Genomic DNA, 71,859 nt, shown 5'->3' with positions numbered 1-71,859 from the left:
GTGTTTTTGCAAAACAACATTGTCAGCATTGGCAATTATAAAATGAAGATATTGGTCACCTCTAGAAAGTACTAGAGATGTTCTCTGGCCCATAAGATAAAAATATTCAGCTAAGATTTAATTATTTTTCTTTCTTTTTAAAAATGTGTTTGTTTTATGTGTATACAGGGTGTGTGTCATTGTACACACACGTGCATGTGCTGTATATGTGATGCCACAAGACAACCTTGGGTATTGCTCTTCCTCAGGCATTAGCCATCTTGGATTTGTTTTTTTCTGTCTTGGTTTTTGAGACAGGTTCTGGAACAGAGACCAGGGCCTCACCAATTAGGCTAGGCTACCTGGTCACATGCCTCCAGGACCTGCCTGTCCCTTCCTCTCAGGCTTTGGGAATAGAATAATGCTTTTTACAAAGATATTGGAATTGAACTCATGTCTTCATACTCATAGGGAATGACTTTACTGACTTAGCCATCTCCAGCCCAAGGCTTGATTATGTTCTAAATATTCCAAATTTTACTGTTTTAGTTAGGGTTTTACTGCTGTGAAGAGACACCAATGACCACAGCAACTCTTATAAGGACAGCATTTAATTGGGCTGGCTTACAGGTTCAGAGGCTCAGTCCATTATCATCAAGGCATCCTGGCAGGCATGGTGCAAAAGCTGAGAGTTCCACATCTTTATCTAAAGGCTGCTAGCAGAATACTGACTTTCAGGCAGCTAGGATGAGGGTCTTAAAGCCCACTTCCACAGTGACATACCTACTCCAACAAGGCCATACCTACTCCAACAGGGTCACACCTAATAGTGCCACTCCATGGGCCGAACATATAGAAACCATCACACTTATCTTCCCTCTCAACCCCTCAACCCTACCTCCAATATTTTCTCCTTCCATCTTTATATCATTATTTTTATAGCCCACTGAATTTGATTAGTGCTACCTGCATACACATGGATGTGGGTGATTCATTGGAGCATGGACAAACTACCAGCAGCCACACTCCCAAAGAAAAATGATTTACCCTCTTCCAACAGCCATTAATGCCAATAGCTCCTGAGCTGGAGGTACAGTTTCATAAGCCCATCTCCCACTCATGCTGGAATGTTGCCTGCCTTGCCCTTGTGCAGGTAACCATAGTGCAGAGAGTTATAAATGCAACTGTGCTGTTGTGTCCAAAAGACAGCATTTCATAGCATCCCCTTGCTCTTACTTTTTTTTTTAAGATTTATTTATTTCATTTATATGAGTACAACTGTAGCTGTCTTCAGACACACCAGAAGAGGGCATTGGATCCCATTACAGATGGTTGTGAACCATCATGTGGTTGCTGGCAATTGAACTCCAGATCTCTGGAAGAGCACCCAGTGCTCTTAATCACTAAGCCATCTCTCCAGCCCTCTCACATTCTTTCTACCCACTTCTTCCATCATATTTCCAGAGCCTTAGGGGGTGGGATGGGTAATATAAGTTTCCCATTAAGGGCTGGGCACTCAACAGTCACTTATTCCCAGCATGCTGACCAGATATGAATCTCTGCACTGACTGCCCACTGAAGAAGTTTCTGTGGCCAAGGTTGAAAACAACACTAATCCATGTGTGTGAACATAAGTACTTAGAAGGCAGTTTGACGTGTGCATTTAGGAAAATGACAATAGCTCACAGTCATGGGCTTTTGACAAGTATCAGGCATAAATTTCCTCTTTTGGAACATACCTCAAATCCAAGCTGAAAGCAGCTGGCTAGCCCTACAGCAGTCATGTCACTATGGCTCCTGTAGGGACTTACTTGCCTGACAGGTCAGTGTTACAATATGCAAAGCCCAGCACTGGGCAAAACCACTGGTGTGTTTTCTTCCCCTGTGGCCTGCATAGCACCTTCCTGCGCTATGAAAACTAAGTAGAGAACTCTCCAAGGTCATTTCCAGCTTGATTTCTCAAATCCTGCACCAAAGTGTGGTTTGTCTTAGCAATAGACTCGCACCATCTAGCTATAGTGGACAACCAAAACTTATCAAATGGTTTGTGTTGTTTGGGGATTCTCTGTGACCAGTAACTTTTAGGAAAATATTTCACACCTGGCACTGAGTTTTCATTTAATAATTCATGTCTTCTGTGGGAAGCATTTTCTACCCATGCAGGGTACCTCCATTTCTTTGCTTTTTAATTATATTTTTAATTAATTACAAAAGAGTGAGTTTTCATACATCTTTAGTTTTGGATAGTCCACCCCTACCCCTTTCTTTTCTTGCCCTCCTTCCCCCACTTCAATCCTTATTTAACCAAAATATAATTCTTTATTTAAAAATAAATAATAAATAAATAAATATCCATCTCATTAGAATTCAAATTTATTTTCACCCTTAATAGGTGATAATACTGTGCATATTCTAAGAAACATTTTCAATAATTTAAATGGTTTAAATGGATTTCGTGTCATACATTTTTGAGTTGTATATGTAATTTATGTATGTATATACCTAGGGTTAAGTAAAAGTCTGTTAGGTGAAAGAGGGCAAGTGGAAAACATTTAACAAACCCTGCTGTAGCCTAGGAAGTTTGTGCTAACTTGTCAGAGCTATAACAGAAAGCTAATTGATTGGAGCATTCCCTTCATGCCTCCGGGACTATGGAAAAAATTAACGACATGGCAGTTAGAGAATGCTTAGTCTCGAGCAGAGAAAGGGATCGGGAGCTTCCACATCGGTGCCATCCCAGCCCTGATCCCTCCATGATTCCCATGATCCTCCTCTGCTTGTTTCCACATCTGCTTATCCCTCCAAGATAAGAACAGCTGAGGGCAGACAGGAAGTAGCATGATTATCTTGGCATCAATGATTCCAGCCACTTAGTAGGTAGTCAATAAATTGTAAATAAATGAGTGAATGAGTGAATGGATGCTATTTGTCCACACACAGCAAAGCTTTAGTCACACAATTAAGTACAGTCAGATTCCTGAAACAGAGTAACAAAACTCTACAATCCACCGAACCAAATGCAAGAGAGTAAAATGCTAGAACAGGGATATGAAACCATCTGGGACTCGCAGGGAAGACGGATGGATGTCCCTCTTATCTACATTACAGATTTCCCGGTGGCTTTTCTTTGCTGACACAATGAAAGGGTAAGGCCTCCCATGTAGGTTTCACAGCTGCCTGCTTCCTCTGGTCAGAGGTAGAGGAATACTGGTAGTCAGTGCTCCAGACATGGACCATGAAGATGCTAACGTGCAAGGCCAATAGCCCTAGAACATTTCAGGCACAATAAATCATTACTTCGCTTCATGTACAAGTGTCTCCATTAATATTTGTCAGGGAATAAATTGAAGACCAGACAAGTGGTACAATTTATCTATAGTCACACAGCTCACCAGTCTCATCTGAAGGAGCCAGAGGGAATCTCATGACTGGAGCAGCAGCCTGAGCAACTAACTTATCTGTGGCTTCTCTAGATTCACTCAACAAATACTTGCGAATCCTTCTCTGAGTCCAGACTTGCTCTGTGTGTTGAGAACAGAGAGATGGCTCCGCCCCCTGAAAACTCACAGTATAAGAGTGGGGCATGGGGAGTCCCTGGAGAGCCAGGTGTCTGATGAGCATCAGATATAAAGCTCCTTTTGTAACAGCCTACCACATGAAAGTGGACAGGCAAGATCTTTGAGAGAGGGAACTTCAAGCCAGCAGACAGTACACACAGATGCCCATAGATAAGAGAGCACATTCCTAAAACAAAACAAAACAAACAAACAAACAAACAAAAAACCCACAGGTCAATTGGAATGGCAGGAGGGTAGTGGCACAGACAGGGACAAAATAGAAGAGCAAGGAGCAGAAGGAACCCTCAGGGCGGAGATCGCCCTCACACCCCAGATACACCTCACACTCTGTAAGGGAAGCATAAGAAGGCGTTGGTCAAATTTTATCTTTCTGAAATAACACCTATCTTGTACCCAGCATTTATGAACGCACAGCCATTCTTCCAACTGCACTGCATTTGATCCACACCACAACAGCATTATCATCTTACAGCTTCTCAGTTCGCAAATGCGGAAGTTGAAACACAGAAAGGTTGAATACCGTGTCCAAGGTCACACAGCTAGAAAGTGTCAGAAATGAGATTTGAACAGACAATCTGGCTCCAGAGTCTAAGAGCTCACCCCAGCAGAAATGTTGTCTCAGAAATCAGGGTCTGGACACGTTTGCATGACACTGGAGCCCTGCACAGAGCCAAGCAAAGGGGAGGCATGCATCCAGGCTGCCTGGCAAGTGGTCTGGCTGGGAGAGAGAAATACTGCTCTCCAAGACTCTGAGTACAAGGTCAATTGGACTTGGGTGGCCAATCACTGATGCTTCAGCCACACTTCCCCACCCTGCCTCTTCCATGCCTTGTGCCCACCAGCGCACAGTGCACCCTGAGCTTTGGAGCACTTAATCAGCTTCCCGGATTTCTCTGGGTTTCTCCCAGCTTGGATTTTCTGGAAGTTCTTTCCGCTTTGCTGCTGATCCTATCTCCCCGTGTGTTTCCCATTAGTGGAGCGATTAACACTCACTCATTTGCATAAGCTCAGAGGCCCCCCACACTCAGGAGCCTCTGCCTCTGCCTCTGCATGGCTGGAGAGAGGCTTGCAAAACATGCTTACAAGTCTTCTGGGGACCTACTTGACCTTACCAGATGTCATAGGTTTCTCTCAAAGGTGGGGATGGTGATGGCAAGAGCTCCCCCATGGTGACACAGACAAAATGTTGAATAAGTAAAGAACCTAGGTGTTGTGTCTGTTCTCCAATCCAGCACCCCAGCCGAAGAGAAACTACCCAACATTCCCAGTTCTGTCAAGTCCATTCTTCATTTAAGAGAACAGTATTCATTGAAAAATAAAATTGTGTGTATTCACAGTACATGGTGATGTTTAAAAATATATATCATGGGCTGGAGAGATGCCTCAGAGGTTAAGAGCACTGGCTGTTCTTCCAGAGGTTCTGAGTTCAATTCCCAGCAACAACATGATGGCTCCAAACCATCAGTAATAGGATCTGATGCCCTTTTCTGATGTGTCTGAAGACAGCTACAGTGTACTCATACACAATATATATATACATACATATACACACATACATACACATATACATATATATATATCACAATCAAGCTACTTAACATATTCGTATCTTAAAGTTACCATTTGTGAGAACATGTAAGATTTGCAGTCTTAGCAAACTTCACTCATATGTCATGTGATGTAATTAGCCATGGTCACCATGAAGTTTTTAGCAATCCAGAATCTATTGGTGTTGCACTCCTGAAACTTGATACCCTCTGTGCCATGCCTGCCTCCAGCCACTGAGTCAACTTTCCTGAATTCACCTCATAATTAGATCATGAAGAACTTGTCTTTCTGGGCCCAGTGTGTTCCATTTTGTATTACGTCCTCCCGGTTTACCTACATTGTCACAAATGATATGCTTTCCTTCTTTTTCAAGGATGACTAGTGTTTGTGTGTGTGTGTGCGTGTGTGTGTGTGTGTGTGTGTGTGTGTCTGTGATGTTCTGATTCTTTCATCGGCAAACAGACTCTTGGGTTGTTTCCATATCTCGGGTGCTAGACTGTTGCAATGAGAACTGATGTGCAAACATCCTCTCCCTGTACTGACTAGTGTTCTCTGCCTATGGGATTGCTGGGTCCACCACAGCACAAAGGAGGCAACCTGTCCTCCTTGTTTATCAGGCCTTAGGAATCACCGTTCTGGCACGGTGAGCCCAAGCTGATGTATTCTCATGTGATTCTCATCATTTTCTTAAAGAAAAAGAATTGTTATTCCCACTTTACAGACAGGAATATTGATGTGTAGAGATGTAAAGTTACTAAAAGCAAAATCACAAATACTTATAAGCCCAGGCCTCCCTGGCTGCACAAGCCTGATATGGCTGTCTTGGACCTACTGCCTTCATACTCAGCCTACCTCAAACCCAGGTCTCTCCAGATGCACAGGGAAGGTGCAGAGTCTTGTGGAGATGCACTGTCCCCACCAGTAGGAAGTGTCCTGGGCACATTAACATAGGCAAGAGTCAGACTTCTTCAACTCATGCCAGCCTTCTTAACTGCCCTGTACCATTAGTCACCTCCACATCACACCTGAAGACACTAAGGCACCTAGAGGTAGAGTCCACTGCCTAAGATCATGCAAGTAGTAAGCAAATGGCTTAGCCAGGATTTGAACCAGACTTCATACCCCTTTCCACAGTACTACAGATGCTGAGATACTCAGAGATTAAGTAAAGAATGTCTCCCCTATGCCACACACACACACACACACATACCACCCAGGTGTTCTCAATGATCCAGACCACTGTATCTGTCTGGCCAATTCCACCTACTTCACTATATCCAGGATGCCCCTGGGTGAGGATGCCTGGGGTGAGCTAGTATGGAGTTTCCAAGGAGTCAGATTGCTGCTGTGGAAGGAGGTGGCCAGCACACAGGAGGTGAGCAGCCCAGGGGCAGTCTCCCTATCAGGGCTTGTTGCTATTTACATACTGTGGGTCTCAGATCCTGCTCATGATAGGAAGATTTGCTGCTGTTTTCCTGCACTCTCACCATGATCCATCTGTTACCTTTTAGAAGGGCCTCAGTGGCCCTGGCTGACTTGCTTGGAAGTAGATAGGAGATCTCCTGCAGAACCCACCCTGATGCCCTCAGGCATCCACCCCAGAAAACCTCCCAGGCTTCTTCATGCTTTGCATTACTATAGATCCCAAGTGTCTCCGCGAGGTACCAGGTTTCTAGGAATGGCCTGAAGGAGATGCTCCTGACGCTCCTGGGAAACTGGCAGGTCCAAAAGATTCCCAGCACAGCCGTCTGCTCCCACTAAAGCTTAGTGTCCCATCCATCTGGACTTCCCAGCAGAACCAATAGTAGAATTGGGATAGGTGAAGGCACTGTGCACTAATAGGCCACATAGACACTGGAGAGGAGGAGAAGAAACTATTGCCAACTGTGAACACAATGCCTAAGAGCTTCCCAGTGGCCCAACTGTCTTTTATTCCTCTACTTGCTCCTCAGACTTCTGAGAAGTCAGCCAAGACACTGAACTCAATGCCAGGGTCAGAATTCAGTTTCTGAGTCCCTCCTCTGGCCTCCTGTGTGACCTGGGGGAAATACCTTCCCTTCCAAGGCTACTCCAAAATGAAGGCTTGGCCCCACAGCCACCTAGAACTCAGAACTCAAGGCTCCTGCTCCAGAATGACTGTGATCTTGTATCTATGTGATCTTGGCTCTATAAGAGGCAGTCACTAGGGAGAGCACAGGTCATCATAGAAGTTTCCAGTCACCCCCCTCCATTCCATCCCATTGTGGCTGGCCTCATTCTGTCCCTTTAGGTAAGAAAAAAAAAAAAAAAAAAAAAAAACAAGAGGCAAACTCTGGGACAGACTTAGAAAAGATTCCCAGAGGGTTTTAGATTTGCCAGGGGGAGGCAGATCTGCTGGCTAGAAGCACTCACCCCTGAAGACAAGCAACTGTCCCCTTAATCAAACACATACCCAGGACTCTAGAGAGAGCCAGTGGGAACTGACTCACTACTCTTGGACCTGCTTTCTGGCTCAGAGGAGGAAGTAGACCTTTTAATGGAAATGGCTGGAGCCTTTCCCTCTCTCAAGAAAAACTTTTTTTCTAAAACTAATAATAACTTTTTAAAAAATTATTTTGAGTACAGACAACAGTTTAGCCAAGTTGGGGATTCTGCTGCATGCTCCCAACAATGAAGTCCAGGGCTCTTTCCTCCCATTGTCCTTAGGTTTCTCTCCTCTGTGGGTACAGGCCTTGGGACAGTGATTATAGTCACATGACCAGAGACTATTGAGATGTTCTAGGAAATGATGGGTTAAGATGGACAGATATGGGCTGGAAAGATGGCTCAGCGGCTAAGAGAGCTAACTGCTCTTCCAGAAATCCCGAGTTCAAGTCCCAGCAACCACACGGTAGCTCACAGCCATTTGTAATGAGATCTGATCTCTCTCCTGGTGTATGAAACAGCTACTGTGTACTCATATACATTAAAAATGTTTAAAGGAAGAAGAAGCCTGCTTAAGTTGGTGATCTTAACTAAAATAACATCAACTTTCATTGAAAAAAGATGGACTACCCTCTTCTTAAGACCCACCTCCTCAGCCACCCCCTGCCTCGATCTCTTCCACCCAGCCGCTTGTGTCCTGCCTACTCCAGATCTCCATCTCCACCCAGGCTGAGAGCCCCCAAACCCTCACTGACACCACAGGTCTCCTTTTAAATTCCAGTGAGATCCAAAAAAACCCAAAGACTTGTACCTTCAGTTGTCCCTAAGGAAGTGAGGAACACTTTATTCCTCCCAATCAGGTCTAAAGCCCAAGTTTATAATGAATCTCGATCTTTTTAACTAACCCATTGCCTCCCCACCAATCTGGAAGGGATGGATGAAGGTGGATCTATAATTGAACAGCCCCTGTGGACCCGTACATCTTCTGATACAGTGTAGCACACAGGATGCCATAGCTGATGGATCCACTTTGCAGCTTCCCCAGTCTTACCTCATTCTGTGTTGCTTCTGCAAAACTCTTCCCTCAGTCAGGAGTGCCCCTAGTTTTGGTTTTTCTCATTTCTGAAAACCATCCCAGTACCCAGGTGGTAACAGAACCCGTCTTATACCTGTGGAGCCCAGGGTGACACTGTCAGTGTGCAAGTTCTCACCCCTCATTGTGACCAGCAACAGCCTGACACATAGTTGGTGCTCAGATAATCTTTGTTAAGCCCAGCTTAGAGGCACATGGCCTGAGTTCAAGGCCAACATGTGCAACATGAGACCTTATGTTGGAAGGGAAGAGAAAAAAGGGAAGTGAAGGAAAGATTGGCTAAACTGAGCTGAATATTTTCAAAACAGAGTAATGATAAGATGAAATAGTTGGTGAGTTTATAGGTTGGATGCAGAACAGTTCTGCGATCACTTGTGTGCTCAACTGTAGGCCATAAGTGGCAGTTGCTTCCATAATGTGATACAGTGACAATAGAATAGCAAAGTGCTAGGAGACAGCTGCCACTGCCTGATACAGACTATATCGTGTATAAGCCAAGTCGTGGATATGTAGATGAACATATGGATGGATGGATGGATGGATGGATGGATGGATGGATGGATGGATGATGGATGATGGATTGATGGATGAGTGGATGTATAGATTCATGGGTGGGTGAGTGAAATGGCTGGATGGACTAGAGGCAACTCCAGCTGCTTTCAAACTGCAAGTCACTAGCCATCCAAGAGCAGCTAGTCTTCAGTCTTTATTGAGAAATCATGAGGGCCTGTGCCTGGCGGTACACACCTTTAATCCTAGCACTCTGGAGACAAAGACAGGAGCATCTCTGTGAGTTCAAGGCCAGCCTAATCTACAAAGTAAGTTCCAGAACAGCCAGAGCTGTTAGAAAAACCCTGCCTCAAGAAAGAGGAGGAAGAAGAGAAGAAAAAGAAGTCATGACAGCAAGCTCTACCTCCCTCTGTCCTGTGTGACTGTAACTTATTCTCTCAGCTCCAAAGGGAGTCTTCCTACATTACTAGAGTCTCTCTTATCCTTGGATGCCTAGTGTGTCTTGTTATTTTTAGGGACAAGTCCATCTCTCACTGCCTGGCCTTTGCCTACTCCACATAGCTTGGTCTCTTTGCCCTTCCTTAACTTCAAATGGACCCTTCTGAGACAGCATGGAGAAAAACCGCTATCATCTCTCTCTGAGTGAAGGCCCACAGGATCTGAGGGTCTTGCTTTGGTTTCACTGACCCTGCTTGCACATAGAGCCCACAAATCACCAAGCAGAAGTGGCAAGGTTCCCTGTACCAAGAATCCTTGTACTCACAGCAGAAACAGCAGCTCTCCAGTCAAGATGAACCTTGGGAAGTGGGGGGTGGGGAGTTGGATGAGTGGAGAATGGCCCTGCTCACTGTGCTCCCAAGGACTTCAGCCAGAGGCTGACCAGCCCCATCTCCCACTAAATGAGCAATCAGGAGAACCACATGCATATTTGCATAATGTTTGTGCTCAATTTGCTTCTCATTTGCATAAGTCCTCTAGCCCATCCTCCTGGGCAATTCTCTAGGAGCGCACAGTCTCTCATATCCTAGCAGGTGAAAGCCTGTCTTGTGGCCTCTGGAGGTTCCTCCTTTTATCCTGGCTAGGTCCCCTAAGGAATAGGCTGGGGCTGGATCCCAAAAATCAAGCATGCAAGGCTGATGAGAGTCCTGCATAAGGGCACACGGGTATGACAGAGCTCAGGGAGAAGTAGGTGCACAGGAGAGGTACCTGTCAATCTCTACTTACTCCCACTTTTTCTCACTTTCAAAAAAAAAAAAAAAAACCATGGAACAATAACACAAAAATTGAGACATTCCAACAGGGGTATAAAAATTAAATAGGATTTTAGGAAGTGAGTTCCTGAGCTAGGTCTCCAAAGATGAGAGGACTAGGCAAATGGAGACCACAGTGGTGAGGGGCAGAGGCCATGCTGCCATGGCATGATATGATTATATATTCTACAAATTAGGAGACAGATCATAGATGACAAACTATGGGCAAGAAATAGGCTCGTATGCTGAATCAATAGATGATAAATGATTGATAGATATAAGGTAATTAATAGACAGGTAATTGATAAATTGTTAACAATTTATTATAAACAGTGGCTAGATGATAGATACTAAGTTATATAAATAAATGACTAATGAGATATGATAGGCAGTACACATATGGGTGAATGTCTGACTTTGTGCCCCTCGCTAAAGAAGCAGTGATGGGTTAAGCATGCTCCCTCCAGCCTGTGAGACAGACAAGCAAGCAATTAATTAAAATTCAGTGTGGAGAGAGCTATGCTAGAGAGATGTGCAAATTGTTGTTGGAGTACAGAGATGGGGACTATTAACTCAGCTGGGAATGGAATAGGAAAAGACGTGATATAGACAGCATCACAAGGCCGACATTTGAGCTGAGGGTTCTAAAGAATTAAAAAGAAGGTCATCAACAGCTCAGGATGTGGGGAAAGCATTCGGGCAGAGGAAATGACCTGAAATAATGCATGCAGGTACAGGTGAAATCCGAAAGGGCCAGGTAGAGGGAGGTCCTGGTGAACGACAATAAGAAAAAAGCCACCATCATGTTAGGGAGGGTCCAAGCAAATGAGCAAACACAGAATCTATAAAACTACACACAACCTACCTCACCCTACATGCCTTACAGGGTGGCAAAAGCCCTATACAAAGTACAAAAGTACTACTCTCAACTAGATGTGAGGAAAAAATTCCTGGGTCCAAGCTCTCGGGAGGTGGCAAGAGTATCAGGAAGTAAAGGCCTGCATCTGCCTCACAACCAGTCTGAGGCCAGCCTTGGTACATGATACCCTGAAGAATGGAAAAAAAGAAAGGAAGTGAAAGGAAAGTTTCAGATTTCAACAGGACATTGCCAGATTACAGACTGGGGGATCGGAAAAGCCACAAAAGCATGATCCAGAAAGGAAAAGATAAAGGGTGGATAGATCATAGGTGGGTGAATGGGTAGATGTATGTATGTATGTGTGAGCTGGCAGTAAATGGGGGGATGTGGATGCATGGAGGCAGCAATAAATGGATATAGGAATGATAGGTGGGTATATAGGTAAGTGGATGGGCGGTAGATGGTAAGTAGATAGATGACTAGGGTGGGTGAATGGGTGGGTAGACAAGGATGGATGGGTAGATAGATGGATGAGTGAGTGGATGTTTAATAGATATAGAGATGAATGGTGGACGTTTGGATGGCTGTTTGGCTGGATGAATGGAAAACTTGATTCATCTGACATCATCTTTATAACAATTTGACCAACTGAACCACTGAATGGGTGGTTGCTGAGAAAGAGATCAGCATCTATGAAGGAAGGAAAGAGAGAGAGACAGTCTGGCCAACAGGAGAGTGAACACAGATGAATGGATGATGCTGGAGCCAAAGAGGAGCCTACAAATGTTAGGACATCTGGAAAGCAGAAAAGCTCCCTGCTTGATAGACAAGGCAATTTCTCAGCTGAGAGAGGTAAAGAGGCACTTAATGTTTTAATTTTATTTAATTTATTTAATTTTTGAAGCAAGGTCTCACCAGATACTCCAGGCTGATCAGGATCATGCTGGAATCACCTGGGCCAGCCTTGAACTTGAGATCTTCCTCCTCAGCTTTGAGAAGGCTGGGATTACAGGTATGTGCCACCATGCTTGGCCGAGAGATCTCATTAATAATAGCAGTGCTGACAGGGAAAGTTTGCATTTGAAGGTAACTCTTGCACTTCCAAATAATGACTGCATACTTTTTACTTTATTAAAGCAAAACAAAACTTGCAACTATGTAAAGCACAAGTTCGAAACTGCATAATCACCTCAGCTAGAAGCCGTACAGATTTTCCTAACTAAAGTTAGCACATCTCCCTTATTCCTGCTTTATAGAATAGAGTGACTATCAGTCTATCTCCAGTTCCACACCAACGGTGAGTGACACCAGAGATCATACCCTTAAGCCTCCACTAGGTCAGGAGGGAACTGCCAAGAAAGGAATGTAAGCACCTAAAATATCTGAAGAGACAAATGGGCAAAACACATCCACACACCCAGGAGCCTGACATGGTAAGCCTGGCGTGACCAGAGCTTAGTAGAAGAAGTATTAGGGAGCTTAGAGGAGAAGTGACTGGGTGGATAGAGGAGATTGGCACGACTGGGAAGAGAAGGCATTGCAAAGTATTCTCCTTCCCATCTCTTATCCATGTCTTCTGCTCCTTTGAGATCTCCAAGGCTGACTTCACCAGGATATCCAGTCTACAGCATGGATGGGCAAACCTACAACTTGATCTATATGGTGCCTGAAAACTTACATATCTCTCGTCCACCTTGAGTCAGGTCATCCACCTTCCTGACTCCCCTCTCCTACACTCCAGCTTTCTAGGTCTATGGGAAAGGATTCCTGTCTCATTCCAAATCCACAAGCTTGGCTGTAAGTCCTTAGGCAAGTGGAGGGCCTCCCCTCAGGTTCTTTGCTTGTAAAATAAATCTAATAATCCCAACAATTTTATGAGCATGAAATGAAATGCAAGCTATCACCTGCCTTTGCATCTGTTAAAGGTACATACAATCAAATTAAGCAAATTCTTAATTTTCTTCTTTCTGCTCATGGCAAAATGTCCCTAAAAGCCAGATGTGGTGGTGCATGCCTTTAATCATAGCACTTAGGAGGCAGAGGCAGGCGGATATCTCTAAATTCACGTCCAGTTTAGTCTGCATAGCTAGTTTTAGGCCAGCCAGAGCTACATAATAAAACCCTGCCTCAAGAAATTTATTTTCAGGAAAAAAAAATCTTTTATCCAGATACAATTATTTATGCTTACAGTCTTAGCTACTTGGAAATCAAGAGTATTAGGTTTGCCTGAACTCAGGAATGTTATGTAGCACAGACAACAAAATAAAAAAAAGTTTTGAATATTACACATGTTCTTAAAAATTAGGGACTTCAGGTATAGCTTAATGGTAAATTATTTGCTTAGCATGTGAAAGGACTGAGGTCAACATCCAGCACTACAGCAAATCAAAAATATAATGTTATACTGTTATTCCAAAGGCAGAGGCAGGATGATCTCTGTAGTTTTAAGACTACCATGAACAGAAGGAAGCACTAGGATTGATCATTTTTAAGAACCATCTGTAATAATATGAGAACATAAGCCAGTACTTGAGCACTATACTATCAAGCTTTTTGTCCACCCACAGAAATTTCGTTATAATAACACTGTAGGAACAAAGCCAACCTGGTCTTCACAGTAAATTCCAGGCTAGCCAGAACTACACAGTGAGACTGTCTATAGATGGATGGATGGATGGATGGATGGATGGATGGATGGAGCCACAATTATTTAATAAAGCAGAAAATCAAAGTTCAGATGAAAAAGGGTTGAGGAAAATTAATATTTAAAACTGTAAGGGGGTTTTCTATATTGTTATTTCTTAGATTCTCTTTGTTGCTTAAGAATCTATGCAGCCCGGGTAAACTTGAACTCATGTCTCTCCTGGCTCAGCCTCCCAAGTGCTGGAACTCTAGGCATGAGCCACTATATCTAGCTGAGAAGCTCTTCTATAAATATTATAGCCATCATTGGTTATATTGTTATCTCCATCTTACAGATGTAGGAGCTGTTTCCCAATGATTCCTAACCAAAAACTGGTGACACCATCACTCAAATCTCCCTTCTGACAAGTCCAATGATTTGGTAAAAACATGCTTTTGTATGAATCTCCCTGTTGTTGATCTTGTGAGATTGTTATTGTTTTCCAGTGCTGAGAATCTAACTATCCCTGGCCCCTTCTACTCAATGTTTAATTATCACGTTGTGTTCTTTGTGATCACATCTCAATAAAAACACAATGAAACTTTGGATATCTAGAACCTTTGCTTAGTGCTTTGTTCCAGAAGCCTGAGTTTTAAGACTACCATAAACAGAAGGAAGCATTAGGGTTGATCGTTTTCAAGAACCATCTGTCACAATACGGGCATATAAGCCAGTGCTTGAACACTCTATCAAGCCCAAGGCTACGGCTTCTGTCCTTAGCTTTGTGTCTGGCCCACAGAAATTTCTCTAAAATAACACTGTGAAACTGGAGCTGGAGATGTGACTCCATGACTCCACGGCTAAGAGTATTTGTGGCTCTTGCATCAGACCTGGGTTTGATTCTCAGCACCCACAAGGCAACTCACAAACCATCCACAACTCCAGTTCCAGGGGATTCATCACCCTCTTCAGACCTCCATGAGCCCCAGACCCTTACATGGTACACAAACAACTCATAAACATAAAAATAAATTTTGAAAATCTACTTTTAAGTAAATAAGTAAATATAAAATTGAACCTCTTAGGGGGTGGAAAATGGCTTGGTGGTTAAAAGCACATCTGCTCTTATAGAGGAGTTCAATTCACCTCCTACCACCTATGTTGGACAGCTCACAGGTGCCTGCCATTCCAGCTCCAGGAGGGCCCAAGAGGGGTGGGGTGTGTCCAGTGCTCTGGCTTCTGAAGACACCTGCATTCATGTGCACATAATCAAATAGATAGAGAGAGAGAGAGAGGTGCAAATGCATAATTACTTTTTTTAATGAGACTCTTTCCCTAGCCTCTTACTCATTTGGTGCTAAGGACAGTCAGTTCTCCTCCCAGCCCACCCTGAGTGGATGTATCTCAGCACATCACTTCTTTGTCCTATCTCCATTTTCTCAGTAATGACAACAAAAAGTCTCACTAACTGTATACGACCACACGTGTCCTTCCCAACAAGCATGAGCTCACATCACTCCCCCAAACTCCTGGCAGGTGCAGACTGCCATTCTCTTTGCTACACAAAGAGAGGAGGAAGACACCCACCTAGAGGTCGAATGATGCACCCAAAATTACAGAGCAGGCAGACCCTGGGGGGAGACTCTGAACCCAGGCAGCCTGGCTCTGGCAAAGGGACCAGACACTTTCAGATGCTCTCATGCTCAGCGTTGGTTTTAAACCTGAAGAGGAGTCTAAGGAACTTGGATGACTCCCCAGATCCAGAGTCAGAGCACACTTTGCCTCCCCCCACTCCCTGAGGCCTGCCCCAGGCCATGGACAGTTCCTCTAGATCTGCTTTCTTTGTTCCTAGTTCTGTAAGTGGCTACCACCACTTACAGAACTGAAGATCCCAGCCTGGCCTGCCCTCCAGCCCCCCAGTTCTGAACTTTGTACTGTCAGCGGATTATTTTCTTTCTTTCTCCTTTTTCTTTCCTCTTGACAAGTGGAAAAAGTATCATTTTTAGGAGGTAGGGTGTGTGTGTGTGTGTGTGTGTGTGTGTGTGTGTGTGTGTGTTTTCCTGGCGATAGGAATGAAATGACACACTCGGCCCTGCCCCCAACTCCCAGTTGTATAACACCGGAAAAGACAAGAAGCTGGACAGAAACACAAGGAGGTGGCCACAGCCTCCTGCCCACCCACCCCCATCCTACCACAGGCCACACATCAGGGTTTCCTCTGCAGCCCAATCCCTTCCCCTTCCCTTCTGCAAGGAATGACGGTTGTGGCCTCCAGGCCGACCTGGGAAACGAAGCATTCCTGCCCACCTTCCAGCCTCATCGCCCACAGTGCCCTGGCAGAAGCCTCTTTTTCCAGAAAAACCAGGCTCCTCATTGATCTCAACACATGCTTCATGCTTTCCTACTTCCGTGCCTTGGCCCGCTGTCTTCCAGGAGTACCCTCCCGCTCCTCTCCCTGGATCCAAATCTACCACCCTGAAAAGACCTTGCTGGAGACAAGCACCTGCCGGAGAACTCACTGTACAGTGCCAAGTGCCAGGACACAGTAGCCAGGAAGCCAGTGAGGGCCCGGCTCCATAAACAGAGAAGTGATTATAAGCTGCGAACGATGACAGCCCTGCCATACACTTCTGCCCAGATGTGCCCGCCTGCCCCCTCCTTCCGCACCCTCTTCTCGCCTGGGGCACCACTATAGTCACCAGCACTAATGCTTGCTAAAAGCAATCCTCAGCCATCCATGTCCCTCCATTCTGCTACCATCCTTACATAGAGAACATAATGTTCTCAAATTCAAAGCCTTCAGCCTACCTCGTCCTCCAAAGAAGCCTCCAGACCAGTCTTCTAAATATAACCTCACTAGATGACTCCCGCAGCAGCCCTTTTGTCAAACCTCACTGACTTATTCCACTGGCTGCACAGCCTAGGGGGTCTTTGACCCTCAGCCCCCCCTTCTTCCGGCCCCACAGTGGCACAGCACAGCACGCTACAGAAGCACCTGAGTACTGTGCCGAGCAGACTGGGCAGTGGAAGCTGTGGCTTGCCTCAGTCGAGCCAGAAAGGCCCCAGTGCTCACTGCGTGCGTCCCCACATTGTGCTGAGCAATGTCATTCCTATGGTCAGGGAAAGATGGTTTTTGATTTTCCTGTTTGGCTCCAAATTATTCTCTTGGGTAGCTTTCGAATGTCTTTTTAGTACTTCGAGTGTAGGCTGCTTGACAGAGAGACGATGCAACAGGCAGATGCAGCTTCAACCAGCAAAAATCCTCACTTGGACTGGCATGAAGCTAACTGGTATAGTCCTTGCTTACGGAGGGCAGGGTCCTGGGTACCATCCCCTGCACGCGCACACACACACATACACACACAATTAGCTAACCAATTACAATCTCCATTTACTGTTCAGGAGTTGAGATGATGAATACTTCTCATTAATGACTCTAGATTTAAAATAATTTGAAAGCTGAGAATATGATTCAGTAGGCAAGAATGCCTACTCAGAAAACACAAGAACCTGAATTTGGATTCCCCAGAACCTACATTAAAAGCTGGACATGGGGCTGGAGAGATGGCTCAGCAGTTAAGAGCACTGACTACTCTTCCAGAGGTCCTGAGTTCAATTCCCAGCAACCACATGGTGGCTCACAACCATCTATAATGGGATCTGATGCTCTCTTCTGGTATGTCTGAAAGAGAGCAACAGTGTACTCACATACATAAAATAAATCTTTTTTTAAAAAACAAAAATAAAAATGAAAATACCTAAATTGGACATGGCCACTGGCACCTAAGAGACAGAAACAGAAAGATCACTGGATCATGCTGGCATAAAAAAAAATGGCAAATTCCGATTTCAGTGAAAGGCTCTGTCCCAAGGAACTAAGATGGAGCCCCAGCATCCTCCTCAGGCCTCCACAGGGGAGCACACGCAATGATAGCAACAGTGGTTTTAGTACCAGTAATTTATGAAGGTTGCTCTGTCATAAGGTTCAGCGCCCATGTAAAAAGCCAGGCACAAATCATGCACCTGTAATCCCAGCACCGTGAAGATGGGGACAGGAAGACCCTGGAGATAGGAGGACCCTGGAGATAGGAGGATCCTGGGACTTCTGGTCAGCCAATTTAGCAAACTAGTGAGCTCCAGACCAATAAAGACCTTGCCTCAAAAAAAAAAAAATACAATGGAAACTAATAGAATAAGATACCAGGCATGTATTCCTGGTCTCCATATACACATATACATGTATATAGCAAACACATAGACATTATTTCAACACATACAGCACACATATAATAATAATAATAATAATTTGAAATGACACAAAAAACTTAGTGGGAGAAAGGACCAAGTCAGTAGAAGTCAGTGTACTTTATTGGAAACATTCAGGAGGCAAAAAGCTAAACGAAGTTCTCGAATTCTGACAAGCACAGAAGAGGGGACAGTGTCATGAAAACCTGATGGTGATCAAGGGTAAGATTTAATCTGTTTTAGATTCTTGAACTAGTAATTTTAATTTCTTAGACTGCGAGCTCTCCAAAGCAGGTTAGTACTCTGCTTGTTTCCAAAAGGATAATTTGCCCAGGGGAGAGGCTTTGCTATCGTAGCGCGGTGTCTCATTCATGATTTGCCCAGGGCAGAGCAGAGGCTTTGCTATCGTAGAGGGGTGCCTCATTCATGGTTTGGCTCTAGATCCTCAAGACTCTTCCATGAAGTTCCTACAGGATGACCTCAAGAAAGTGGCTGAGTGGTCAGTCCTTGCCCACTCAGACAATTACTTTCAAAGCCATATATTGATGGGTACAGAGCTTCACCTGGTGCCATATCAGAAGGGCAGGTGTCTTGGCACAAGGAGCCACCATCCTTTGTAGACTTGTGCTTAGAATAACTTCCCCTAATACTTATAAGCAGGGAAGGCTCAGAGACTCACCCAATGGAACTGAGGCAGCTCTGGGGCTTCGCTGGAATGGAGGAACGTCTGATGCTCCCAGCTAAGCACCTGTCAGATGCTATGGCTCTTGGGAAAACTTTCCATGGGTAAACTCAAAGCCCAAAGACCACCCATTGGAAAGCAACAGGACCCCTCCCGGGAGCACCAAGAAAGAAGTTCTTTTGGAAGATGGGAAGCTTCAGAGGATCACAAATGTCATTTTTGCTATATTCACAATTGTTGTCCTGCAGAGAGGGAACATAGAAATTCAGTGTCTCCTTACAAAGAAAATATGTATCCTGGTGACCATCAGTTGACTTAAGTCTAGGGGATAGGATTACAGAAAACATCTCTTTAAACATTCGAGTGCCCTCCTTCCTCAAATCTGAGCAAAAGAACACTGAACACAGTGTGTGGAGAAGGCGATGGAGCTGTCAGGTGAAGCAGAGCAGGCCCAGCAAGAGGAGTAAGAGCTTGCATAAGTGCTGGGCCAGCTGTGGGTGCAAAGGTGTGTGCACTCTCTACATCTACTTCTTCTAGAATCTGAAGGTTGCCCCTATAGGCTTGTTGTGAGCCTAAATAGTAAGTGACCACTTAGCACATAGTAGGTACTCAAGAAATCTGGTGTACTTTATAAATATCTGTTCTTTTCAAAACAGATAGGCCCAGGACATTCCTTTCTTTACAAAAGAATTCACTGTGGGGTCCCTTTAAGCCTTCAGCCTTGTGAGTGCGTTTTAAATGGAATTGTTTGCAGAAATCCATTTACACATGACATTTTGAAAACACAGCCACTGCTCTAATGAAGGCAAGCGGACAGAGCTCCTGGGGCACACTCTCTCAGCCTCAGATCCTGTCCAGCAGGATTCTCTGAAATACTGGAGACTAAAAACATCTTCTCTGAAAAACCCACAAAGACCCAACTGGTCGCCCTCTGGGAAGTCTTTTTTCCATGCATATTTGGAAGGCTTGTGGTGTTTCCAGCTATGGGTCCAAGATTATGAGGACAATAGAAATAGCAATAGGCTAAGGACATTAGCTAACATTTATTGAGGCTTTCCTATGTTAGAGTCACGGTGCTAATTCCCACGCATTATCCCACACAGGGTGAAAGAGGCTAATATCTGTAGAATTGCAACGTGTGCTTGTAGATGGAAAAAGTTCCCATAATTCCTCACAAAGAAAAAAATCCCACAGGCTATTATCTTTGTTGTTTTTCTGATAGGGAAACAGAGGCAGAGAGTAGGTACGTCATGTGACCAAAATTGTCCATCTATAAATAACAAATTATTTTGAACAAGTCTAGCTATGAAGCACACTCTGTTACATACCACTGCTCTCTCTGTGTCTACATTCTCTCCCCACCACCCGGGCATCCATCAGAGCCAGGACTGCTAGGCAGAGGGTCCCTATGGGAGGCACTGGCCCTCCTTCTGCCTCCTCCCCATCTCACTTAGCCCTCCACAAGCTGTTGTCAATTGCACTGAAGTATTTACAGCAACCAGCAACCGCTGACACCTCTGTCCACGTGGGCTATAATTTGATGCTCAAGTTGTTAAGCAGCGGCTTTCCAGCAGCAGCTCTTCATACATGAGTGTCTCCCCCAAGAGCCAGGCTCTCTGTCTCTCCACTGCTCCCCACGCATGCACACCTCTCCTGCTGGCCCAGAGTGTGGACACATATGTTCACTTGCCAAATGCATCATCACCTACAGAGGCATATGGGTGCACATACATGTACACATGTACGTATACACACACATGCATAGACTCCATCATAAAACCATCACAGTCTCTTAAGAACATACCTGCTAATACATACCATGTGTACCACAGATCACTGACCTTATCCCATTCACACAGCTTGTATCACACACACACAGCACCATAGAGGGAATGGCTGGAGTGCTCTATGAGGTAGTATTTGACAGTAATGATGGCTAGTAATGCCAACCCAAATACAGTCACAGGAAATATATTCTTCATGTAATAACTCATCAGAAAATTACTCTTTATTAGGGAAAGCATATAAATATTCAGCATGCTTTTTCAGGGACTTGTGTTAAATTGCAGCTGTCGCTCACATGTGTTTGCATCTGTTTGATCCCAAGTTGGTGTATCTACCTAAACCCCTGGGCAACAGAGATCATGCATGTGCATCCACCTCACAGCACTGTGAGCACAATGTGAGGCGGGGATTGGGCAGTGTTCTCTGGCAATGTAGATGATCCTCCACATGGACCAAGATGGCCAGGAAGAGGCCATGACAGCACAGCAAGGAAAATGACTCAGTTGGATTTTACTGTTGTCACTCTTCAGGTGTGCTCTGTCCTACCTCTTTGCCCACAGGATCTGTTGTTGGCTGACAGGGCAGGATTACAAGTCTGTGTGTGGATGAGGAGATAATGAGGACAGAGGCAAATAAAGGGGCAAGATACCCCAGGCCAAGAAGACCATTCACAAAGACTTTCAGTAGGACACTTATTCCATGCACACCTACTAAATGCTAGGTACTGTTAGTTTAAGTCATGGCTTTGGTAAGCGAACTCAGGCTACTTTACCTTGAATAGCTATCTGCCAATCTGAGTTTATTCCTCTGCCTTCTACACATGATCATGACGCCTCTTTTCTCACCCTATGGCCCCCATTCCAAAGAACAGCATTCCCCCCCCCACATGCCAGAATCTAGAAAAGAGAAAGAATTGTAGATAGAAGATGAGTCAAGCCATTGAATCGAACTCTATCTGGTGATATCAGGACAGCCAGGAGCCAAGGCTGTCCTGAGTGATATGCCTGCATAGAGTGGGCCAAGGAGAATAGGATGAGGATGTATCCAGAAGCCATCCAGCACAGGTGAGCTCAGACATCTCTGTGTCTCCCCCTGGACTTACTATGCACAGCATACAGGCATTTCTATTTCCCTCTGTGCACTCACCGTGGGATGGGCACAGTGCTCTGTGGGTTGCCAACAAGCCATGCACAGCCTCTTAAAGGGATGTTAAGACACCGAATGGAACAAAAGACTCGAGGAGACTTTGGTAGCCAAGGTCACCAAGCCACATTCCCAACTTCACTTGTACACACAGTCAGACTCCATACGGGCAGGTGGAGCCAGAGGACTGGGTTTGGGTAGAGAAATATGGTCACAGATAATATTTGTCACCTCCAGACTACATACATGGCCCTGTAACAAAGATGGCTTTCAGAATCCTCTGTTCCCTTTGTCTCTCTCCTCACTGAGTTTAGAAGAAGCAATGAGCAATGACAAGAACCTGGAGCTGAGGTCCACCACCCCCAAGGGGCCTGTGGATAAAATCTGCTGGGTCACAGTTCTGTAAATCTGGCTGGAAAAAACAAGTTTATCTTTATTTTGAGAAACTTCTAAACTGAGGTACAGCATTCTATTCAATAACGGATGTAATAGATTCTGTCAGTATTTTCTGTACCTATAACTGCTACCCATAGAAAATTTAAACAAGCTCTTGCAAAACTGTCAAAATTCTCCTGGTAACCACTTTAAAATTATATTATAACATCACTACCGTGTTACATTAATGTGCTACATTTGTTTCTTGTTTTTCTCTTGTAGGATGGAGTCTTGCTGTGCTGTACAAGCTGGTCTAAAGCTAGAGAGTGTATGCATAAGCCTCAGTCTTCCAAGTAGAATTACAGGCATATAACATCATATACAGCTTTGTTATTTTACCATCACAAACTATCTTACCATATGTCTTATTATAAAACATTTTTTTAATAATTTGATATTTGAATTCCAGCAGGATTCATTATTTTGCAGGCCTGTAAATTTGATTACTTGCACTTAAAAACCTTTATGGTTAGGGATCTGTGGACTTCACTAGTCTGCCCAAGGAGACTCCATGAGATTTTAAAAATAATTCTCTAGGGAAGGATAGAGAACCCTGGTGGAGAAGCCATGGACCCGTGGATGGTTGTGTGTCCATTACCACCGTCATCAGTGATTCAGTATTGGACAGATGAGAGAATAACGTTTATTTGTTCAAAGACAGAGAACTTGAGGATCTCTTACAATGGAGAGTCCACATGACCACAGAGAACAAGCCGGTAGGTCTTAGGCTCATACTCTCTCCTGAACATCCTCACCCATCAGGATAGGACATCTTGAGTGCTTCTTTCTCAAACCCAGCCTTCTGCTGTCCAAACTGTCCCCAGCCTTCAAGGCCTAATTCAAGTGCTACTATCTCTGGGAAGTCTCCTGGGCTTCTTCCTTCTCAGAGAAATTATTGTCCCAGACCTGGACTACAAAGCTATCAACAGCCAGGCGTGGTGGCGCACACCTTTAATCCCAGTACTCAGGAGGCAGAGGCAGGCAGATTTCTGAGTTCGAGGTCAGCCTGGTCTACAAAGTGATTTCCAGGACAGCCAGAGCTATACAGAGAAACCCTGTCTCAAAAAAGAAAAAAAGAAAAAAAAAAAAAAAAGCTATCAATATCCTGAGGAAAGTCAGATACATTTCCTTCTTCTGACCCAGCCCTACCTCTACTACAAGCCTGTATCAGGGATGCCCGCTCATGGCAAAGTCAATAACCCTTTACTGCATGGCAAGTAGGGGGTAGTCAAGGAGCTGTATGACTAAGCTCCATTCCCCGCAGCCTAATCCAAGACCAGGGTGGGGACTTGATTTCCCCTCTCTGAAGTTATTCCTGCCAGAGATGGATTTCCAACCAATGCATACTGACCTTTAAGAGTCTCACCTTATCTTCAGTTTCCTTTCCATAAATCAATTACTCATGCTCAACCACAGTCAAAAAATATTAGATGGAAATTTCCAGAAGTAAACAATCCAAACATTTTAAATCACTCTTTTATAATATATTTATAAGTATTTTATTGCCAGCTATTTTTAGAGACTCTTATTGTGCTTCATATATGTTAAACTGCATCACAGGTGTGTGTATATCTAAGTTAAAAAAAACACATAGCACCTGGTACTATCTAAGGTTCAGGCATCCACATTTCTGGACAACACAAACTCGCAAGACTTTGGGCAATACAACAGGCTCTGTGAAAGAGAATGTAACAGGTCTTGGAAAGCATCCTCCCAGGAGTAAGGAGGAACTACTGTTGCTTTGGCAGCCACACTAGGAGTCAGGTAGGGATGAGAAACAATGATGGGTCCTCTCCAACCCCTGTGAGTGATTCTTCATCCTGCAAAATTGGAATCTGAGGCAACCTCTTTTTCCCCAATCCCACCCTTGAAAGTCACACTCTTAGCCCACTGCATCCTTCTTCTCCCACTTTACCCTATCCCACACACACCCAGCCCTTGAACTGGAATAGTCATCTACGTGCACACAAAACTGGAGAGCACCACAGACACTGTGGCTCCAGTTGGTGTGTGAAGGTGTGTAAAGGGAGACAGCTCTCTGGCCTTCTTTAGAATGTAATGTGCCAACCTGAGCACTTTTTGTCTAGAGGATGGAGAAGCACTAAGCTTGAACAAAGGTTGTCTGGCAACTCTGGCTGCACAGTGCTGTTCCCATTTTCTTTCCCCTCACCATGCCAAGGACCAAAGGTTCTTATTCCTCAATGAATGGTCACATTTCTGAATAATAAATAAATGAATAAACAAATGCTCACAATGCAGCACACTTTTGGAAGTCTTGCACCATGTACTAGGAACAGAGAGATGCAACATATTCAACTACTGTTCTCAGGTGCTTCCAACATGGTAAGAGCGGTGAGCAGAAAGTAATATGTCAAAGTTAATTCATTAAAGTACTAAAAGGGCAGGGCTGGAGAGATTACTACAAGGCTAAGAGTACTGGCTGCTCATCCAGAGGTCTTGAGTTCAATTCTCAGCAACTATATGGTGGTTTACAACCATCTATGCCTGATGCCCTTTTCTGGCATGCAGGCCTACATGCATATGGAGTACTCATATATATAAAATAAAATATTTTTTAAGCACTAAAAGGGCTAAGGATGTAGCTCAATGGTAAGGTACCACCTGGCATTTGCAAAGCCCTGGGTTCTATCACCAGTCAAAAATTATGTAATAGAAATCACAGCAGCATGGGGAATAGAATCTGACCATAGAGGATGGAGAGAAAGCTGGGGTGGGCATGAGGTGGCAACATCTGATCAGAGGGGAGCCAAGAAGAAGAGAAAGAACAATTAGGTCCATAAACTATAGAGTCATTGGCTGTTGGACTCATTGAAAGGTATACCCCTGAACATCTAGAATCATGCTTTTAACCAATGGTTATTTATTTTTACAAATACCATGAAAAAGAAGTTTCACCATTGAAGGGCTCTCCTAGCCTAAGGCTAGGCTGGTTTCCATACTCTGTCCATGAAGGCCAGGCTGCCCCTTTCAACTTTGAGGTACTAGGGAAAGAAGTGAGTCTGGAGACTCTCTGTGTGTCAGGATGAAGGCTAGGCCCCTTTTTGCTGTGCTTCAGGAAGGTTGAGCGGTTGGGAGCTGTGAGGGACAGTAGAACTCTGCAAGGGATCCAGATTCACTGGAGCTGTAGTGGCTGAGCAGCCCAGAAACCAGAACTGCTGAAGAAGCTGAGTCAAACAGGATACAGTTGTGTGGTCTACTCCTCTCCATCATCCTAACCTTCCAGAGTTGGAAGCGACCCCCACCCTGAATGGTGCCCTTCACCTCTTCTCCCTAAAAGTCCAAGGTATTTGTCCTCAGAGCCAACATCGCAGCTTTAATTAGATCTGCATCGGTGTGTGTCTCTATGGAGTTAGACTGTCATCATCCTGAGGACAGGAACCATATGTGGTCTGTTCACCATTATATCTCCCTTGTAAGACAGAAGACCAGGCACAAAAATGGGTCCTAAAAGACTATCAAGATTGAAGTCTTAGGTTCAAGGAGTGGGCCTGGGAGCATGGTTCAACAGATAACAGCAGCTTCAACATGAGTGTTTTTTGTCTTACAAAGAGAGGGCCCAAGAAATAAGAAAACATGAACTACTATTACATTTGTTGGGCCCCTGCTTATGCATGAGGCCTCTGAGTGTAAGGGAGGAGGGAAGAAGGAAAGAAGGATAACGGAAATAAAGAAAACTACAGATGTTGCATCTGTAGAGGTGAGAGCATGGCAATACAGGTAAGGACCACAGACAGAGAATGCCACGTATAGTCCTGGACCCTGAGGCTCTTTTTCCTAAAAACATTGGTCTCCTTAAGAACTCTCTTCTCCCTCACCCCATCCCCAGCCACCTTCTTGAAGGTGTAAACTGTCCCAAAACTGTAGGGAACACCTAGCCATGCCATTTTCTCTCAACCAAGTGTCCCCCAAAATTATGAAAGGGCAGAAGAAGAGGAATGAAGCAGCTAACAGTGTGGCGGGTGCCCTGCTAGGATACAGGAGCCCCAAGAGAGCCTAAGCCTCTAACCTGCACAGGGTACACTTTGGGGAGGAGGAAGATGCAGAGACAGCTCAAGCACATGCCTGTTAGCATGGGTCTGCTTAGGGTCACTTTAGGGTCGTCTCTGTAAGCAGAAGGTCAGACCCATTTATGTCAGGGTCACCTTTGTTGGCTTAGGGTCATCCCTTTTTAGAACTAGGTCATTGACTTTGGGGCAAGGTCCCCCTGGATTACAGAATCATCCTCCCAAGGAAGGGCATTCTGAGGTGAAGCAGGGTCACCACCATTAGGAGGGTTATCTCTGTGAGCACAGGAAGTCCTCGGTGAGCAGGGTATGCTCCTGGACTTTGGGGCCATCAGCGCCCCCAGGTGGCTGGGCTTGGCCAGTAAGCACTTGGATCCCTGCCAGGCAGGGCTTCAGGAGCCTTAGCCCTGAGGCTCTACTCTCTGTGTCTCTCACAGTTGGGAGAGGAACAGAGCCCACTCAGACCCTGGACCCTTCAGGAACTGCATTGGTACCAAAGATTCTTGCACACATCTTTGGGACTCCTGCTCACAGAACACAATTTAGATGCTGGAGCACATCTGAGACTTGGAATCTGCCACCGCTAATCTATGATACAAGCCACAGGTAGAGTCATATGGCCAGGGCACACACAGCCTACTCCCCTGGATCTGGGCACAGACACCCTCTCTGCCAACTAGCCTCTGAGAGTCCCACCCTTCCTCTTAAAAGGTGAGGAAAACTTAAGTTCTCAAGTTTGGTTTCAGTGAAGACTTTGTGAAAGAATCGGGTCATACCCACTTCCCTTCCCAGGCTTTGGAATGGCTCTTCTCTGATGTTCATCCTGACCCATGTGTTTCTGGAAGGACCCCTCCTCATTCACATCTTGGCTGGGCTTTGGGAAAGAAGAGGCTTGGGACGTGCATAGAAAACCCAGTGTGAGCAGAGACTCCCATTCACACTTTGCACTGCTGTAGAGTTCATGGTTGGTGTTGAGTTCAAGGACTGCCAGGTGACCACTTCTCCACATAGCAGACAGACTCAGTCCTCCTTGGGGACCGCGGCTTCCACTCAGTCCTGCTCAATTCTTTAGGGCTCTGCCAAGGGAGAAGAAAACCCAGGGTCCCACATAAAAGTACCATACCACCAAGAAAGGAAGTGAGCCACTCTCTCCTCGCTTGCTGTACCTCTGGGCACAGGTGCTGCCAGGATTTTCTGCAGAGTCCAGCACAGTCAGACCCTACATCCTCACTGCATTAAGAAAATTTGGTTTGGAAAAAGACTGTTAAGCCTGCCAGAAGAGAAGAGCTAAGACACAGCCACTGACCCCCCAGAACAGAAATCAGGATCTGACTTATTCCAACTCTGTTCAAACAAATAAACTGAGGCCTTGTAAGAAGTCTTAGTCTAAGGTCAAAAGAGTCAGCACCATTGCTAGAACTGGGAATCCTTTTTTCTCTCTTATCTACCCCTAGTATAGATAGCCATCATCACAGTGGATGCTAAGATGAAGCCCCCGGAAGAGAGAGAAAGAAAACTAAAGCCTACCAGACACTCATAGGCTGAGTATAAGTCAGAATTCCTAGTACTATAGGAGATAAAACACACTTGTACACACACACACACACACACACACACACACACACACACACACACCAGCAAGTACATCCAACCCAAGAAACAATGATTACAGCCAGGGCCATTTTTATCCCCCACACCTAGGTGGTCCAGCAGAATTGGAGTCAGTGGGATTCATCTAACTGGGAGAATAGAGGGGGAAAGGAAGCCAGTATCTCCAATGGCTAGCAGGAAAGAAACAGAGTGGATGGCAAATGGTGATCACATCTTCTCCCCTCTAACAAGGTAGAGGATGTGGCTTCTCCCCAATGCCAGGGTGGGGCAGCATTTTGCTCACCTGCACTCCTCTCTCCTGCCATCCGCACCTTGTTCACCTAAAGGCAATTTATTTCATCTTGGTTTTCCAGAATTGCTGACTGTTTTACTCTTCCTCACATCCTGACTGTGAAGAGAAAGGATTTAAAGGCAACGATAACCCAGCATCTTGGGATTTCCCGGGCATTTAAGGGCAGTTGAAGAAGTTTAAATTTCTTCATAATATCCAGATGAGTACTTTATCTAAGTACTTTATAGAGAGTGCAGGATTCACCTGTAGATCCCAGGATGCTGCCAAGCATCTTTGAACAAACTCTGGTCGCCATCCTCCCTTCACTGTCTAGACCTGTTTCCACAGCCAAGAGTCAGCCTCGGCTCCTTTGTAAGCTCTAGCGGCTGTGCTATCTGCACTTGCACCTTTGACACAGAAAGACAGTTTCCTGAGAATGGAAGCAGAAGCTCCAAAGACACCAAGGACTTCTAGCCAAGTTCTATACAGGCTGGAGTAGAGGAGGCTGTCTGGCAGCCCTGCATGGGAGACAGACAGAGGCTGGACAATGGTACCTGTTAGCTAACCTGGAACAATCAGGACCTAGAGTCCAAGTAAGATATAACAACTGCCCATTATGGGCAAGCCTAAGGAGAAAGTCAACCTGCTCCTCTGCTGACCAAATCATAGTACCTTCAGCAGTTTTGCTCCATGCTCCAGATCTCTAGCTTTGTCTGCATCTGGGGAGGAAAGTGGGAGAAGATAAACAGGTCTAGGGAATAAAGGGCCAAACCACCATTCTACCCCAACGCGCTCTACCCACATTATTTCCAGTCTCTGCCAAGTCCTCCAAGGACATTCATTCTCCACACTCATGAGGCACACTGAAAAGGGTCACAAAGATCTCCATTAGCATATGCAAATTAACAAATGCTTGTAAGCACAGGAGCAAGGGGGAGCAGAATGCATATCTAACCCCATCAACAGAAAAGATCACATACCCCCCCCCCAAACAAACGCTACATACATACCTATTACATCTTTAATACAACTCGAATGGGGGTGGGGGGCAGGAGAGATTGCACATCAGAACTCACCTCGAAGTTGCTTCGAAATCTATATGCTTATTGATTTGGTTTGGTTTGGTTTTTGTTTTGGTTCGTTTTGTTTTAAGAGTCTCTCACTGTGTAGCCCTAGCTTGCTTGGAAATCACTATGTTTACCAGACTCGACTATGACTCAGAAATCCATCTGCCTCTGCCTCCAGAGCACTGCGATTAAAGGCGTGCCTAATTTACTTGTTCTTTTTATGCTATGTTGAGGAGTGGTGGGTGTGCAAAGACACCCTATCAATGATTCTAGACCCTCCGGTGCAAAGCAGGGCTGGCCGAGGAGACCAGGACGGCGATGAATCGACACAAAGCTGGCCCGCCCACCACAGCGTCGGACACCGGAATCCACTCTGGTTTTCCAGGTCCTTGACATCTCTTCCCAGGTCCGCGGCTAATTCTACTCGATGACCTCAGACTGGTCCTTTCAGCTCCGCTCTCAGAACCCTTTAGCTCCAGAAGTTTGGGTCTGAGTCTAATTTAAGCTATCGCCCCTCCAGCGGCTCTCTTTAATATAAAGAAGTGGGAATCATTCCCAAAAGATTGAAGAATGTGAGAATAACCTGCAGGTGCGACATAAAACCAAAGGGCACAGAAGAGACTGACAGGCGGGAACCTAGGTTAGAATGAGGGTATAGGGGTGGGCTCCTACTCCCAGAGAAGCCCAGCGCATCTACATCTGAATGGGAAGCCCTGAAGTCCGCTTCGCACCGACACCTGCTGGAGGAGGGGGCCTCAAAGTAAGAGTCTTCGGTTACCATAGGCTAATTAATTCGAACAATAAAGTCCACTCCAGTGTCCTCAAGGCTCCGAACACGCCGTACCCACTCCACTCCCAAACACACACACTGGCAGTGCCTACACCGATAAATGGAAATGCACTTCTCAGGTCCGCAATTAGTTTTAGGAAAGGGTGGGTTTAAATGTTTTGCCCCACTGAAGAATTCGTTCTCTCCAGTCCCAAGCAAGATTCATGGAACCCCAATTCCAAAGATATTTCAGCCTCGATAGACAAAAGTAACCCAGGGTGAGCCAACCCTGAGACAATTTCCAGCTTCCGAGGAAACTGAGCAGACCCTGCAGTTGCTGAAACTCACAGAACCCCAACATCCGAGACTGAGTGCATCCTTCCCAGTGGTGCACATAGCCGAGTTTAATGCGGGTTTACCGAGATTCTAGGGTCTACGAAAGATTGGGCAGGGATAGAGGGGTGATGAAGACTCCCACCGACTGAGTTCCTCTCGGACCACGAAATTTAGACCAACAATGAGAAGGGAAAGTGAACATGGAGAAAGGTTTACCGGGAGGAAAACCCAGCTGACGGAGAAACGCGGAGCTGCGACTGCGAGCCATTTCTGCTCGAGTCCGCGTGGAGCGAAAAGACCACGTTGGGAAGGGACCCCCTGCACAGAGCACTGAGCCCAACGAAGGTTGGAAACAATCCCGAGGAGGTGGCCAGAAGCCGAACTCACAGCAGAAGCCTTCCTTCTCGGGCTGACCCAAGCCCAAGGTCTAGCGCGGCTGTGGTGGTGTGGCAGCGCAGCGCCGGCTGGAAGGAGGCGGTGCCTGCTCCGCCCCGTGGCGAGGCGCGCCCTCCATCCAGCCCGCGGAAAAATTCGTTCTCAAAACCAGAGCCCCGGACCTCTGTCTTTCTTATAGAGCTCTCTATTGGTGCACGTCTATGCCAGCCTTTAAAAAAAAAAAAAAATTCAGAAGCGCTAGCTCCAAACTCCAGACATTTGCTTGTTCTCAAACACTGATATTTGAACACTTAAGGGACCGCAATCTCCCTCCCACCCACCCTTGCCCACCTTTAAGTCTCTCCAGAAACCTCACAGTTCCAGCCCCAGGGACAAACATGGGCTGGGTCTCACCGTCCTGGTTAGCCCTCCCGGACGCCTCCCAGGCCCCAGCCTAAACAGCCTTTTGAACTATGCATGGAAATAATTTAGACACAAACCCAAACTCTCCTCGCCTCTCTTCCGTGGAAAGCGCAGGGTTGGGAGGAAACTCCGAATCCCGTCCGTGAAGACCTAGGCACACCGCCTCCTCCCACCGTTTCCTAAGCCGCAAGCTTAGGAGGCACGCTCCGCACTCCAAATCTTTTCTCTCTTTCTCTTGCAAGGACCGTCGTTTAAACTGCGTCGGCGCCTTTATTCGCCTGACCCTGGGCGCAGGGAAACCAGCCTAGTCGGTCATTGTCCTTTCTGGACTGCCCCCACCCCCGCCCCAATCAGTGTCACAAAACGCCCCTTTCAACAGATTCCAAACCCTCTTCACCTCGGCTCACCGAGCCTTCAACTTCAGTGAGTGAGCTCTACGGCGGCGCTGGAGGAGGCGAAGTTTAAATAAACCGGAGCGCAGAGGGAGGAGGCGGGGGTCGCGGAGGGTTGGTAGTTGAAGGGGAGGGTGGAGGTAGAAGTGTTTTTGAAAGGGGGAAAAAAGTCATCGGGGAGGGAAAAGTGCTTTGTAACCACGAAGACGCGCCTGTTGTGGCGAGAACAAATTGGGTAGGGAGGGGAAGTGTCCCCCTCCAACCCTGGCTCCTGGGTGGTCTAGGGGGGAGCCCCTAGAGAAAGAAAGAAAGATGGGGAGGAATACGTGGTGAAAAGAATTAACCACTTTAATTGGGTCGCAACAGAGACTGGGCAGCAGGCTCACGAATGGGCCTCGATCACTCAGACCAAATACTGGTCGATAAAATAAAATGTCTGCCCTTAGCCATGCTGAAAAAAAAAAAAATGTATGGCAAAGTTGGAGAATCAAGACTGTTCTTCACAGCTGTAGAAAGTAAATCTGCAAGAGAGAGAAATTCTGCCCGGAAAGGCCCCCCTCCCCCTCCTTATGGCCTCGGGCCTCCGGCGCCGGATGAAAAGGAATGAAATTGAACGAAATTGAACGAAATGAAGTGAAATTGACCAGTGAAATTCGCCAATTTTCTTCTCCTTTAAACCGCCCGCTCTCGACAGCACTCTCAGAACCTCAGGCTGATTTCTTACCAATTTTTTTTCTCACCTTGGAGAGATCAAGGTGTGCCCTGGATATTTTTCTTATTGTCTCCGATTGTTAGTACCTATGAGGCAACAGACCTCATCTGCCTCCACCCAAGTAGGGAGAGAAGTCTAGGGAGCTGTTCAGATGGGAGGACCTGTTTCACCTCCCAGGAAGTTGGACTCCTGAGCCCACACCAGTCCTAAGCACCCACAGATCTATCGGGTCCGGGAAAGAGTCGCGGCCTGAGTACCTCCAGACGTCCAGGAGGAGTCTATCTATCGCACAAACCCTGCAAACACTCCCTTCTTGCATTCCAGTTTCTAGCTTCTAACATCTTAGCTCTGAACACAACCTAACAGGGAGTCCAAAAATTCAAACACCTCCCCTTCTCCCCTGCTTTTAGAATCTGGAACCTTCCCCAGAGCTGTCAGCTGAGCGTGGGTGGTTTCTCTGGACCAGGCTTGACCTGTTAACTCATTGAGATGCTAGAGTCTGAGTAGAGGGTCTCCTTGGGGACCCCAAGAGCCCTCTAGAGAACTTATACACATCTCATCCTTTTCTGCAAACCCGTATTTCTACCACTGGTACACACACACACACACACACACACACACACACACACACACACACACCCCTCAGGACAAATAGCAATTCACCCAAAAGAACCTTCCACTTCCCCTGTAAGTAGCAGTTGGTTATAGCCAGCTCACCTACCTATCTACCATCCATATGAAGTCTGTCTGATTTTATCTTTTCAAGACAGGGAAAAATTCAACTTTTATTCAAAACTCCAAACTAATATGTAGAATCTAATATTCCAAACTAATCTAATTTTCATGGCAGAGAATTGTGGAGTTGGAAGGTCTTTTTTTTTTTCCCCAGAGCAAACAATTTCCCCAGCATGTACACACATACACACACATTCACATACACCCCTACTCATGTAAAAAGAAACAAAACCATACTCATCAAATTTGGAGCCATGCAAGTCAGAGACCATTATTCCAGTACTGGAGACTATTTCTCAATCCAGACCTCTGAAGCTAATCTAGTTTCTGGTCTATTTGGTAAGATGGTGGGAAGGTAGCGTTCTATCTCCCTGACCTCTTAGTCTTTCAGAGATGGGAGAGGGAGACTCTCAGCATCTTGACAGAAGAACTATGTTCACCACTCACACCTGAGCCTCGTCTCCCTGGAGACCTTTAGTGACACCTCAACAATCCCTCCCCAGTTCCAGTGTTTCCCCCTCTGAATCCTGATGCACGCCTCTTCCTTCTTTCCCTGTCAGCTAAGGGATACTAATGAGTTCTGGGTAATTTCTTTTGTCCACATCCCCAAGTTCTTTGCATCTGGGTCTCTGACACTGTCTTCTACTTTCTCTGTTGTTTATCTTCACTTAAGAGATAAAGAGAGCCTTTGCTCTGACTCTGTCAGTTTTCTGTAAAGGCTGAAAGAATTGCCTCTTCCTGCACTTCCACATGCTTCACCTACAAACTCACTGGAATATACAGAAAAGGGATAACCACCTTCCACTTCACCCCCGATGGTTACAGATCTAGCTATTGGGAATCACAAGCACAAGGCAGAGAGCACAGGGGTCCAATGCACTGTGGATAGTCTTAATCCAACCAGAAGGCAGGAGTTCCTGGCTGTAAACATGGCTCCAGGAACCAAGACCTTTGCCCTAACAGAGTGAACCCCCCTCACTGTTTAGTTGATCATATCCTCTAGCCCACTCAAGCTGGGTGAGGGTGAGCTTTCTAACTCAGTTTGTAGAGTCCCTAAATAAAGCCTTCCACTGTCAGAAGTGTGTGGGAGTGGGGGTTCTAAAGGCCCTCTGGGGGCCAAAAGAAATGCCCTCCTATTAAAGACAGACAGTGACTAATAGTCATAGCACATATTCATGGACACACATAGAAACAAAAACTCAAACTTGCCTGAAATACACTCCTTCACACACACACACACACACACACACACACACCAAACAAACAAACAAACAAACAAATGAACGAACAAAAATCCCAGAGTGACCAAGACAAATACAAAAGCAAACCACCAAAATCTCCATTGAAAAGCCCCTGCACACACAGAAAAAGGAGAGTCATACAAAATATGATTCAAGAGGCATGGACTTGTACTCAGTAGCCACAGTGCTCCAGCACTTAGCACTGAAATCTGCCCAGGCCACACTAAAATCTATACTAGAAGTAGGTGAGACTTCTGGGGTGCAGTAGAAAATAGAATCCCTCTGCCCAACCCCAGGCTTTTGCCCTTCCTTGTACCAGAGTGAAAATGAAAGTGGTCACAGGCTTCCAGAGACCTGGCCCAGTTGGAAGCAGAAGGCCCCAGCAGTGCACAGAGCCTCCCTCCACCATCTGACTAGCTCAAAGCTTCCTTAGCTTTGAGCTTCTTACCTAGCTCTTTCTCCCTCTCCCTCTGCTGGGGAGCTTGAGGTCTTCTAGGAGAGCCTCGACAAGGACAAGGGAGTTCAGGCAAGCAGATTGAGCTGGTGACTGATGCTACGTTCACATACATTTATTCAATTGACACCAATGAAGAGGGAGAGGGAGACAATTTTTTTTTCTTCCATACAGACCATCAGACGATTTCACAGAGTCTCCGCTAAGTGGAGAAGTCTAAATCAATGCACACCAGTGGACAGAGAATGCGTTGGGGGGGGGCAGCCCTCTGTACAGATATTTACACATAACTATAGGACCCCCCCCCCGCCACAGCTCTGTGCCCTTGCCCACCCAATTCCCACCTCTCCAGACCCTCTTCTCCCACCCTCTCTCATTGCCTTTAACTACAATAAATATCACAGGGCCTGGGGCAGAGGAGAAGGCCAAGAGGACCTCTAGCCCTGGATGGCTGGGCCTATGGACCACGGGAAAAGCCAAAGAGGGCTTCTTTTTAAAAAAATAAAAATAAAAAAACAGCCAAACACCAGAGATAAAACATTTTCCTCGGGGAAATGGGCTCTGCGGTTTCTTCAAGGATTGTGGAGACCCCATTTCACTTCTCTTAGCTTCCCGAGTGTGAAGAGCCTGCCTTAGGCTTGGAGGAAACCAGCTTCCTTGAAGAACAGCAAAAGGAACCAAAAAAATTTTTTTTGAAAATTTTTCTTAAGCACAAAGCAGATAACAGATGTCTTTAAATTATAATATTGGATGAGCGGGTCTCAAAGTTGAGGAAGGAATGGGGCGGTGGGTTTTTCAAGCCATGGGTGATTCTGGCGCGATCCGACAACCGACAGGCTTATCTCTGCCAAAGCATTCTCTGACTGTGAAAGGCGCAAAGGCAAGACACAGAGAAGGTTCCTGCTCTCCTTTTTGATGCTTTATGAACAGAAAAGCGGTCTCCGCTTTAAACCTATTGCGTAGACCAGGGAAGCCAGGGAGCCCGCTTCGTCCCAACTGCCAGTGACATTCTGAGCTTGCAGCTTGAAGTGCCCGATCACGCGCGACGGCCTAGGTCTGGAGACTCTTCATAAATAGACTCCCTGAATTCCGCTGGGACCGGCCGAGCTCCCCAGAGAGGTTAAGGAGTGAGGGCCTAACTGGCCCGAGCCCGGTGCGGTCAAAAGTGGCAGCCACTGAGGCCCGCGACTTTGCTGGCAAACGAGGGCCCTGAAGACAGGAGTGAGTCCCCTGGGTGCGAGAGGCGGATATGGCCAGCCACCGGAGTCAGGGCCGGGGCAGTCAGCATGGCCAAGACTTGGGCTTGACCCCCAGGACCTGCGGCTGCTGCGAATGGCGATCCTGGAGAACCGTCGCCGCTGCCCGGGGGTGCGGCCCCGCCACCACCGTGGCCCATGATGTGGTCTATAGAAAAGGAAGGCCTCTGGCCTGTCCCCGCGCCCCCGCCACCCGCACCACCGCCGGCGTCCGTCTTGAGGCCCTGACGCAGGAGTGCAGTGGACAGGCTAGCCGCTGTGCCAGCTGCGGGGGGACTCAAGGACGCGGGGTAGAAAGCCTTGGCGCAACCCAGCTCTGCGCCTAGGAAGGCAGGCAGCCCTGCGGGGCTTGGGCCAGATCCCGGGGCAGGCGCAGGGGCCGGCGCCGAGGCCGCACTTGCGAAGACCGAGGCCGTCGGAGGTCCGGGTGGAGGCGCCGCGGCGCGGCCCGGGGGAACTGACAGCTGGCAAGGCGCTGTGGCGGCGAAGGCGAAGGCGTGCGGGTGTGGATGCGGGTGTGGGGCTGGGCCCGGTGGAGGTGCACCGTAGGCCGGGAGCGCCAGCCCGTAGCCATAGCCGTAAGCGCCGTAAGCGGCGAAGCCCGAGAGGAAGGCGCCAGGGTCCCCGGCCGCGGCAGCCCCGCCACGCAACAGCAGCTCCGGGTGAGGATGCGGGTGTGGATGCGGTGGCGGCAGAGGCTGCCGCTTGAAGCGCTTGCGGCGCCGCAGGAAACTGCCGTTGTCGAACATGTCGGCCGACTCCGGGTCGAGCGTCCAGTAGTTGCCCTTGCCCGGGTTGCCCGGCTCGCGGGGGATCTTAACGAAGCAGTCGTTGAGGGAGAGGTTGTGGCGAATGCTATTCTGCCAGGCAGGGAACTTCTCCCGGTAGTAGGGGAAGCGGCCGCTGATGAACTCGCAGATCTCGCTCAGCGTCAGGCGCTTCTTGGGGCTCTGCAGGATGGCCATGGTGATGAGCGCGATGTACGAATAAGGTGGTTTCACCAGAGGGCTCCGTGTCGCCGCGCCCCCCGACGGCGGCCCGGGTCCCGGCCCCGGCCCCGGCCCCGTTGCGCCTCGGGCTGCCTGCACGCCGGGCCCCGGGCTTCCCGCTGCGGCCGCCGCCCCCCGGGGCGCTAGAGCGCGGGGCTCGCAGTCAGAGCAACCTCCCGACTCTTCCTCGTCCTCAGCCACGTCCGCCTCGGCTTCCTCCGGGGGAGGCTCGTGGCCGTGAGGGAGCACGTCCCGAGGGGCGCGGGGCCCGGAGCGGGCTGTGAGCTCCCCCCCACCGCTGCCGCCGCCCACCACGTCTATGTCTGCGTCGGGCTCGGACAGCGCGGCCGGGGAGCTCTCGGAGGACATGATCTCGCAACAGCAGCTGCCCAGGGTCATGGTGCCGCCGCCGCCGCCTCCTCCGCCGCTCTCCGGCTCCGCTCGGCCCGCGGCTCCGGCTCCGCCGTGCTGCCTCTCCGACCAGTGTGTTTTGCGCGCGGGCGGGGAGGGGGCGGAGGACAGGGAGGGGATGTCCCCTAGCTCCTCAGCGCCCCCTGGTGTTGAGACTCTAGGACTTTCACCCTGCAGAGCGCACCCAACCGGTGCTGCCCCGGGACTCGAAAACCAGGCACCGGAGAAGAGCAGTAAAGCAGCCCGTTACTCGGTCGAATCTGGGCTTCTGGGCCCCTAGACACATAAGTGGGGCTTCGGGAGATTAGTCCCTCCCGCCTGGTGGCAGCCTAAGGCGGAAGAACTGTGGGCCCGGGGCGGAGCTCCCTGGGCAGGGTGGGGCGGGGAAGGAAGGGGGCGGGCAGAGGTCCTCTGCTCCCGGGCCCGGCGGGAACAAACTGCCGCGGTGGCGGGAGCTAGGCTCGCTTGGCTGGAGGCGGGTCATCCTTCTTCTCGCAGCTCCCGCAACCCCGTGGCTCCCTGGAGCCACCACCACCTTCAGTGCGCCCAGTTACTGGAAGTTAAAGCTCATGCCGGCGCAGCTGCATCTGGTGGTGGCAGTGGCTACAAACCTCCTTTCCTCATCTCCCCAAGGCGGCGCCCCGGCCACCCGGGCCGAAGCGCGGATGGATCGCCAGTGAGCCGAGATGGCCAGACCGACGCCGCGGACAAGGACCTACTGGAGGCTAAGGGAGTTCTGGACGACAAGTGAGGAGAGTGATCCAGAGGAACAAACTCGGGCGCCAGTAGATCCTACTCAGAGAGGTGAGAAATGTCTGCGGTGGTCCTCTCCTTCCCCTCCAAGGCCCCTGCCCTGCCACTGTCCCCAGGAAGACCGTCTGCTCTCACTCCTCTTAGTGATTCGTCTCCGCATTCGCCGCATTCTCTGCACACCCACAGGTCCCTTAGCTTGGGTTTGCAGGATTGATTTTTTTTTTTTTTTTTTGTCTCAGCATCTTAATCTTTGTAATTGTCTCTCTTGACCCCCGTGCATATCCTGCGGAAACTGAGTTATCCTGGATGTTTGTTCCTAAGTGTAACAATCCCGCTCTTAATTTCCGGATTTAGAGAGTCTTACAACAGAACTCTCACGGAGACGTCCCCCGAAGAAACTTAACCTCAACCCTGGGCCAGTGTTGCCTTTTTATCTGGGGACTTTCTCCACAGAAGGTTGGTCCAGTATGCTTTTTCTGCTAGCCAGATTTTTGCCCATCTTAATCCCTCTTCCCTATTCTTCCTCTAGGACCCAGAAACAAGTTGCTCAGGTTTATACTGAGCCCATTTCAACCTCTTGGGGCTGGAAGGGATTGGGAGAAGGTAAGAACTGGACAGAGGCTGACTGTTACCTCAACAGCGCCTCACAGTGGCCAAGGCTCCAGCATAGGGGGCCTCAAAACCTGCTGTGCACCATAGTCCCAGCGCTCTGTGACCCTCCTTAGGTAACTTCCTTTCAGGGTCCTACTTTCCTGGTGTGCACCGCAGGATTAAGAGCAGAGCCGGGGGACTTAAACTGAAGGGATCCCAATTTTGGTTTCACCAATTTCCAGCTGTCTCACCTGGCTAATTTTAACCTTTTTGCCTGACTCTTCCTCTATTTAAAACACCTACCTCAAGCCTGACATGATGGTAAGCCCTTACATAAGTAACTTCAGCATTCAGAATGCTGAGGCAAGAGGTTTGCTTCAAGTTCTAGGCCAGTCTGAGCTACAGATGAGACCCTGACTCAGAATCAAGTAAGTAAATAAAGTAAGATGAATTTACCATGTGACCAATACGTAAAGGTAGCCATCGCAGGCCACTGATTGCGTAGACTCTAGGTGCCCTATTCTCTGGGAGGGAAGGTGGTCAGGGAAAATGTGGTCTCCCACCTTGTAGTACCATCTACAGTAACATCTCTAAACCATGTGCTGAAATGTGTGTGTGTGTGTGTGTGTGTGTGTGTGCGCGCACACACACACACACACACACATGCATGCACGCATGGAGGGTGTGTGGAGGATAAACTGGGAGTAAGGCTGTGAGGAGTAAATTTGCTGAATGTAAGAAAAATACGTGTAAGGATGGGTGAACCCCTTTATCTAACTGCAACCTTCATTGATGAAGGCAGGGATTCTCCAAGCCCCCTCTGGAACCTCTGAACAAGGGGATCACTTAGTGTGCTGGGTCTGCATAAACCAAGTATCCCTGGGGAAAGGAATAGGCCCAGCACTCAAAACAGGGACAGTAAATTGAACAGACTAGTGGCCCTGGAAGTGGAATGTTCTGGCAACAACTTGCATACTTCGTTTGCTTTGCTTAATGGAGTACCCCTCTCCCATGAGATTCCACTCAGATACTCCACACCACCAACCACATCCTTACTCCTCCCCAGCTCGTCTCTGCCAGCATCCCAATAAGTAAAGAGAAAACTAGCATTGGGCATCATCTAATCTGTTTCACCTTGACTTCGAAATTGGCAAACCCATGAATAATCTTTTACTTTTCCAGTGCCCTCCTGATATTTCAGACTCCAGCTACATGTTCAGCTTCAGGGTAGGGCTGGCTAAAGCATTTGTTTCTCAGATCTCCTTTAGGGCTACCAGCTCTTGCTGCCAGCCGCTACACTCTTGTCCTGCCACCCATTCACTGAGACTGAAACTCTAGCTGGGAAAAGCTGTCTAAGAACCCCCAGCTTCTATTCTTCAGTGCAGTCGTGGGGCACCTCCTTAAAGAATCATCCAAACTTAGCACTAACAAGAATGGAAAGAAAGGGCCAGGGCAGGATATTGCTTGCCAGATTTTTGAGGTGCTCTACCTTATAGCCCACCCACCCCAGAAATCTTCTCTTTATCCAAATAATTGCTTTCCAGGACCCACCTTGCCTAGGGGCAGGTGGTCTTTGGTTAAGCCCCAGAAGCCTCCATCTGTCTCACTGCTTAGCCACCCAGATTGAGCAGCCTGGAACAATTGAGAGTAGAACATACTCCTGAGGAGATGGTGTGTCTGTTGCAGGATCTTTCATTACAAAATGTTTTTTATAACTGGCCAGGAGTTGTGTTCATTGCGAAGTATATGTGGTTCCCACTGGCTTCTAAACCATCTACCTCTCCAGCTTCTCTTAAGAGCCCCATGGAGAAGCCATTTTGTGGATCTGGAAAAGAAAAGCCCTCCTGAGATAGTATGGATATAATTAAGTCAGTGGCGAAACTGCTAAAGTTGAGCTGCTGACGGGCAAGTTTGTCTCTAGACTCCGTAGAACATAGTCTGCAGTCTTAAGAGTTTGGAGCTTGAAGATCAAGCACCCTGGCCCGCTCCAGGCACTACTAGCCTGTGAAAAGAGGCAGGAACTAAACAGGGTGTACCATGTCCATGCTCTTTTACAATTACAATTACAACCGGCTAACCTTGGGGAAAGCTGCAGAGCCTATGTTAGCCCCCTCCCTCTCTCCAAGAGACTACAGCCCCGTTTTGAGATCTAAAAAACAGCAGCTACAACTCCCATCTCTAAACCTGCTTTGGAATCTAAGTTTCTCTTAACTGAATTTGGAGGCAGAGACTCAAGATCCTGTCCCGCAAAGATGGACTTAAGATGGCCGGGACCCTAGACACAGAGATGAAAGATAGCTGAGATTCCAGTGAGTGCATCATGATTTCAGCAGCCCAACCCCAGCCGCCGCTGCTCTATCCCACAGCTAGGACGAAACCCTTTTCCTCTGGTTCCACCACTCCTGGCCAAGGACCCCTCCATCCACAGACAAAGTAGTGGGAGGTTTGCTTACAGCGGCGGCGGTTGGGACCAGAATAAGCTACGGATCCCGAATCGCGGTCGGTCGGTCGTGGGAAGAGGGTTGCAAGCTCAAGAGAGGGTAAAAACAGCACCACCCCCAAACCGCGGAGCGAAGGCGCCTGCTTAACGTATCCGAAGAGCTCAGAAGAGCTCAAACCGAAGAGCTCAAAGCGACTGGATTAGGCCAAACTTTTCAAGAAAGCTGAGGTTCGGCAGAGCCAATAAGTGGGGGACAATTGCAGGTGTGCTTGAAATGTGTGCTCCAATTCTACACTTTCCCTGGTGGGTTCTATGGGCCCTAGGTCCGAGGGTCTGTTTGTTTGTCTTAGTATGTATCTTTTCCCTCGTTTAACTTGCTCATCGTGGTCAAGAATGCCACAGAGTGGCAGACCTCTTACAGATTTCCACTACCGATCTCACTTGATGTTCACTGGGTCCCGGTGACCTGAAACTTCCCTGGAATGCTGGCTGTTCAAATCTACTGGAGCAGGGACCTGGTGTGGGACTTGCAGCTTGACCTCAAAGGGAAAGGCTGTGTGCTAGCGTGCAGATCCGGAAGAGAGATGAAAGTCGGGAGACAGAAGAGTGCGGAGAGATGCTGCCATAGAACCTGGTGGGCACGGGCCGCGACCTCCTTCATACCAATCTCACATTGCGTCTAGAACAGAGGCACTCTGGGAATGGACCGCTCTTCTAGTACCCTAAATTGGGGTAGGGCAGAAGGGAACTGTGCCTAGTCTTAAGGACTAAGTTCCCCAGTGCATTGTTACATTTCACTTTTCCAAATGATTGGTGAAGTAGTAGATCCTCGAATGGGCAAAGAAATGCTGCAGAACGCCCAGGCTGGTGGAGTACATGCGGAGCCGAGGAAGCTGAATGAGGGACCAGCCAGAGCCCTGGCCTAGCTGCTCAGAGGCAATGGGTGGATTCCTGGAGAACAGCGACCTCTGGAGGACCGTCGCATCCACGAAAAGCCAGGAACAACACACTTGGTTGAGTCTAAACTGCCATCTTCCCACCCCACACTGCTTTGGCACTCATCTAGAAACGTAAGCCTCCACTCTTCTCTTTTCGCTCATCTTGGCTGCCTTTCCCTCTGAAACCTCCTCAGAGAAGCCTTCCCAAGTCAAGCCCGTCCTCCCTCTTTCTGCTCTGAGCTTCTCAAAACCTAACTAGACAACTCCTGCTCTGCTCACGACTATGGAATACACCTGCTTTCTGCCCCACCGGTTAATCCACATCCACCCTTTGTGAACCATGCTAGGGGTGTATGTGTGTTGGTGTTGGTGTTGGTGTTGGTGTTGTTTGGGTTCTCTCTCTCCCCTCCCTCCCTTCCATCCTCCTTCCCTCCCTCCTGTCTTTATAAGGGAAGATTGAGGTCTAAAACTGTACAGCGACTTTTCCTTTCTTTTTTGAATCGTTAATGTGTTTATTATTGTGAGGTCACATGTACTTACTAAAGAAAAAGAGAGTGCTAAAAAATAATCCCATATGCTCCCAAAGTGATGTGTTTTTTCAGAGGTGAAGAGAGCAGCTAACTTTATTTCTCTGTGGGTGGAAAACCCCATGGTAAGCTGGATTCTAAGGACCTGTATCCACAGTGCATTTAGAGATTAATAACGTTCAGCATCCTCAGCAACGTTGATGGGTCCTTCTCTAGCCGTCTGTGACAGAATGTGTCATGCTCTGAATTTCCCTATGGACTATAGATTTTTCAAAGCTCATTTCTCACGTGGGGAAATGGAAACACAGAGATGAATGCATTTCCTGAGAGTCACACAGCAGATATGCAGTAGAAGTGGGAACTGGAAATGTAATACCACATTTCCCAGGGCAGTATTCTCGTTGTCTCCCCTGAAGGAAAAGCATGTAATGTGTGGAAGGGGTCATTCTGATGGGGAATTGGAAAGGGGGTTTTGGGCTCAGGAAAGAGGAAATAAAGAGGGAACTGGAGAGGGGGCTCACTGCTCCAGAATGGGACCATAAGGAGAACAGACAAGGAAGTTATGCTGTGTCTCAGTGTCTACTGTGGTGGGTGTGAGCTCCCCATCACTGAAGAAGAGACTAGACAGTCCCTGAATAAGTGTCTTAGTGGCCTCCAGGCAAAGCAGGAAGGGCTTGAATCATTGAATCACACTCCTCCTATAACTCTCAGATAACAATCTCTAAGGTCTCCATTTTCTTGCTTGTAAAATAGAAAGCTGGGTTTTGGACTAGGACCAAAGAAATTTCTAGCTAGTCATCTCAGAGACTCCTGAGAAGTTTGAAAAACTCTGTACATGGTCAGTCAAGAAGGGTCCTTCTGAGAAATAAAAAGAAGTAGTTATCCAAAGACCAAGTATATAGGAGTGTGATCTCCTAGCAGGAGATGAGTGGAAATTTACTTCTATTTCCTGCTTATGTGCCTGCACATGGGTGTGAAGTACATGCAAGGTCTCCTTGTGGCACTGATTGAAAGGGCTAGAAACAATATAAATGCCCATCAGTGAGAAGATGGGGGTGTGGAGTAAACAAATGACTACAGTCCCTAGAACAGAAGAGTGTGAAGTGTACAACAGAATAAGGAAGCCCATGCTTTAGTCTCAAAGGAGCTCCAAGATACATTGTTTCGTGAAAGGGATTATGGGACTGTAGTAACATTTGAATCTCCAATTGTGGTAGGTTTTGCTTGCTTGTTTGTTTCATTTTTAAGACAGGATCTTTCTATGTGGTCCTAACTGTCTTATAGCTTGCTATGTAGATCAGGCTAGCCTCACAAAGATCCACTTGCTTCTGCATCTGGGGTGCTGAGATTAAAGGCATATGCCATCAACCCTAGCTGTGGTGGATTTTGTTTCCTTTGAGGATGATACATATGTGCATTGGTTTGTGTGTATAAAAAAATACCTGGCAAGCACTCTCCCCACCGAGCATCTCCCTAGCCTCAAGGAAGACTTTCCATGGGATGCCTTTTAAAGGCACATGAATATATTACATATCTGGCAACAAAATAAAACAATTTAAAGGGGATAATTGGATCATGTTAATAAATGAGGCTTATGTGCAGAGCATAAGAATAATAAATCCATGAGTGAGTGCTGGACATTTTCCATGCGACTTCAACCTGACAATATAGTTGGTTGACTGTGTGTCTTGAAGACAGCACATTGATAGCTAGGTCTAGTGGGTGACAGTGACTGTCCAATGACATCAGGAAGGGAAACAGGCATTTCTAGACTGGAAATCTTCTGTTTCCTTCCTGTTCTGTTCCTTTCCCTCTGTCTTTAGCTCTTTCTTCTCTTGGTCTCAACTACATTGAAAGTTGTCTCTCTTTTTTTCCATTCAATTTTCTAGGCTAAAGATTCCAATGGATGGAGGAAGAGAAGGCTTCATAGGAACCAGAACAGCTGTCAGCTGCAGAGCCAAGCTTCTCCAGGAAGCCTTAGTCATCCGAGTCCCTCCCATCTCAGAAATGGTGACTGCTCATGGGGGGGGGGCTGCTTTCCTCAAGTAGGACCCAGGCATTTTTCCCTTTATTCTCCTCAACCCTTGAAGAAGAGAGGTAGCCCAGGCCAAAGCCTTAACATGCCCCCCTCAGGCTGCCTCATGAGAAAGACAGTAGAGCAGAAAAGACAGGAGCCATGTTTTTTAGGAGTTGGTTCTCTCTTTCTAACACAAGGATCCCAGGGATTGAATTCAGGTCATCAGATTTGGTGGCAAGTGCTTTTACCAGTGAGCTCTATCATCAGCCCCTATTTTGTTTGATATAGGTCAGAAAACACTCACCTGCCAGTTACAGAGGTCATCATGCCATGGCAGAAAGAACTAGATACATTCTCCCTGTTTTTATAGGAGGTTTAGGCTAAGGCCAAGGTAGAGTCTTGTGACCAGGTTTCCTCACAGCTTCCCCATTGTATAAAGCACATTGTATGACTGTCTTCCAAAGTCTGTAAGTTGAAATGCTATTTGATTTGTCTCTGAGGTCTCATTGTGGAGGAGTACAGGGCCTGGCTCAATCTAAGAGTTTAGGGAAATTAAGAATTGCTATGAAATCCATAGAAAGGGAAAGGCTTTTGGCTGGGGATTAGGCCTGGGACTAGACCTCATGTCTTCTGCCTCAGCCTCACACCTGTTGCTCAGTTTTCCTCTTACAGTGTAAGGCATCTCTCTACACCTAAAACTACACTTCCCAACCTCCTTCCTCCTTCCTTTACAGTGGGGCAGCTGCCAGGCACTGCCGAGAGGAAGTAGAGAGGAAATTGGAGATCTGGGAGGGATTCTCAGAGAACGTGGGAACTACGGCCAACTTCCTATTCCATACCAAACAAGTGGGTTTCTGACTGGAACAAGGACCTGGTCCTCCCCAGGCTAGTATGTCATCCAAGAGAATCCTGGCTTCACTCCAATGATTTCCCCATTGGATTCCCTTCATTTGCTTCAAATAAGTGCATACAGCATGGCCAAAAGGTGGCACTGTTGTCCCCACAGAGTTGGGGAAGAGGAAAGAGACAATCAGAGGAGGCAACCTAGACAGAGGGGAGAGGAAATTGAAAATGAGTCAAGAAAAGAGAAATCTAAAACCTGTCACTTGGCTTGAAATGACACCTTCCAATATCCAAACTGGGGCTGGGTACCAGGGTGAGGACTCTGGGTGAACCAAGCTTGTTATTGGTGGCTGGGGCCTTCCATCCAAACTTTCACGTCCACTCAGTTCTTTCTTGGAGGCAGGAGATTGGCTTTGAAGTTAAGCAGACCTGGAGCCAAGTCTTGAACCTGCCAGTCACTATGTAGCTTGATCTGGGTAAATGAATTAACTTCTAGAAATTTCAATTGCATATTTTGTAAATGGTATGATTTATAGCACTTATAAAAGGAAGCTAGAGGCTGGAGAGATGGCTCGCTGGGTAAAAGCATTTCCTGATCTTCTGCAGAACCTGGTTTTGATTCCCAGAACCCTCACAAACACCTTGTATCTCTGGCTCCACTCAACTCTTTGGGCATCCGCACTCATATTCTCTCTCTCTCTCTCTCTCTCTCTCTCTCTCACACACACACACACACACACACACACACACACACACTAAAAATAAAATGAAAACTAAAGAAAAGAAAATAAAAGGAGAGAAATAATTCGAATTGAATTTTCTGGTATTTTTGTTGTGGGCATTTTGTATCTTTTATATGCGACCATATCTTTGGGTTTATCTGATTTTTTGTTAGAAATTTTGTTTTGCCGGGCAGTGGTGGCGCATGCCTTTAATCCCAGCACTTGGGAGGCAGAGGCAGGTAGATTTCTGAGTTCAAGGCCAGCCTGGTCTACAGAGTGAGTTCCAGGACAGCCAGAGCTATACAGAGAAACCCTGTCTTGAAAACAAACAACAAACAAACAAAAAACAAAAAAGATGTTTTGTTCCCTTTTCTCCTCTCTCTCTCCCTCTCCCTCTCCCTTCTCCTCTCTCACTGAGACAGGATTTCTCTGTATAGCTTTGGCTGGCCTAAGACTCACTATGTAAACCAAGCTAGCCTTGAACTCATAGAGCTCCACCTGTCTTTGATGGGATTAAAGGCATGTGCCACCTCACCCAACTTTATTAGGCTTTCATAATCTCATAAAGTAGACTGAATTGGAATAGCATCTGTTTCTTCTGTATTTTGGAACGATTTATATCTCTAGAAAATAGTTTTTAAGATTTATTTGTTTGTTTGTTTGTTTGTTTATATGTGTGCTATGTCTTCTTGTACACCCCCATGTTAGAAGACAACATCAGGTCAATTACAGATGGTTGTGAGCTCAGGACCTCTGGAAGAGCAAGCAGTGCTCTTAACCACTGAGCCATCTCTACAGCCCTGAAATGGTTTTCTTGATAGTTTGCATTTACGGGTAACCAGCCTAGGTGCCCTCGGTGGGAGCAGTTGAGGAACTGACTTGGAAGGGTCTTTTTCTTCTGTGCTCATAGATCTACAGAGCCTAGCACCCACACACACACACAATTCAGTCACTCTAGACCTTAGTCATTGGTTGGTTCTTTCTGTGACTTTGTACATCTGCTTTTCTCCTCCTCCGAGAAACATTGTTTTCTGCAATATCCCTTTAAGTGGTCTCCCTGATTCATCTCAGGTCTCCTTGAACACCATTTACATAGCTTGTGACTACAAAGATTCTTCTGAGCACAAGTTTGATAACATCTCACAGATTTAAAAGTCTGTATTTTTAAATGTATGGTTTTCAATTTTTATATTTATAAGCAGTCTGTGATATTAACTCTCTTCTAGCCTAAGAATTATTTATTTAAATAGTTTCCGTTGCATTTTCATTTAAAAGTATAATATATTAACCCCTGTATCTTGCAAAATCCTCCCCGTCCCTATACTATTAGCATCTCTCAGAGAGATACTTCACATGAACTTATATAACCCAGTCACACCAATAAAAGGCTCTCCATTTTGTTCATTATTCTTTCCTAGGTACATCCAAGTTACATAATGTTGGCTTTCTTCTTGAGCTGGATCTACAGGCCCTCAAACTAGCTTAGCACCTTCCTAAAGTCCAAAGCCACCCTTCCCCACATCCCATGTCCTATGTCAGGAGTCATCTCTGTTTGAATACCTTTCCTCCAAGCTCCTTCTCAAATGAACGACATGGGTCAGTGTGTAAGGGGCTTACCACACGAACCTGATGACCTGCCTGATCCCCAGAACCTAATATGGAAGGAGAAATTGACTTCCAAAAAAATCTTCCTCTGATGTACACATGCATGCCAAGGCTTATGCACATATTCATGGTACACACACAAGAGCACACATATCACACACACAAAATAATCATAATAATTATTATTATTATTATTGGTATCAGGAACACCACTCACAGGAGACAGGGACACACCCACATGTTGCCATGGCAATCACCATACATTCCCAGAATCCACTTAGCTCACCTCCCACCTTTACCTGCAAGCTATTAGTCACAACCCAAATAAAAGGCAGACCCTTCTGAGTTCTGCTCTCTCTGTTTCCCCTTTGTCTTTGTTGCTACCTTTGCCCCCTTCCCCACAATAAACCTCCCATGTGGAACTGTATTGGCCTGGTGTGGTCTGTCCAAATGCAAGCTGCAATTCTAACACAGCAATAATAGTAGGAATAGTAATAATAACAACAAAGAATTCTCTGGATAGAGAGCTGGCATAGCAGTTAAGAGCACTGACTGCTCTTCCAGAGGTCCTGAGTTCAATTCCCAACAGCCACATGGTGGCTCACAACCATCTGTAATAGGATCCAATGCCCTCCTCTAGTGTGTCTGAAGACATTGACAGTTAACTCAAATATATAAAATAAATAAATCGTTTTTAAAAAAATATATAATTCTCAATAGTTCATCTTCTTAGCCAAACACTTACTCGTGTGCTGTGACACCTTCCCAGCTTGCCAGGAGGTAACATATACTAAATTGAGAAAGCTCCTCCCATTCTCTCTTTCCCTATGCCCTCCCGCAATGAAAGTCTACAGAAACAAAGCTTTGACTCAACTATTTCACTGTCAAAGTGCATATTTAGCTTCTCATGTTAAAATAATCATCTTAATTTCAGATGTGTAGTTTCCAAAACAATTTATCTCTACTGGAACAAGGAAATAAACAAAAGAAAAAGGAAGATATAGAATCCAGGAAGCAGAAGGCGTAACACAGGACCGAGATGAAGGGATGGTGAGAGAAATTCCAGAGTGACATCTGTACAGCAGACGTGGAGAACCACCAGACCAGACTGGAGCCAGAGGACAGAGAAAGCTGGGAGAGCTGTCCCCAGGAGGCAGACATGCAGCAAAAACAGTGCTGAATTTCCTTATACATTTGCTCTTTTGAAAAATTGTACTGTTGGAAAGAGAGGGAAATTTTAGCAGTAGATAGAAGCTGAGCAAATGAAAGCAAAAAGACATAGTTAGGGACAGGAAAAATTTTAAAATGGAACACACAAAAGTCAGGAGCACTGTATACTCATGATTTATCAGATAATAAAATGCATACAGTATACAAAGTAATAATGTAAATGTTATTATAAAAACGAATTTAACCTAAAGTTAGTGATTTTGGGTGGCAATGGGAAGAGGAGAAGATTTCAGAGGTAAATAATCAGGTGCCATGGTAGACAGTTAATCATTAGAGCTGAGGGTGCAGTTTTGTTTTTGGTTTTTGGGGTTTGTTTTTTTTTTTAGTGACAGAGCACTTGATTGGCATGTTCATGGCATGGGTTTGATCTCCAGCATTGCAAAGCAAAGCAAAAGAAAGAAAGAAAGAAAGAAAGAAAGAAAGAAAGAAAGAAAGAAAGAAAGAAAGAAAGAAAGAAAGAAAGAAAGAAAGAAAGGGAGAGAGAAAGGGAGAGAGAAAGAAAAAGAAAGAGAGAGAGAGAAAGAGAGAGAAAGAAAAAAGACAAAAACACCTCACCCACTACTGTTTCATGAGAGAAGAATATAAACATGGAAATATATTCCAAAATAAGCAAATGAGAACTGTACTTGGAGAACTGCATAGGAGCTGATGCTTGCAGATGCAGAACTCCGAGGAGCAGTGCAAGGTATCAATCATGAGCTTTTGATTGCTATTTGACTAGTAACATGGACTTATTTCAATTGAACAAAAACTTAAAGAACTTCACATGTAGCTTAGCTGTACAGTGTTTGACTAGGATGGGCAGTCCCTAGTACCAACAAAATAAACATTAAAATGTGCCTTCAGATTAAAATGACTTTTGATTTTCTTTCTTCCTTTCTTTTTTAAATATTTTTGAGGGCTGAAGAGATGGCTCAGTAGTTGGGAGCACTGACTGCTCATCAGAGGTCTTGAGTTCAATTCCCAGAAACCACATGGTGACTCACAGCCATCTGTAATGGGATCAGATGCCTTCTTCTGGTGTGTCTGAAGACAGAGACAGTGTACTCATATAAAATAAATAAATAAATAAATAAATAAATAAATAAATAAATAAATAAATTTTAATTTTTATATGTGTGCATGTATATAAGCATACCACTTGCATTTCTTGTGCCAAAAAAAAAAAAAGTTAGAATAGGACATCAGATCCCTGGAATTGAAGTAGAGACAACTGTGTAACACATGAATGCTGGGAACAGAATCCAGGTCCTGTCCAAGAGCAGAGTGTTCATGATTGGTGAGCCATTTCTCTAGCTCCAACTTCTAATGGTTTTTCTTTTAACTTACCTGTATGAGTGTTTTGCCTGTATGCATGTCTGTGTACCATGTACATGCCTGGTACCCAACGAAGCCAGAAGAGGGCATCAGATGCCCTTTGAACTGAACTTAAAGACAGTTGTGAGCCACCACATTGGTGCTTAGAATTGGACCTGAATTTTCTGGAAAGACAGTCAGTGCTCTTAGTCATTAAGCCATCTCTCCAGGTCCATCTACCTTATTCAGACAAGGTTTCTCAGTAAAAACATAGCTCCAGTTTCTACTAGACTGATTGAACAGTGAGGCCACAGGATCTACCTGTCTGCCTCATAGTGCTGGGGTGACACATATAAGCCAACCAAATGCTGGTGATCACAGCTCAGGTCCACATGCTTGCACAGCAATCATCTTGACTGATGAGCCATCTCTCCAGCCCATCTCCAGGGCTATTAAATGGGAGAGCTGGGTTACATTCTAGTTTTCCAACATCTGCCAAAATGTCAAAATAGTTAGGGCATTACTTGACCTATGGCTTTACAGACTATAAACTCCCTGGAGACATAAACAAGTTTTCTTATTTGTATCTCTGTTGGGCACAGCATATGCTTGATGCTGTTGAATAAAGACCCTGTCTCAAACAAACAGAACAGAAAAAAAGGAAAGGAAAAAGAAACTGAAAATAAGTTTGGGTTTCCAGATCTACACTGATCTTGCTAACATTTCCCAGAATGCCCTCAAATCCTGGAGACTGAGATGTCTAGTTGTGGCAACAAGAATGAATTGAGAGCAGAGGACGTGCTTTGGTCTTCAGGCTGGCAAGTGGGTTCTTCCCTTCCCTGGGAATGTTCTGAATTGAGAAGATATTTGTGTACAGATGCTAGGAGGCAGGAAGCTGGGCAGCCACACCATTTGAAGCAGAAGAAAATTTGCATTTTGGTCTTTGTGGCTCCCTTCCCAGAGAACATAGTCTGGATTTCCTGCTGCCTGCTGGGTCCAGGTGGACCCATTTTCTCAAGTGAGAAGTAGAAAAATTGCCTCCATCTCTAACTCATTCTCCTTCTTATGCCCCCACTAGTCGCTTTGAGAATGGCAAAGATGGATGGACAAGAAAATACTGTCCATTTATTCATGATTCACTAAGGCAGACAATGTATTAGGCACTAAGCAATTCTGTTGTTCAGACAGCCAGTCCACAGATGCTAAGGGCTGCTATGCACCAGGCAAAGTGAATCTGACCCTTGTTCTAAGCAGCTAACAGATAGGAGAAGGCACTTGTCAGCAGATTCACCATCCTACCTCCAAAAAGGGCCTTCTGCCTTCTCAGATTCCCCCACACCTTTCTCCTCTGAGCTGTTCCTTGTCCACCTTCAACTTCCATTGCCTCCCTGATGCCTCAAACACTGCTATCTAGGAGAAGAACACCAGGCACATCCATTAGACACTTGGGCGTTTAACATGACTGTTATCCTCTCCTCTGCCCTTCCCTACACCAAGTTAAGATCATGGAGACTGGGAGCCCTGGAGCTGGAGCCGGAATCTTGGGGAAGCTCAGCTTTATGGATTAGTACCAAAGACACACGAGGTCACAGGCTAAGTCCTGGGGCAGTGATGTTGCTGCCCTGTCCTTGGTACTGGGCATATCATGAATCAATTCAGTCAACGCTACTGCCCCTCTCATAATCTAGCAAGGGACACAAAATGAAGGCCAGACTGGAAAGTGGCCTGTGACTTAGCCTCATCCCTTAGAGCAGGGAGCTTTATCTTTTAGGCTGAGCTCTCCCAACTTGAGCCAATTGCTTCTCCTCCATCCATGCGAGGATTCTGTTAAGATGCTGAGTCTGATGAGTCTGTGCTGGAGCCTGAAATCCTGCGTTTCTAGCAAGGATCCAAATGATAAGGTTCTGTGGACCTCCTTTTGAGGAATGGACATTTCTCTTTGCTGAGAGGCGATGAGTGGATTAATGCTAATTAATGTACTTCCTTATACTGTGGTACCAAGTACGAAAATGGTCTCAAGGGCCAGGCAACCTGCTTTCTAAATGCACTCAGCCTCCCATACCCCATTTCATCTCTACCATCTATGAGATGCAGGTGGCAGATTTTGACCAGGCCTACTGTGTGGAATCACTCCTTGGTGCTACTTCAGGAGAATCTGCCTAATGACTCAGAAGGAGAGTCATCCCACATGGAATCCCAGTGAGGCAAATGTCACCCACCATCCTTCCCAGCAACTCCCAAGTTCCCAGCCAACACAACAAACCCAGAAAAAGGTTTCTTTGTTTTTGTTTTAATTAAACCAGCTTTGATTGAAAAATAACCATAAACAGATAAGTTCTGTCAGGTGAGTCTTGGGGGTGGGGGGTGGGGGGCTCGGTAAGAAAACAAGCACAGACGGATAAAGCTAGGGCAGGGAACAAATTTGCCAAACTTATCGGTAAATGGAGGAAGATGGGGTAGAAGTAATGAACCTAGGAGTCTGACCTCTGATGTATTGGCAAAACATCAGAGATGGAGGAGGTGCCTTGGAACGAAAAGTTTCCACAGTCTGGAACTCACGGGGACATTTGGGGCTGGGGCTGGAGTTCCAAAGCACCGGATTTGGCAGTGCAAGGGTGCTTATGTGGGGAGCACAAGTAAAGGGAGGAAAGACCTCAAATTGAGAGGGCGCTTCAGTCTGGTGGTGAGACAGTCAGGGTCTCCCCAGGGATGGAGGAGGGCAGGGAAGGCTTAACCCCAAGCAAGGCTCGGGGACCCAGCGAATTGCGCCACGCTGCGGGCGGGCGGGTACCACGGACAAGCTCGCACTGCTCCAGCGCAGGACAGGCAGAAGGCTCCGCCAGGCGCTCCCGCAACGGAGGGCGCCTCACAGGTAGCGCTCCAGCCCTGGCGCGAAGCCCGGCTGTCTCAGGTAGGCTTCCCCGGCTCCGATCGGCCCGAGCGCGCTGGCCGATCCCGCCAAGGCCAGGAGAGGCTCGGCGGACAGCGGCGCCGGTAACCCCAGGCGCTCGGACGCTGGCGAGTAGAGCGGCGGCGAGGCTGCGGCGGGGCAGGGCGGGAAGGCGGCGTCGGGCGCGGCGCAGCAAGGCGGCTCGGGCGCCACGGGTCCCGGAGGCTCAGGCTGCAAGCCCAGCAGGCTGTCCAGGCGGAAGAGGCGCGCGGGCGGAGCGGACGCGGGTGCCGGCGGGGGCGGGAAGGGCGCATAGGGGAAGGGCGGCGGCGGCGGCGGCGGTGCGGGTAGCTCAGCGCGCTTGAAGCGCTTGCGGCGCCGCAGGAAGCTACCGTTGTCGAACATGTCAGCGGCCGCGGGATCGAGCGTCCAGTAGTTGCCCTTGCCCGGATTGCCCGGCTCGCGCGGCACCTTGACGAAACAGTCGTTGAGGGTGAGGTTGTGGCGGATGCTGTTCTGCCACTTGCGCGGGCTGTCGCGGTAGAAGGCGAAGCGCTCGGTGATGAAGCGGTAGATGGCTGCCAGCGTTAGACGGCGGCCCGGAGCGTGCGCCAGGGCCATGGCAATGAGCGCGATGTACGAGTAGGGCGGCTTCCCACGCTGTAGTGGCCGCCGGCGTCGCCTCCCCGGGCCGGGCACAGCCGTGGGCTCGACGTCCCCACCGCCCACCACTTCCTCCGGTTCGCGCCTCGGTTCGGCTCCCGCCAGGGTCGGCGGCTGTGGCCCGGATGGCGAGAGCGAGGGCAAGGCCGGGAAGCCCGAGAAAGCGACGTGCGCATCCATGTGTGTGTGTGTGGGGGGGGGGGGGGTTCCTAGGGATGCGGAGTCCCTGCTCGCGCCCCGGAGAGCGGGGGGTCGCAGGTTCGCCTTATATGGACACACACTCCCACCTCCCGAGGAGAGGGCCCTGACCTGCCCTCTAATTTGCTTTCCCAGCCCCCTTCCAGGGCTGGCAGCCCACCTCTGTTTCTCCCCCTCCCTTGGTCTAGTCCCTCTGGGTCAATTTTTTTCAGACCCTCCCTCATCCCTGAGTCAGTCTCTGGGCTCCATCCCCATCCCGTGGTGTTTGGTCGTACTGCTCCCATTACGCCCCCTCCCCCGCCCCTTTGGGTCAACCCCAATCACAAATACACCCATTCAGCACACACTACTGCCCTCTCCCCATTTTGTGCCTTGTAGAGGTCAGATCCCCCTTAACCTTCCCCATGCTTCTAGTTCCCGCTCCAGCAGTCTTTGCTAGCCTCAGGCATCCTATGTAGCTGTTCAGGGAGGCATCAGGCTCCTTTGGACAGCAGAGAACCAGAGTGAAGATGATGGAAGACAGCGCAGAACCAGGCTGCCTTTGTTGCAGGGGAAGATGTTTAGAAGCCCTAACTCCTTTCCCTGCTCCACCCCCCTTCATCCTTATCCATCCCTGACTCCAGGGAAACTTGTTTCAAACATACATAACTCCACCTGCTTCCCCCCCCCCCAAAGGTGCATACCCCACACACACACACACATGCTTCCACTGAAGGCAGGGCTGAGCGAACTGTTTTCTGATGTAGACACTATCATTGGGTGGAGAGAGGGGAGAGTTTTTGTTAAAATGCCCCACCACCACACAGAGAGAGCCGAAGGGTGAGAAGCCTTGTTCTTAAAAGCAGGCAGACTGACAAGATCAAGGGAAGTAGAGGCAGAGCAAGGAGCACAGAGACAAGAGAAGATCTTACTGTGACAAGTCCCAGAGGCACTTACTGCCAAGGTCTTGTGAGTTCAGGCAGCCCATGAGAAAATTTGGGCACCCATCAGGCTCCATCTCTGATGAAGCATATCTTATTCCTTACCTCGAGAGGAGAGGGCTAGGACCTGCCCTCTAATTTGCTAGTCTAGTGCAGATGCCCAAAGCTAGATTCAGGTGGCCTGTAGCCAAGGATGCAAAATCCAAATTCAAACATGGGGCTCAAGGACTCCCCTCCTGTACTCAGCTGGTAACAAATCACAGCTACCACTGTTTAGCATTTTGTATTTGGTAAATACTTACAGTATTTCACTGGCATTTAAGCTCCACTGGGAGGTGGTACTATCCCCGTTTCTTGGCTGAGGGAACGGGTGCTCTGAGAGGTTAAGTAGTATACCTCGACTCCCACAAGGTACACTAATAGTGGCAGAGCAGAAATGAAACCCTGTGGTCAGAGCACCACCCATCACTGCTCTTCTAATGCCTTTCCTTACAATGGAAGCTTTAGTCCAGCATAGTGGCGTGCATGTGTGGTCCCAGCACTGGAGAGACTGAGGCCACTTATAGGCTAGGCTAGGCTAGGTTAGGCTAGGCTATGTAGTGGTACTCCATATCAAAAATAAATAAAAGGGGCTTGATGGCTTGATAAATGGGGAAGATGGCTTGATGAGTTAAGTTCCTTTTTTTTTTTTTTTTAATGAGTTAAGTTCTTGACATGCAAGGGTGAAGTCCGGAGTTCAGAACTTCAGAACCAACATGAAATTGGACTCAGCAGTGTATCAGTAGTCCGGGTACCCGAGTGACAAGATGGGAGGCGGAGACAAGGGAATCCCCAGAAGCTTGTGGGGAGTTGGCCTACTGTAGGCAGCAGTGAACAAGAGACCCTGTCTCAAAGGTGAGGACTGACACTCAAGATTGTCCTCTGACCTCCACACATGGACACTTCCAAATGCATGCATACCCCTACACATCATTTATATAACATGCACACAAAAGAGAGATAAGACTTCAGAAATGAATTACAGTAGAATTCCTCCAGTTTACCCTACTTCAGCTGCCAAAGTTACTTCCCAGTCTCTCTCCTGAGCTCCCGGTCAACTGATGGAGATGCCCATTGGGCATCACCTCACAAGGTCTCAAAGCACCTCGTTTGAAATGACTCCCTCCCCAGCCTCAGCCTGCTCAGTTACCAACCTTCCCAATCTCAGCAAGTACCATCCCTTCTTTGAATGAGTCCCTATACCAGGCCACTGCCACATCCTGTCAAGGCCACACAGATACCAAATCCATTTCTCCTTCAGTTCTGGACTCAGTTCAGCTGCCTCATTCACCAAGAGCCTCCGAGCCAGGCCTTTTGCCAATGCTCAGGACCAGATAGAAATGAAATGGTCCAGAAGAGAAATGGGCAGTTACACACAGGGAAGGGGGTGGAGGGGACTGGGGAAGCAGACAAGAAGATGATGACACTTGCAGGTCAAGAGACAATGTCCCAAACAAAACAAAGATGACTGTGTTAGAACAGACCCTGCTCCTCTACCTGCTTCTCAGTTCATCCTGTGTCAGCACAGCCCACCTGGAGCACAAGACAGTGAAGTCACATCACACTGCTCACCACAGAAGAGGACAAGGCAAGCCACTGTGGTGGCATAGCATGGCCTCCAGAGCCACATGAGCAAGGTCACCTCTTGCTCAAGCCTGCCAAGTGAAAGCAATGGCATCTCCATAGTAAGGGATGTATAGAGGGCCCGGCCTCCTATGGATCTTGATAAGAAGCTACCCCCACCCCCACTGTGTTAATCAGGGGGCAGAGAGAGCCATTCTGGCTATCTTTCCAGCCAGTGTTATTCTGCAGGTGGACTCAAATGCAGAACAAGTATTGATAGAGCCTTAGCCTTTCTCGCCTTCCTCTAGGGAATGAAACTCCTATCATAGCTCATAGCTTCCGTGTAATTAGTTGTTATTGTACTCTATGGCTGACTACCGGGGTGTTTGTTTGTTTGTTTGTTTCGTTGGTTGGTTGGTTGGTTTTTGTTTGTACCTTCAACTTCCCAGGCCATGTGCATAGTCTGGGACGTAATATATGTTCAATAAATGATCCTGAATGTGTGTCTGGCTATGCTAATTCTGAGAAGGGTGGGGATGAGGAGCTGAGCCAAAGGGGTGAGAACCCAGTTCTTTGTGCCTGCCTACCTCCCCCCCCCCCCCGCCCTCCATTGGGCCTGCTTCCCAGAGTGGAGCAAGCTGGTGTCAGGGGGCGGTCCAAGGGCTAATCCGTGTTTTCAGCGTGGCTGGGCCCTCTTTTCACAGGCCCTGGGCCGGACGTGATGCGGCTGAGCATCCGGGCATAAGACGGCCAGTGAAGGTGGCCCCTTTCTCATGGGCCTGGATTCCAGGCGGCCCAGCGTCTGAGTGGAGCCCCTGGGGCGGGAGGAACACAGTAGCTGGGCTGGGCAGTCCTTTGTCTGACCACACTGGGTGGATATTCGGGCTGGCAGGAGGGATTAATGGCCAGGGATTGGCCCTGGGGCCGGCCTTCCCACTGCCCTTTGGGGGCCAAAGGCCCAGGTCAGGGCACACAACGTTGTTGATGGATCTCCAGATAGGAGTGGAAATTCCCACCCTTGTCCAAAGCTATTTGCGCTGGGCTCCAAGACCCTCTGCCTCAGTGCTGGCTTGAGAAGCACCATTAGCTCAGACAGACTTGGAGGCAAGGAACGGAAGTGCAGTTAGAACTTACCAAGTACTCTCCAGGGGTTGTGGGGAGGGGGTGCTGTGACTGGAAGTCACTTCAGGTCCTTAGATAAAATTCTCACTCCATCATTGCTCATACAGTGCTCTGGAAATAGCTATATTAACCCAAAGAGGTCTCAAGGGGCCAGCCTGAGATGTCCCCAGGCCCCTCACCCCCAAAGATCTCTTGTTTATTTGCAAAACACAAGAAAATCAAGAAGAAGGAAGGCCAAAGTGTGGATACTTCATTCCTCCTTAGAACAGGGAACAAAATACCCATGGAAGGAGATACAGGTACAAAGTTTGGAGCTGAGACGAAAGGATGGACCATTCAGAAACTGCCCAACCTGGGAATCCACACCATAATCATCCACCAAAAGCAGACACTATCACATATGCTAGCAAGATTTTGCTGAAAGGACCCAGATATAACTGTCTCTTGTGAGGCTATATGCCAATGCCTGGCAAATACAGAAGTGGATGCTCACAGTCATCTATAAGATGGAACACAGGGCCCCCAATAGATGAGCAAGAGAAAGTATCCAAGTTGCTGAAGGGGTCTACAACCCTATAGGTAGAACAACAATATGAACTAACCAGTAACCCCAGAGCTCATGTCTCTACCTGCATATGTAGCAGAAGATGGCCTAGTCAGCCATCATTGGGAAAAGAGGCCCCTTGGTCTTGCAAACTTTATATGCCCCAGTACAGGGGAAAGACAGGGGCAAGAAGTGGGAGTGGGTGGGTAGGGGAGCAGGGCGGGGGAGGGTATAGGGGACTTTCAGGATAGCAATTTGAAAGGCAAATGAAGAAAATATCTAATAAAAAATTGAAAAGAAAAAAAAAATCTCTTGTTTGAGATCTGATGTTTATTTTAAATCTCTCTATCAAAGCCTGGAGATATCCATAGCGTAGGGGCAGCAGGAAATCCAAGACGACCTCAAATCATCTCTGGCTCCTCGTGTGCCTGCGGGTTCCACATTAGAGCTATGCAGGATATGGTTCATTCCTCGGGCATCAGGCAGGCAGCTGGGACAGTCTGGAACCACACTGTAGGGACACCCTTTCTTATCTCCTCAGGCTGTCACTCCATATATATCCCAAGAATGCATGTCCTGGCTACTTGGATGCTGGGACCCCAGTGAGGAGTTAGTCTTTCATCTGCTTTCACTATGCTAAGGAGGAGGCAGGCAGGCAGATGTTCTCTGTACTCAGTAGCAAGTTTATGAATCTGGCAGAGTAAGGGCAGCAGGAACACAAAAGAGCCTCACCCAGCCTGTCTGAGTCAGGCTTCCTGGAAGGGGTAAAGTTCCAGACGACCAGTGGGGAAGAATGGAAGCTGGACTAGGAGATCATTCTCACACAACACCTCTGTTGCTGTGCTTACTTACTGTATCTGTCTCCCTTACTGGGCTTTCTGTGCACAGAGGGTACATCCCACGTCTCGTATGTGGGCTCTGGCAATTAGCCAAGTGCCTTGATCAATAGATGTCTGTTGGATGGTGAGACCAGGTTAAATACTGAGGTCCAGAAGCAAGAGTATCTGACCCATCTTGCAAAGTTGAGAGACTTGCTGTTTTCCTGAGCATCACAAGGGTTGCCAGCATACTCTAGGGCTGGGTGTCTATTTCCAGTTACAGTTATTCCCCATGATGGCTGGTGTCCAGGCTCATGAGACTGGGACGAAAGAGACAGGCAGGTGGGGTTGTAGCTGACTTTTTTTTTTTTTTTTTTTTTTTGCCATGTTGGGGGACTTTTGAAAAGGTCCCAGCAAGGCAGTGACCAGAACTTATTTGACTCCTTTAAACTCTGGAGGGATGAACTTGAAAGCAAGGGTTGCCCTGTGGTGAGGTGTGCACCTAGGGAGAGGCAGTGGGGAAGCTGAAGACACTTTGTTCTCATTAGCTGAGTGAGGGAGATCCTGGAGCTGTCTGTCTCTCTTGATGGCTTATACACACCTGGACACACAGTCTAGCAGCCATCACATCCTCTGCTCTTTTCCTCCCTCCTACAGCCTTTTTCACTGACTGGGGTCTGTCACTTCTCAGAGCTTCCTGTCACACTTCTCTTCCTGCATCCTTCTGTCTCCATGTCCATTTCAGCATTTCCTTTAACTGCCTCTGAGCAACCTCTCTGGTCTCCCTGCCTTCCTTTTCTTCCAGTAAGAGAGCCATTCTTCAACTGTGTTTGCAGAAACAGCAGCAATGGATCCCAGCCTCTCTCAGAGTCCCATCAGGCCAGGATTCCCCTGGCAGGCACCACAGGATTGGCCTGGGTGTCAAGAGGGCTACACCTGCCCCATCTCCCTTCCCTGCTTCCTCACAACACACACACACATTACTGCAGAGCCAAATGGAGCTCCTGTTGGTTGGAACCAAGTCCCTCTCTTTGCTAAACAACAACACAACAGTCCAGTTTGGCAGCTAAGATACAAGACCGGCCCCATCTACTGTTCCAGAGAGCCTACAATCTCATATGTTCTTTAACACAGCAAGTCCATCTTTTTCCTCTGAAAACCTCTACTTCTATGGTGTCAGGTCACCAAGAAATAAGCACACAAGAAACCGCATGGGCTTCTCACCCAAAGGCAGGGGGGAAAGGAATCACCTTTGCTTCTGCCCCCCAGCCAAGAGAGGCCCTTCTTCCCTAACCTGCTAGCGTCTTCCTTTTTGTCCTCTGAGAGATGCTATCATAAAATAACCATTTTGTCTTCTAGAAACCATTTTTCAGGCCCTTTCTCCTTTCCCAGACAACAGGCCTGACACCTCTGGCTTGCTGCACTTGTTCTCAAGGTAGAAGAGTGTGCATCTGCAGTGGGGCTGGGTCATTCAAGGTCCAAGCTGTGCAGAGCTGCACAGCTCCTCAGGAAACATTTGGTGAGCCCCTTACTGAATAAACGAGTGAAGCAATGACCACCCATGTCTGAACAAATGAAGGGCCCCTGGTTTCCAGCTAGGAAACCCTGCCCTTACTGCCTCTTGGTAAAGACCTGTAGCCCAGAAGACTGAGACCCCAAACACAGTCCCTGTCTTAGCAGGACCCAAGCTCAGCTCAAGCTCAGACCAAGTTGGTTCAGCCCTGAGGGTGTAATTCCAGCTGCTCCTAAACCACACATGCAACATCTGAAGTATGCTCCATGCCATCCAGGACTGTCAGCATTCTGACACCTCCCTCACTTCTACAACCTCACAGCCTCAGTGGGTTTAGGCCTCCCTGGTTTCTCAGGCTTTCCCTAAATTTCTGGAGAACTCTAACAGGCTGGCTGAATCAGAAGAAAGATAAATTGGAGCCCAGATTCCTGACCCACCTACTCATCTACTCTGCGATCCATACAAGTCACCCACCATTGCAGCCAATATCATACATAGGCTCCCAGCACCTGGCATTTCCTGAAATGATCTAGACCAGCGATTACCAACCTCCAGGGCTCTTAGCTTAAGGCATCTGGAAGCCATGTGGTACCCAGGACTGCCTGTGAGTTGGATACACAGTGTGCCCCACACATCAGTACGATTGTTTCTCAAATGCATGTAGATGTTGCTGTGATGGATAAATATAACCACATTTAAAAGCTTTGCAGTTGTTTTTATTTTTGTCATAATTTAAAACCCATCAGCGGACATTGAAAGCACAACTACTATCATATGGGGTAGCAAGGAGGTTGTTTTTCAATTCCCATTCTTAAACTACTACTAGACTGCAATGTGCCTTCTTTATAATTTTGGACAGTGAAGTCCAAAATGGGGACAGATTTGGCTGAAGTCTCAAAACAAGTTAATGCAAAATCAAAAATAAAGCCCAGGCCTCTGACACCCAGAACCCTCTTCCTGCATGCACCCAACAGCCTTTATACAGCATCTGACTAGCATGGGCTGGCCTGGGCATCAAAGCCAAAGATAAAGACCAAAGGTCCTCCTTTCAGGGGCTGATGGTGTATTAGGGGGTGTCTATGAATGGAGAGAAATGCTGAACAGAGACGTTATCCTAATTACTAAAAGAAGCCGTTGAAGGACTTGCATGGGAAATGGAAGGGTCCTGTTGTACAACAAGCCCTCAGTTGCTATGTGGGGCACCGTCTGGAAGTGCTTATCACTTAAAAGGATTTGGCAGCATTCAGTAGAAAACACAACGCAATTAAAGCTGTAGGGAATATTGTTTCAACCTAATAAGAGGTCAGAGGTAGGATAGGTATTGTCAGAGCTCTGTCTCAATTTTCCCTTGATGCTTTTTGCTACCAATCATGAGTGGGGCTCATCTTCTGGCAGACACAAGACAGCAACACCCACATCTGCAGCTCCTAAGTTCCAGAACAGAGTTAGCACTTCCATGACTGTTTTTACAGGAGGAGAACGTTCCCATTCACTGCTCCCAAATATCTCAACTCCCATTGGCAGATATGGATCACTCTCCCCTTCTTGAACAAATCACAGTGAGTAGGAATGAATGACCTGTTAGCTTAGGACCATCATACATCTGGGACTGGGAATGGATCATTTACTAATAAAGCAGGTTGCTGTGTGGAAGAGTAAATAGTGACAAGTGAAAATACACACACACACACACACACACACACACACACACACACACACCAGGAAAAAGGAAGAGAAACTCTCAGTGGTGTCTGCTACTGAGGGAGAAGAGAGGAAGCTGAAGGCCACATGCTGGAGTTGACTCAACAGGGAGGTGACCATGGTGCACTCGTATCTGCCATGCATGAGTGTCCTTGCTGCCTTGGCTCACTTGCTTGCCCTTAGCTCCTGGGAGCAAGGCCAAGGACAACTATTTTCGAACCTAGGATGAACCATGTAAGAGAAAAAGACAGTACGTGTCCTAAATAGCGAGCACTGGCTCCCGTTTGAGAAATGTTCCAAATAGGGACCAGTAATAATAGGCCTGAGGGATTGTCTGGCTGAGCAATCACAGGAACAATCACCCTGACCATCTGACCATCGTGAGCCTCAGGTCTTCCTTTAGAGAATTGGGAGAGGATGTTTGTTTTCTTTAGCCACACTGACCTCTCTCAAAGGAACCAAGTCTCTATCACCTTGAAGAGCCAGAAGGACGGGATTAGAAGAGCTGGTGGACCAGTGCAGCAGAAAGCCAAGAACCAGTGTATGAGCTAGCCCCAGCTAGCCTTGGAGAGAGCGTTCGCCTCATCCAGGCTCTGCTTTTGATGACATCATGTTGGTAGTTTGAAATGAACCACATGGGAGTATTATTCCACAAAAATTGGTCGATGCTACAAATCAGGGTGTCCCTGACAAAGAACTAGCCATTAAATAGTCCCCAGCTCACACCTTGGCAATAAAACCCACATCAATAGATAAGGACACTTTCCTAGCTAGCTCAGTGGGACTCTAGGGGGAAAAGGCCAAAGGAAAGTCTTTGGGGACACGGAAGAGTAGACATCTGTTCTTTCTCTTTGACTCTGACGACTCACATTCACAGTTAGAGCATTTGCCCTAGCTAGGATTAGGTCAGAACTGTAAGGAATGTCTTGAATCCTTTCCTCAGCTCTATTAGTCAGGCCTGCCACTCTTTTATACTATGTTCAAAGGAGACATATGACTCCATTTGTTATGTAATTCCCCCATACTAGAAATTTATCTTGGCATGTGCTCAGTAATACAGGCACAAGGATAGTCACTACTACTATTTATCACAGAATAAAGTCAAATCCAATATTCTAATGTCAGAATGGATCTGTCCCTTAGAACATTAGGTAAACTTTTCAAAAAATCAAACAAAAAGTGTTTTCATCCTGCATATTAGTACAGTCCTTTAATAACAGCATTCATGTGGCAGAGGCTGGTGGATCTCTATGAGGTTGGGGCCAGCTTGGTCTATATAGCAAGTTCCAGGCTACATAGTGAGACTGTAACTCAGAAACAAACAAAATAAAACAACTATTTTTATTAGTTCCTCCCCTGTTTCCTACCACCCAACTTTGTATACTTTAAAAAAAAAAAACCCTTCAAGAATAATTTGTGCTGCCCAAATATTCTTAGATGGATGGTCTTCCATTGACAGTGGTCTGCTTATTAGGGGGTTACACTCATAGAGAAAACTGCCTCTCCCAGCAAACAGCTAGCAGTTGCCAAAAGCGCCATAACCTAGGGTGGGGTAGTAAGTTAAACTCCCCTCTCCATGCTGGGGATTCAGTCTGTCTTGGGCTGGCACAGGTCTTACGCATGATGCCATAGCAAATGTGGATTCATATGCACAGTTTCCATGTTGTGTCTAGAAGACTCTGTTTCCCTGTAGTCAGTTGCCTCTGGCTCTTACACTCTCTCCATCTTCTCTTCCTCAATGATCCCTGAGCCTGGAAAAGGCAGGGGTGCTATAGATGTTTCCTTTAGTGATGAGCATTCTGCAGTCTCTTGTTCTCTGCACAGTGGCTAGCTGTTGATCATCATGTAACTTTAAGGAACATTTAATGATGTGATGAAATATGTCATGGTAAAATGATTTATATTGAAAGTGATATATATATATATATATATATATATATATTATGCACATGGTTGGAAAATGAATGGGACAAATACACCAAAATATCATTACATTTTATCTCTAGGTGGTTTTAAATTTTAATTTGCTTAAAGAATTAAAACTATGAACTGGAGGCTATACATTGCTCCAGTTCAACAATAATACATTGCTTGCCTGGCAGTCATGAGGTCCTAGGCTTAATGCCCAGCATTTGAAAAAAAAAAAAAAACCTGCTCTCAAACTATGAACATAATTCACCACACTGTGCTCTTGTAATATACAACTTCACTGTAAATATGTGAATAGAACTATGAAAAGATTCAAAAATCACATGCACTATGACAGATAAAAAGAAAAATAGGGTGATTAATTCAAAGTCTACTGGGTGTGGTAGCACATTTCTGCTGTCCCAGTTACTCCAGTGGCTGGGGCAGAAGTCCCCTAAGCCTGTGAGTTAAGAGCAGCTTGAGCATCACTGTGAGTTCCTGTGTGCCAAAATCAAAATAAGAGTAGAGGGAGGAGGAGGAAGAGGAAGAGGGGGAGGAGGAGGAAGAGGAAGAAGAGGAGAGGAGGAAGAGGAGGAAGAGGAGGGGGAGGAAGAGGAGAAAGAGGAGGGGGAGGAAGAGGAGAAAGAGGAGGGGGAAGAAGAGGAGGAGGAGGAATTGACTGGAGGTGCTTAGCTCTGTGCTGCAGTATTTATATATCCTCAATCTGGAGTCACAATTAGTGTATAACCCATTAGAAAATGGCTTGATTCAGAGATGGATAGATGGCCAGCAATTAGAAGCACATACTGCTCTTGGAGAGGGCCAGACTTCAGTCCCCAGGACCCATGTCAGGCAAGTCATAACTACCTGATACTCCAGGTCCAAGAGCTCTGACATCCTCTTCTGTCTCTGGCAGTATCTGCACTCCAATATGTATATAGTCACCACACACACACACATACACACAAACACACATACACACACACACACACACACACACACGATTTTTAAAAGAACCTTTTTAAGTGGTTTGCTTCCATTTTCAAAACATAAATATTAAACATACATGAATTAATTAACTAGAAAAAAATGTTCATTTCAAAAACAATCTCCAATTTACAGATGAGAATGGAGGTTCATGGAGCTGAATGGAGCTGCTGGAACCTTCAGCTGAAAATGGTCCTGACTCCAGGACTATCCAGGGTAGCACTACTAAGTGAATTTAGAGCTTTCACTTTGCAAATTACTACTTCCCTGGAGAGTTACCATTTGACCAGCAAAGAAACAGAGGACATCCAAGTTTTGAGGCCATATCTTCTGGCCCCTTGGGTATCCAGAACCCTGCTCCTGGCTTGCCATTCAAGCGTCTTTTCTACCACTACCCTTTGAGGCCAACAAGTATTATGTCTACAGTAGTCCCATATGGCAAGGATGGCCTACACTGCCCCATAGGAACGAGACAAGGCAAGCATTTTCTCCAAGGCCTAGAGTCGATTGTACATCTCCCAGAAGACTAGAAACCCAGGAAGTGTGCAGAAGCTTGGGGCGGGAGGGATGAAGAGGGCTCTGTCAGTGACTGGAGGCAGCATCTGGAACAGCTGTACCTCTGAAGCAGGCATGCAGTCATTAGCAGGGCTTTGACATGTTTTAGAGCCAATAATTGCATGTTGACTCCACGTTCCACTGTGAGCAGCCACTGCTCAGGATGTAATGAGTATCTTTCCTACAGAGGAGGGGCATGTTCACGCTCCTCCCTGCCCTCCTGCCTGCCTGCCTGCCTGCCTGCCTGAACTGCTCTTATGCCGGCTGCTTGTCTGGTTGGCATTAGTCATGCCTGCTTTCCTATTTTTAGACTTATCCCATAGTCCTAGGACCAGCTGTTCCCTGCCACTGTGGGTAAGGATTCCTTGAATGGGCCAACACCGGCCTGGTAGGGGAAAGACTCATCCGATGCAGTGCTTTGCTGTGGCAAAACTCACTTCCTTTACTCTCTCTGAGACTCCACCAAGAGATTTTTCTGTATCTTCCCCATACCCCTCCAAAAAGCTAAGAAGAAAGAAAAGGAGGAAAGAAAACGATAAGAAAAGAAGAAGAAAATCTAATAGAACAGCAGTGAACTTCCAGCTTCATGTTTCTTTTTTGTTGGTTCATTTGTTTTGTTTTATTTGTTTGTTTGTTTGTTTTTGTTTTTAGATGGGGTTTTAAAACCTATATAGCCCTGGCTGTCCTGGAACTCACTATATAGACCAGGCTAGTCTCAAACTCAGAGATCTGCCTACCTCTGCCTCCCGAGTGCTAGGATTAAAGGCATGCACCACCATGCCTGGCCAATTTTACCTGTCTTGTTCATTCTCCCCATTCTCCCTTCTTCAGGAAGCTTTCCTGACAGGGTAAGTCTCCTGATCTCTCCACAGTGCCGGTGCTTCCCTCCGTCACAGCTGCTGTCACATGAGGTATTGAGTGCTTGCCCAGCTCCCTCTCCTGCCTTGCTGGGTGCATCCTGAGAATGGAGGGGTGACTTACTCCTCTAGCAAGATTCCCAGTGTCCAACATTGGGCCAGAGACAGAAAGATATGAAATAAATGCAGATTAAATGGCCAGCGGAATGAAGAGAGTGATGGATGATATGACAGAGTTTGAGGGGTTAAAAGGGACATGGCAGGCCCTTGTTTCACGCACAAGGAAACTGAGATGTAGAGAACAGGGAAGGTATTGTAGGGAATCACAGTTTACAAGTGACAAAACACCGGCTCAAAGGAATGATGCTGAAAAGTGAGATAGGGACATCCGTTGGCTGTCCATCAAGGCAAGGATGGAAGTGGCCTTAAGGCTATGCAGGATGGAGCGCTCCTGAGGCCTCCTCATGCTTCCTTCACTCTCACAAGCTGTCTCATTCCTGCTGGGGGCCCTGACTGAAAGGGGCTCCCTGTTCCCATCCCATTTCTGCAGTGAGAGGAGATGAAAAAGCTTCAACTTCAGAAAGGGGCTCTGAGAGGTTCCTAGAGGGACCCACATTCTCTCCTGACTAAGATCCAAAGACAGTGGCAGCTTCCAGCCAGCTGAGAAACAGTTCTCTGAAACACATGGGGACAGCATCGACACAACCCTAGGATAAGACCCGTGGGAACTGCGAAGCCACCATAATTGAAATCCACTAGGGTCCCTAACATTATTGGTACATTCTGTACTCATGAGCTACTTCCAGCCACACTGCCTGTCGTGTCTGTGAGGTGAGTGTCATTTTTACCATTTTACAGATAGGAAAACCTCAAGTTTAGAGGATAGCTAAAAGTTTCAGAGAATTATGGGCTCCAACAGAACACTTAGTCCTATCTTCTTTGTATATAAGTTAAGAAAGTACAGCTTCGAGAGGGTAGGGGCCTGCCTGGAGCTGCAGAGTAGCTCAGGAGGATGGTCCAGGATTGGAACGAGGATTTACTGACATCTGATTACAGGTGTGCAGTAAGTGTCTTCAGAGATCTACCCTGCTCTTGATCGTTTTGCTTCTCTTGAAACCACTAACACATCTATCCCGCAACTATGGGAATAGCGCTCTCTCTCTCTCTCTCTCTCTCTCTCTCTCTCTCTCTCTCTCTCTCTCTCTCTCTCTCTCTCTCTCGTGTGTGTGTGTGTGTGTGTGTGTGTGTGTGTGTATACACTGAGGATAGTATATAAATAGGTCCAGACTATAAGTCAATGAGAAACTTCCCAGAGCCAAGCCACAGGGAACCAGAATCATAAAGTCTTGTCTGCCACTCTCTACCCCAACTAAGCCATTCTAGCCCCAAGTTTCATGGGTCTTCAGAAGCCTGGACACTTTGAAGCCAACAGTATTGGGCCACAACAAGAATCAGTGTAATTTTCTGTCAAACAGTGTCCTCAGATGACCCCGATGACCTCTGCAAAGTTGCAGTTTTACCCTCAGGGTGCTTAGATGTGCTCCTCCTACTGCTCCTATACTCCGGGTGAAGGGAGGCAGGATGGTAAAAGATTTCAGAAGAGAAAAACACAAGAAACAAGCTAGTTCCCAGAGTACCTGCTCCAGCAACTGCTCCATTTGCTCATCCCAACAGTGGGAGGCATTAGCTTTCCTGCCTTCCTTTCCCAGAAAAAGGAATAAGTGCTCTGGACCCAAGGTAGCTTCCTCCAGGGTGCATGTCCTGGAGGTGGCAGAGAGGGCAGCATATCCATTTTTGCAGATGCACCTTTGGCGCTGAGTCCTGCTGCTCCCTAAAAAGGCCAAAGGGCAACCTGAGCTTCTCCAAAACATTTCCTCTCAAGGCCTCACGGTCTTTAGCCCTAAGCACCCTCAGCTTCAAGCCTCTCACACAGAGCTCTCCAGAGTAACTTGCACAATGTCTCTGGGCACAGTCAAACCCGTCTCACCGCACCTCTTACCTCTGCTCAGTGTTGGTCACAAATGTAGTTACCTCGACTTGTGGGCCACCCAACATCTGCTCTGCCTGTGAACTCTAAATCTCTCTCCTCCCCTCATTGTTCTATAGCCAATATTTCCTTGCAACCTGCTCCCAAGAACCCTTGTCATGAGTGCCCCCCACAGAGGCAGGCCAAATAAGTCCTGACACCCTAAAGCTCAGAGGAGACACCAGTTTCTAAGACAAGTTGCAAGTTCTGAGCTAAAGAACAGGGAAAGAAGTGAGGGACATATGGATTGTCCCTATCTGTGTCTATTCTTGAAGTTTGTGCATTCTAGCTTCTGTGTGTGTGTGTGTGTGTGTGTGTGTGTGTGTGTGTGTGTGTGTGTGTATAGACAAGTGCATAGTTAGTTTAAGGTTAGCTTGTACTATGAGACCCTATGTCAGAAAACAAAATACAAAATACACAAATCTACCTTTTAAATTACTGATGTGTATCATAAGCCTTTTTTTAATTAATCAAATGTGTGTATCTGTGTGTTTATATGTGTGTGATGTCTGCCTGTCTCCCTGTCTGTCTGTGACACTCAAGACACTAAGGAAATGCTCCATCACTGAACTATATCCCCAGCCCAACTATCAATTCTTTTCTTTTAATATTTATTTATTTGGTTTTTCGAGACAGGGTTTCTCTGTGTAGCCCTGGCTGTCCTGGAACTTACTCTGTAGTCCAGGCTGGCCTGGAACTCAGAAATCTGCCTGCCTCTGCCTCCTGGCTCAATTCTTTGAAAAAAAATTATTTTTAATTATGTGTATGTGTGTGTGGTTCTATACATATTGGCAGAAATCTGCCTGCCTCTGCCTCCTGGCTCAATTCTTTGAAAAAAAATTATTTTTAATTATGTGTATGTGTGTGTGGTTCTACACATATTGGTGCAGTGTGTGCAGAGGCTAAGGGAGGACATTAGATCTTCTACACCTGTAGCTATAGGTGGTTGTGAGCCACTTCACCTGGGTGCTGGGAATCAAACTCAGATCCTCTGGAAGAGCAGGATGCCCTCTTAACCACTGAGCCATCTCTGCAGCCTCCTAACCAAAAATCTCAACACGGTGATCAGATACAATAAGAACCTAAATTTTTTTTTTTTTTGGACTGCAATCATGTAGTGTTATTCTCTGTCACTCTCCAGTGACCTCCTAGACTGGGACAAGGCAATCCCTCCAGTGCCCTGCATAGCTGTCCTTGCTCCCGCTGCACTGGCCTCCTGGGCTGTTATTCCTGGAAGATAGTAAGGATTATGCCCACTCCTACTCCCTCCCTCTGAAGTAGATCCTCCCACCAGCTGGGAATACTTCCCCTCATATGTCTATGTGGGCTCTTCCTTGGCTTGCTCCAGTACCCTTAGTGACCACCCAAAACAAAACTAGGCCCCCACCTTTTGTGACCCTTCCCTGCTTTACTTCTGTTCATAGTGTGTGTGCCCTTATGAGACCTATTTTATGCAATTAGCACTCAAACTGTCTCCTCAAAGCTCTTGTGTTTGAATACTTGGTCCCCAGATGGTAACTATGCTTGTGTTTGAATACTTAGTCCCCAGATGGTGACTAACCTTGGTCCCCAGAGGTTATGAGGCCTCTCTGGGGGAGAGCTGTCTGTGTTATGGCCTGCTTGGATTCCCTCTCTGCTTCCTAGCCCACTGAGATGCAGGGAACCTATGTTGTAAGCTCCTTATGCCACAGATCTTCACTGTGCCTGTTGTGATGAACTGTATCCCCAGGACCAGGAGCCAAGATAAACCTCTCCTCTTTAAGTGGCTTCCTGTCAGGTATTTGACCACAGAACAAGAACAGGAACTAATATAACACCATATTATAAGAGTCTCTTTGTTATTTCTGCCTCCTGTCTGTGTGCCTCCGCTAGGAGGTAAACTAAGCTCTAGGGAACAGGAACTTTCATGATCCCCTCCCACCATTTTGGGGAGTCCTAACCCCACCCCTCTGTTGTACCCCAAACATCCAGCCCAGGGCCTGTAGCAGAGCACGTGCCCAGGAGTAACCATAGCAGCTCTCTGCTAAGGGCGGCCTTGATGTATGTCCCCATCCGTTCTTCCTGCCTTTTAGCTCCGATGTTGTGGAGGCCTCAGAGTTGCGTGTCTGCCCTCATGCCAAGGTTTCCTAGGACCTTCGGTTCACCTTCGTTTGAGAGCACCAATTGAAAAGGGGAGGAACAAGCCTGGGAAAAAAAAAAAAGCCCTGCCTGCAGTTTGGAACAATATTTGGCTGGGGTCAGGAACTCTGTGGGAAGAGCCCTGGGTTCCAGGGAGCCAAGGACAAAGCAGGCCAAGAACTCTTTGCCTTAATTTGTTGCCTCTAAATTCCTCCCAGAAATGAGGCGTGTCAGTCTTCAAACTCTGGGTTTTATGAGGTAATTATAGCGATTACTATAAATCTCCTGTGTGTTGTTTTCAAAGGGGCAATTTAGTGGAGGGACCAGGCACCATTTTCGTTTCTCATTAAGTGATTAGGTTTGTTTGGCAAATCCCGACACCAATGGCTGGAGGCAAAATCTGGACTTGGCGAGGGCAATCCAGAGCCTGCTCACAGCTGAGCATCCCGCACTTCCTTACTGCCTCAGCCACTCCGCCTAAAGGAACTGGGAGGCCCTTTCATTGGGCAAAAGAGGAGGCAACTAACTGCCCATATTACACTTCAGTAGAGCCAGACTGCCTCTCAGAGCTCTTCTGGGCCAAAGTAAACCTCGCCTCCTTTTAAACTGTTGCTCATTCACATTTGACTCTCAACAAAAAGTTGGACTAACACAGTGAGGTACAATGAGAGAGCCACAGTCCTTGTCCCTCGGCTACTGCACGGGGCCTGGACATGGCTCTGGCCTTCATGGTATGAGAACGAATAATGTCCTGGAAGGTCAAACCCATGTTAATTTGGTTTTCTGTGAAAGTTTAGAACAGGAAGCAAACAGGATTAGAAGAGGCTTCCTGGAAGAGATGAAGAGACTTCAAGCAGACCTTGCAAGTCCGTTTCAAATTCCCAGCCTTTCGCATCAGGTACTCTTTAGGTTTGTCCCATTTCAGCTGCTACTGTCATTGGGGAGCCTCTAAACAACCCCACAAAACTCTGCTTGCCTACTGTGTGAAGGAGAAAAACAGCAGCTGCCTGTGGCTTCATTGAGATGAGAAGGACCACGGTAAGTGTTTATCGTGAAGGGAAATGATGAGTGACCTGTAAATCTATTGGTTTTTTTTTTTTTAACCCTATTGTTAATTGAGATGAGGGAGAGGAATCTGGCCTACTCTATGATCATGCTGGTCATACCAAGCTCCCATCCTTTAGAGGTTCAAGCAGAGCTGGGGGGTGGGTTGTGAGGAAGGCTTTAGGAAGAGGAGTAGGTGGGCTGTCCATCACAGCTCAGAGATGAGGAAGA

At 47.1% G+C, this 71,859-nt stretch overlaps 2 protein-coding genes and 1 long non-coding RNA gene across 3 annotated transcripts; 1 reads left to right on the top strand and 2 right to left on the bottom strand.

The window, feature by feature from the left end:
- Positions 1–35,674: 35,674 nt before the first annotated feature.
- On the bottom strand, positions 35,675–37,188 carry Foxd2 (forkhead box D2). Its single transcript, XM_021161522.2, has one exon. The coding sequence runs from the start codon at positions 37,186–37,188 to the stop codon at positions 35,704–35,706; it is 1,485 nt and encodes a 494-aa protein (XP_021017181.1). The 3' UTR covers positions 35,675–35,703.
- Positions 37,189–37,678: 490 nt separating this feature from the next.
- LOC147004231 (uncharacterized) lies at positions 37,679–48,954 on the top strand. Its single transcript, XR_015047232.1, has 3 exons — positions 37,679–38,004; positions 44,339–44,459; positions 48,571–48,954. It is a non-coding gene; the product is annotated as an uncharacterized LOC147004231 (long non-coding RNA).
- A 4,074-nt stretch (positions 48,955–53,028) lies between these two features.
- Positions 53,029–53,895, bottom strand: Foxe3 (forkhead box E3). Its single transcript, XM_021161544.2, has one exon. The coding sequence runs from the start codon at positions 53,893–53,895 to the stop codon at positions 53,029–53,031; it is 867 nt and encodes a 288-aa protein (XP_021017203.1).
- Between the last annotated feature and the right edge of the window lie 17,964 nt (positions 53,896–71,859).

Source organism: Mus caroli, unplaced genomic scaffold, assembly GCF_978045245.1.
Source record: "Mus caroli unplaced genomic scaffold, Mus_caroli_1 scaffold_6, whole genome shotgun sequence".
NCBI classification, from domain to species: domain Eukaryota; kingdom Metazoa; phylum Chordata; class Mammalia; order Rodentia; family Muridae; genus Mus; species Mus caroli.
The sequence above is the reverse complement of the archived record's forward strand: the minus strand, read 5'-3'. Positions and strand labels throughout refer to the sequence as shown.

Coding starts and splice junctions, on each gene's coding strand:
- Foxe3 (XM_021161544.2), bottom strand. CDS start 53,895: ATGGATGCGCACGTCGCTTTCTCGGGCTTCCCGGCCTTGCCCTCGCTC.
- Foxd2 (XM_021161522.2), bottom strand. CDS start 37,188: ATGACCCTGGGCAGCTGCTGTTGCGAGATCATGTCCTCCGAGAGCTCC.